The sequence below is a fragment of the Macaca nemestrina genome, chromosome 10 (assembly GCF_043159975.1).
Source record: "Macaca nemestrina isolate mMacNem1 chromosome 10, mMacNem.hap1, whole genome shotgun sequence".
NCBI lineage: Eukaryota > Metazoa > Chordata > Mammalia > Primates > Cercopithecidae > Macaca > Macaca nemestrina.
In genome coordinates this window covers 140,460,280-140,513,659 of record NC_092134.1, presented here as the reverse complement: position 1 = coordinate 140,513,659, position 53,380 = coordinate 140,460,280, and the positions used below count along the sequence as shown (strand labels likewise).

Sequence of the window (53,380 nt, the reverse complement as noted above, 5' to 3'; positions counted from 1 at the left end):
TTACAGACGCCTTCCTCTGCATGTACACAGAGAAGAGACACCGTGAGGACACAGCAAGAAGGCAGCCATCCACAAGCCAGGAAGAGAGCCCTCCCCAGACAGCAACCCTGACAGCATCTGAATCTCAGACTTCCAGCCTCCAGAACTGGGAGAAAATGCATTTCTGTTGTTTAAGCCACCCAGTCTGTGGTATTCAGTATGACAGCCCAAGCAAGCTAATGCACAGTCTCAAGAGGTAGGCATTGTCATCCCCATTCATAGATGAGGAAACAGGCTCAGAGAGATTGACTTGACTCAGATCCACAGGTGGTAAGCTGCGCATCCGCTGCCCTGCAGTGGAGGCTTCCTTACAGCAAGCCTTTTGTTTTTGCAGAGAACTTTCTGGGCATATCTTTGAAGAACCACCCATTTAACAACTCTGTTTCTAAAGATCCAGCGGTGGCTCTGCATTTCAGCCAGCTGTGCAGATCCACACAACGATGAACCACAGGGCCTGCTCTGCAAGGTCGCCCCAGAGAAGGCTTCCCAGTCTCGGAGATGCAGAGATTTGCTGTACTTCCCTGTCCTCCTGCAATAGTGACATGGGTTTTCAGTCAGCTGTACACTTTTCAGCTGGAAAAGCGTGACTTCGTGGCTATGTAGGATCCCACATGAGTCCCCTGCACCTGTCTTCTGTAACTGCCATGCTGCAAAGTGCACAGAGGGGCCTTGCCTCCAGTCACCTTCCTGTGAGTGCCCTGCGCTCCCAATTGTCTGGCTACAAGTCCAGCGGGACATGAGCCTTACTGAAGCAAGCTTTGAAGTTTTAGTTTGAACCAGATGAAATTATGATTTTTAGAGGTAAAAACGATCAAATATCAGAAATTTCACATGAATCAATGTAATCAATGCAGCTGGCCCTCAATCCTGCCCCTTCCCTCTCATTCAATCCTCTCAGGCTGCCCTCAGATCACCCCAGATCTCTGGCTTCCTCCTCCCACCCTCCCTGGCGGGGTCCCCATGATGGACAGAGATGGACACCTGGGAGAGAAGTCCGCAAAGGAAGAGAGAGGAAATGGTCAGAGAGGTAGGAGGACAGCGTCAGGGCCCAGAACACATTACCCCAACGTATGGCCCCTTGGCCTCCTGAGTATTTTCTATGGAAGGAAATGGGGAAAATGGCAGGAGCCAGGATATTCTCTGACCCGCTCCTCCTTTCTCCCCTGAGCGTGGTCAGAAAGGAATTCTCTGACTTGCCTTGCCTGAAAGTAGGTCAGGAGACTCTCATTCCAGAGAGCTCCTGACTCGGTCCCCACACCCCCTTCTCCCCTCTGGCCTCATGAAGCCTCTGCTTAAGGGGGGCTCCATGTCCGTCTTTAGCATCTCAGGGTGAATTAATTCCCCCCTCTAAGGGCATTTTCATACGAAGCTTTGTTCTCTGTGACATAAGGGGAGAGGGATGTTTAGAGGAGCTGGGGGAGGAGACCCCAGGGGATTTCCTTGTCCCACAGATACATCTCTCCACATAGCAAACTACATGCAGAGCACCCAGCACAGTGCCCAGCACACAGTCAGTGCTCATGAAGCGTCGCTTCCCTCTGCCCACTGCCGTGGGTACAAACAACACACAGGGTGCCAAGCTTCAGCTTGGTGAAGAGAAGCATAGCCCGCTTTCCAGCTCCCGGGCCTTGTCCTCTGTGTCTCAGCTCAAGGCTAAAGCAGCTGAGGCCCTGGCGTTGCTTGTGCTGAGGATGGACCAGCAAGTCCTTTCCCAGTGGCCCCCAGAAGTGCTGTTGTCTGCCTGCTGCTGCTCTGCGTCTCCAGCTCCTCCCCCGCCCCGTGCCTCGCCAAAGCCCACTCCACTTCCCTCCCCTCCCAATCCTCCTGGAGCTCCTGCCTCTCATCTTTCCTTCCACTGCAGGGCGGGTGGTGATCTGTAGGCCTCCCCGAGAGAGAACTGCCCCTATCCTGCCTGAGAGGCACAAAGCCAGGGGCACTGATCCAGCTCTCAGCTCTGAGACGATGGACCAGGATCTTTCCCTGATGCCCTCAGGGGTCTGAGGATAAAGTGGGTCAGAAGCAAGACAGAGGGAGGCACTGAGCTGAGCGCAGATGGGAAAAGGAAGATCTTGTGGCCCAGAGCTAAACAAGACACAACCGTGTGAGCAGAAGACCCTGTCCCAGCAGGGAAAGGCACGTCCTGGTGTGGGAGGGTTGCAAACCCCTCTAGGTAGGCTCCCTGCCTGTGCCTTTACTCTAGGGAACTGGTGTCAGAATCAAGGGCACCATCAAAATAGGATGCCAGGGACATCTCAGCTGTGCCAAACAAATGCCTGAAGACCCAGCTATTGCAGCTGGGGGTGGGAGGGCAGCCTCCTCACAGGCCCACCCTGCCCTTTATGGCACAGTCCAGGACCCACTGTCAAAGCTGGCTCTTCCCAGTCTCAAAGCACTGTCTCGTCTGTTGCCTCATTTGTGACTCACAATAGGCCTCTGAGTCAGGCAGGACAAATGTCACTTCAATTTCATATAAAGGAAAACTAAGGCAAGGGGTGAGCTAAGTGACTTGGACCAGGGGATAAGTGAATTGAAGTCAGGACTCAGATCTCCTTGGATCCACATCAGACGTTCTGCCACATGGTGCCCTCACCACAATCTTAACACTGCCATGGATCCATGGCTTCATCAGCCATCACAGCAGTACAAGGCCACAGCAATTGCATGTATGTTCATGTGATTGTGCAGATGTCCATGTATGTATGCGTGTGTGCAGGTGTGTATGTGTGCGTGCAGTTGTGTACCTGTGTATGTGTGTGTGCAGGGGTGTACATGTGTGCGTGTGTGATGTGTACCTGTGTATGTGTGTGTGCAGATGTGTACCTGTGTGCATGTGTGCAGATGTGTACGTGTGTGCAAGTGTGTGGATGTATGTGTGCAGATGTGCACGTGTGTGCGTGTGCGTGCAGGAATGCATGTGTGTTTGCAGATGTGTACTGTGTGTGCGTGTGTGCAGATGTGCATGTGTGTATGCAGATGTGCACGTGTGTGCATGTGTGCAGGTGTGCGTGTGTGTGCACATGTGCACGTGTGTGTGTGTGCACACGTGTGCCTTGTGCAGATAGGCACGTTTGTGTGTGCAGATGGGCACGCGTGTATGCGTGTGTGCAGATGTGCACGTGCACGTGTGTGCATATGTGCACGTGTGTGTGTGCAGATGTGTACCTGTCTGCGTGTGTGTAGATGTGCACGTGTGTGCGTGTGTGCAGATGTGCATGTGTGTATGCAGATGTGCACGTGTGTGCATGTGTGCAGGTGTGCGTGTGTGTGCACATGTGCACGTGTGTGTGTGTGCACACGTGTGCCTTGTGCAGATAGGCACGTTTGTGTGTGCAGATGGGCACGCGTGTATGCGTGTGTGCAGATGTGCACGTGCACGTGTGTGCATGTGTGCACGTGTGTGTGTGCAGATGTGTACCTGTCTGCGTGTGTGTCGATGTGCACGTGTGTGCATGTGTGCAGATATGTACATGTGTGTATGTGTGTGCAGATGTGTGCGTGTGTGTGTGCATGTTTAATGCATTACTTACTGAGGAAAGGGGAAAAGTGTTGGCAGTTCCTGATGTTTTTCTCCGTCTTGAATATTGTAGGTGTCACTTCCAGGAAAGCCAGACAGCCATGGAGTGTCAGGAGGGGGGGTCCCGGGACAAAACCTATGAAGCGAAGATGAACCCACAACATAGGAACCCTGCAGTGAGCCCAGCCTGCTCTCCACAGAGATGTGAGCTCTGCTGCCCTCTCCCAACCACGCCCTGGTGTGGGAACAGATGTGAGGCGGCAGGGGCAGGTCCCTGAGATCCCTCTTCTGGGCATAATTTGCGGGAGGAGAGGCGATCACAGAGAAAACATCTGCACAGCCTCTGTTATCTCCTTAGGAAAGTGGTAGCTCCCATCACACACACACACACACACACACGCACACACACACGCACACACACACGATGCCCTTTTTAGTTTGGCCTCCTGACCAGAAAAATTCCTAAACATTGTTTCTTAAACCTTTTAGGCTGTAACCAACAGCCATAAAAATATTTTCTGGTGAGACTCAGTGCACACATACATCTATTGAAAATCACACAAGTGTTTCAAGACACTGCTTATAATAAAGTTGCCAGAAGAGGGCACTGGTGGCAAAGCCAGGCCTGAGATTTTTGTCCTTGCTGGAATTTTTGGAGTATTTTAGCTGCAGATCTAGGTCCTTTCAGAAGGTTGTGACATCCCTTTAGTCGGTTATGACTAACCCTTAAAAGAATAGCGCAGGGCAGCACAGCACAATAGAAACTATCAGAATGCATCCAATGTCACAAAGGTAAGCACGTGCTGTGAAACGCGGGTTTCATGGCCCACAGATGTGTGTATCTGGGGGTCGCCTTGTGAAACGTCTTAGGACTGTGGGAAATTCACAGCAGTTTGAGACACAGTGTCTAGAAGCTTTCCTGAAAGGATGTCAGAGTGAGGAAGGACTAGCCTTGCAGGCTTTTGAAGACAGGAAAGGTGTGGCTGGAGGTGGTGGGAGGGGGCACCAAGCTCCCCACTGTGGGGCTGTGGGGAGAGTGGCAGCCAGGCCAGCACAGCATGCAGCTTCCTGGGGTCCAGTGCTTTCTGCTCAGGAACTGGATGGGAAGAGTAGCAGAAGCGCCTCCTTTTCCCCAGCATAGAAAGAAGAATCCAGTGAGTAAGGAAAAGCATGGAAAGAGTCCCAACCAGCGACTCTTCACAAATCAATCAACTGCCCTGTGCCTTCGTGTCCCCATCAGCAAAACGGGGCGGTGGGGGTGACAAGCCTTCTACTTTTCTGACTCAGTGAAATACAGTCACTATAAAAAGGGGAAATACCTGAAGTTTCCTTTTGATAACTGTCTCTAAATTGATTTTTAGGGAATATAAATTAATACCATTCCCCAAAAGAACTTCATGGGCCTAGGATTCTTTCTGCTTTCTCAACACGTTTGATCCCAGAGTGCCTTCAGTGCCCCAAGTCAGAACTGCAGGCTCACGAGACAGGCTGCGGGTGGGGAGCTGGCAACTCCCACTGAGCAGGCCTGGAAGACGCCAGGGGCAGGCCAGAACTTCTTGGGGTGGCAATTCCCCAAACCTGTCTGTAAGCACAAAGCGGGCGTCCCTTCACTAAGGATCAAAGTGCTTTCCGGGGTGCAGCTGTCCCCGTGGGTGGCCACTTCTCAGCCTCCAGGAACAAGCCCTAAGAGCTCTCTGTTCCAGGCTGTCCTACCAGGATGACGAAAATCGGCAACTGACGCTCCCAGAGGAGGACAAGAGGGACATGCGGCAATCCCCAAAGAGGGGTTTCCTCCGCTCCGCCTCACTAGGTAAATGCACCCCTCGCTCTCCAGATGTGGCCGGTGGTAACTCCCAAGAGAACGCCGGTCAGGTACTCAGGGATGACTGAGAAACCATTGTGGCCTGCCTCAAACCAGCCCCACAGAGTCGGGGGATTTCCAAAGCAAGGAGACAACAATCCAAAAGCAGGGTGTGCAGGGATGAGCCCTGGACAGATGCTTCAGAACACGTCTCAGACCAGGGGAGGGGAGAGGAGGGGTGTCTCGGGCCATAGTTACTGCTCCTGGCACCCCACCAGAGTGTAAACCGTCACAGGCCAGCGTCCTGTTTTCCTGCCCTGATCCTGGCTCTCTGGCTGGCTTTGCAGGTCGAAGGGCCTCCTTCCACCTGGAATGTCTGAAGCGACAGAAGGACCGAGGGGGAGACATCTCTCAGAAGACAGTCCTGCCCTTGCATCTGGTTCATCATCAGGTAGCTCACACTTTCGGACAGGCCACTGTCTCCTGCTAGCAGGCCAGATAGTCCCCGGGGGTGACGGACAAATCCTGAAGACCTCAGTGGGTCTTGCCTGCCCCAGATGGTTGGCACATCCAGGAGTCCAGGAGAAATAGGTCTTTCCATGCCTAAGTTAGTATCTTTTTGGGTGAGAACACTCTGAAAATGAGGCCTCTGGAAGTTATTTTGAGCCACACAAGATCAGAGATAGCCATGTCCAAGTATATTTGTGTCTGTCCACAATTGCAGCCTTTTATTCATTTATTTCGATAATAAAAGTCGTGAGCTACATGAAGGGGCCAAGGAGACAATTCTCCATAGAGCCTATTTCTACAAAGGAATTACTCTTACAGCAAGCATGCTACGTACAGAAGTCATCCAAAGGGTCATGTAAAGTAACCAACCTTTGGATGGTTACTTTACAATAGGCCTGACAACACACGCCCATCACTCCTAAAGGCACAGAAATAGAACAAATGCTTAGGAGAAGAATAGAGTGGAACCCCGGTCATCGGGGTTTTCAGCCTCATCAAACCATCGTGGGAAAGGTGGCAAAGGAGGATGATGGCCTCTCCGTCCCTAGAGGCCTAGAATAATTGAAATATCATTGTTGAGGATTTAGAAACAATTCAGCAAAGAGGCCACAACAGGGGCTGCTGACTCCCAGAAGACCTCTTTAAACCCCAGGGGCGGCAAATACTTGCTGACGCAGTCCGGGCCAATTCCACGTTTTAACGAAGACCTGCCTCTGGGGCAGATGTCAGCACAGGGAGGACTGGGAGGAGAATGGAGGCAAGAAAAGGGCATAGTTTGACTCCCTCTGGGTCTCTTCCCAGTTCATGGAAGGACGTATTCAGCTCACCCACCCACAGTGATCCGTGTGGTGGAGCCGCTGACATCTCAAGGATTTGGGAAGGTGAGAAGAGTACACGTTCCATCTGGGGGTGTTGTCCCAGCCACGTCAGCCTACCTGGCGGGGTGTGAGGGTGTCTGCCGCCCTGTCCCCCCTCTGCTGATGTCCCTCCCCTCACGTGGTCCAGGTGCCACCTGACACAGGCTCCTGTGCAAAGGCAGGCAGGGAAGCCCGCATCTCACTCACAGGGAGCTACTGTGATTTGCAGCGGCTACGATTTGAGGAGGTTGATGGGGAAGACAGGAGGCAGAGAAGAGTCCTACAGCTGTCAGGAATGGGGCACCTTTCCCTGTCCCTAAGCAGAGCTTCCTCTTCCCACTGCCCTCCCCGGCCCCAGCTCTCTGTCTTTCCCAACACCTAGTGAGAAAGACGGTGCGTGGAAGGGAGTCCCATGGGCAGATGCTTACACAGCCTCTTTGTGAAGCCACTTCTGGGCTTAACTTCATTCATCAATTTATTTTTATGTCAAAGCAATGAAACGCTTCTTTGTGGAGCCAGATACCAGTATAACAGGTGAATGGGTTTCTGTCACATCTCCACATTACTGGGGGGGATGCTTGAAGCACCCCCCTCACTACGCTGACACACACTGTTAAGGCCCAAAGGTTAGGGCTGAATTCTAGATAAGGGAATTTCCTACTCCTGGAAGGGTGGACACTAAGCAGACAAACACGGAGGGAGAACCGGAGTGACGTCCTTGTGTAGAAAATTGACTTTCTTGGGGAAGACGAAAACCCAGAAATAATACAAGGTTGAACACATGCAATACTAAATTCAATACTTACATGCTAGCAATAAATAACTGGAAATTTTAAATGTTGCAAAGGTTACATTTATAATACTTCTGAAAAATGAAATTCTTAGGTATATAAGATTCTCTATTCTGAAAACTTAAAAAATGCTATAAACAAAATCAAAGAAGGTCTAAATAAATGAAGAGATATATTCATGGATGGGAAGAGTTAACAGAGTAAAAATTTCAATTCTTCCCAAATTTATCTATAACTTAAATACAAATCCACTAAAATCCCAGCACAGGATATTTTGTCTATATAGACAAATTGATTTTTAAATGTATACGCAAAGGTAAAGGTAAAACGATGAATTTAGTTTCATTTAGCTGAAAATATAGTGCTACAGTATTTTAAGTCCTACGTTAATGCAAGAGTAATCACAATCGTGTGGTTTATTGAAGGAATGGACACAGAGACCAACGGAACAGAACACAGGGTACAGAAACGAATCTACACAAATGTGGTCAAGTGATTTCTGACAAAGCTGCAAAGGCAACTCAATAGAGAAAGGACATTTTTTAAACAAATGCTATGGGAATAATGGAATTTTCATGTGTAAAATTTGAACCTCAACCTGAAATTCCTACTTAATACCAAAATTATTTCCAAAGGGTCACAGATTTTTTTTTTTTTTTTTGAGACGGAGTCTCGCTCTGTCGCCCAGGCTGGAGTGCAGCGGCGCGATCTCAGCTCACCACAAGCTCCACCTCCCGGGTTTATGCCATTCTCCTGCCTCAGCCTCCTGAGCAGCTGGGACTACAGGCGCCTGCCACCTCACCTGGCTAGATGGTTTTTGTTTTTGTTTTTGTTTTGTATTTTTTAGTAGAGACGGGGTTTCACTGTGTTAGCCAGGATGGTCTCGATTTCCTGACCTTGTGATCCGCCCGTCTCGGCCTCCCAAAGTGCTGGGATTATAGGCTTGAGACACCGCGCCCGGCCAGGGTCACAGATTTAAATGTAACATGCAAGACTATAAAACTTTTAGAAGAAAACATAGGAGAAATATTCAACATCTAGTTCTTAGACACGACGCCAAAATAACAATTCATGGTGGAAAAACTTATAACATGGACTTCATCAAAATGTGGGACTCTTGATCCATGAAGGATCCTATTAAAAGGATGAAAAGACATGCTACAGACTGAGTGAAAACATCTGCAAGCCATATAGCAGACAAAAGACTTATATCCAGAATCCATGAAGAACTCTCAAAGCTCAACACATTTAAAAAAAAAAAAAAAAAAAAAAAATCCTAGCCAGGCGCAGTGGCTCACACCTGTAATCTCAGCACTTTGGGAGGCCAAGGCGGGAGGATCATGAGGTCATGAGATCGAGACCATCCTGGCTAACGCAGTGAAACCCCGACTCTACTAAAAATGCAAAAAATTAGCCAGACATGGTGGCACGCACCTGTAATCCCAGCTTCTCAGGAAGCTGAGGCAGGAGAATCACTCGAACCTGGGAGGCGGAGGTTGCAGTGAACTGAAATCTGCACTCCAGCCTGGTGACAGAACAAGGCTCCATCTCAAAAAAAAAAAAAAAAAAAAAAAAAATTCCCATGAGAAAATGGGCAAAAGACATGAACTGACATTTCACCAAAGAAAGGACGTGAACAGCAAATATGCACATGTAAATAGGATCAGCACCATTAGCCCTTAGGGGAATGCAAGTTCAAGCCACATAAGCTATTGCTATGCCTGTTAGAATGGATAACATAAAAAAAAAAACAAACACCAAATCCTAGCAAGAATGCTAAGACATTGGACAACTCATGCGTCATTGGTGTGACTAGATCTTCTCTTCCTTCCCTTCCCTTCCCTTCCCCTCCCCTTCCCTTCCCTTCCCACAGCCACTGTGGAAAATATTTTGGCAGTTTTTAATAAAACCAAATGTACACTTGCCATGTGACTCAGCAATTGTACTCTTTGGCATTTACCCCAAAGAAGGAAAATGTTTTCTCCCCACTTAAGGAAAAGTCCATTTAGTATCTTTGAAGAATGCTCCTTTTTTTTTTTTTTTTTTTTTTTTTCCAGAATCTCACTCTGACGCCCAGGCTGGAGTGCAGTGGTGCGATCTCACTCACTACAACCTCTGCCTCCAGGGTTTGAGTGATTCTCCCATCTCAACTTCCCAAGTAGCTGGGACTACAGGCATGCTCCACCATGACTGGCTAAATTTTTTATTTTTTATTTTAATTTTTTATTATACTTTAAATTTTTTAATTTTTTATTATACTTTAAGTTATGGGATATATGTGCAGAATGTGCAAATTTGTTACAAAGGTTTACATGTGCCATGATGGTTTGCTGCACCCATCAGCCCTTCATCTACATTTCTCCTAATGCTATCCCTCCTTTAGCTCCCCCACACCCAGACAGGCCCAGTGTGTGATGTTCCCCTCCCCATGCCCATGTGTTCTCATTGTTCAACTCCCGCTTATGAGTGAGAACATGTGGTGTTTGGTTTTCTGTTCCTGTGTTAGTTTGCTGAGAATGATGGCTTCCAGCTTCATCCATGTCCCTGCAAAGGACATGAACTCATCCTTTTTTATGGCTGCATAGTATTCTATGGTGTACATGAGCCATATTGTCTCTATCTAGTCTATCATTCATGGGCATTTGGGTTGGTTTCAAGTCTTTGCTATTGTGAATAGTGCTGCAATAAACATATGTGTGCATTTGTCTTTAAAGTAGTATGTGTCTTTATAATCCTTTGGGTATATACTCAGTAATGTGATTACTGGGTCAAATGGTATTTCTGGATCTAGATCCTTGAGGAATCACCACACTGTCTTACACAACGGTTGAATTAATTTACACTCCCACCGACAGTGTAAAAGTGTTCCTATTTCTCCACATGCTCTCCAGCATCTGTTGTTTCCTGACTTTTTAATGATTGCCATTTTAACTGGCGTGAGATGGTGTCTCATTGTGGTTTTGATTTGCATGTATCTAATCACCAGTGATGATGAGCTTTTTTTCATATGTTTGTTGGCCACATAAATGTCTTCTTTTGAGAAGTGTCTGTTCATATCCTTCACCCACTTTTTGATGAGGTTGTTTGTTTTTTCTTGTAAATTTGTTTAAGTTCCTTGTAGATTCTGGATATTAGCCCTTTATCAGATTGCAAAAATTTTTCTCCCATTCTGTAGGTTGTCTCTTCACTCTGGTGATAGTTTCTTTTGCTGTGCAGAAGCTCTTTGGTTTAAGTAGATCCCATTGGTCAATTTTGGCTTTCGTTACCATTGCTTTTGGTGTTTTAGTCATGAAGTCTTTGCCCATGCCTATGTCCTGAATGGTATTGCCTAGGTTTTCCTCTAGGGTTTTTATGGTTTTAAGTCTTAAGTTTAAGTCTTTAATCCATCTTGAGTTAACTTTTGTATAAGGTGTAAGGAAAGGGTCCAGTTTCTGTTTTCTGCATAGGGCTAGCCAGTTTTCCCAACACCATTTCTTAAATAGGGAATCCTTTCCCCATTGCTTGTTTTTGTCAGATTTGTCAAAAATCAGATGGTTGTAAATGTGTGGTGTTATTTCTGAGGCCTCTGTTCTGTTCCATTTGTCCATATGTATGTTTCCGTACCAGTACCATGCTGTTTTGGTTACTGTAGCCTTGTAGTATAGTTTGAATTCAGGTAGCGTGATGCCTCCAGCTTTGTTCTTTTTGCTTAGGATTGTCTTGGCTATATGGCCTCTTTTTTGGTTCCATATGATATTTAATTTGTTAATCATAGATTTTTCTAATTCTGTGAAGAAAGTCAATGATAGCTTGATGGGGATATCATTGAATCTATAAATTACTTTGGGTACTATGGTCATTTTCACGATATTGATTCTTCCTATTCATAAGCATGGAATGTTTTTCCATCTGTTTGTGTCCTCTCTTATTTCCTTGAGCAGCAGTTTGTAGTTCTCCTTGAAGAGGTCCTTCACATCCCTTGTAAGTTGTATTCCTAGGTATTTTATTCTCTTTGTAGCTATAGTGAATGGGAGTTCACTCATTATTTGGCTCTCTGTTTGTCTGTTATTGGTGTATAGGAATGTTTGTGATTTTTGTACCCTGATTTTGTATGCAGAGACTTTGCTGAAGTTGCTTATCAGCTTAAGAAGTTTCTGGGCTGAGATGATGGAGTTTTCTAAATATACAATCATATCATCTGCAAACAGAGACAATTTGACTTCCTCTCCTCCTAATTGAATACCCTTTATTTCTTTCTCTTGCCTGATTGCTCTGGCCAGAACTTCCAATACTATGTTGAATAGGAGTGTTGAAAGAGGGTATCCTTGTCTTGTGCCAGTTTTCAGAGGGAATGTTTCCAGTTTTTGCCCATTCAGTATGATATTGGCTGTGGGTTTGTCATAAATAGCTCTTATTATTTTGAGATATGTCCCAACAATACCTAGATTACTGAGAGTTTTTAGCATGAAGGGATATTGAATTTTATCTAAGGCCTTTTCTGCATCGATTGAGATAATCATGTGGTTTTTGTCATTGGTTCTCTTTATGTGATGGCTTACATTTATTGATTTGTGTATGTTGAACTAGCCTTGCATCCCAGGAATGAAGCCGACCTGATCCTGGTGGATAAGCTTTTTGATGTGCTGCTGGATTTGGTTTGCCAGTATTTTATTGAGGATTTTTGCATCGATGTTCATCAGGGATATTGGCCTGAAATTTTCCTTTTTTGTCGTGTCTCTGCCAGGTTTTGTTATCAGGATGTTGCTGGCCTCATGAAATGAGTTAGGGAGGAGTCCCTCTTTTTCTATTGTTTGGAATAATTTCAGAAGGAATGGTACCAGCTCCTCTTTGTACCTCTAGTAGAATTTGGCTGTGAATCCATCTGGTCCTGGGCTTTTTTTGGTTAGTAGACTATTAATTACTGCCTCAATTTCAGAACTTGTTATTCAGAATTTCAGAAGGAATTCGACTTCTTCCTGGTTTAGTCTTGGGAGGGTGTATGTGTCCAGGAATTTATCTATTTCTTCTAGATTTTGTCTCCTTATGAAACATCTTTATGACTGTGGGTAAAGATGTGAGTATCTAGGGGGTCTCCCTGTGAAACGTCTTGAAACCCAGGGCCCTGGTGCTGTAAGCACCCCTCCCCCACCAAGCTCGAGCATCCCAGCTTGATTTCAGACTGCTGTGCTGGCAGTGAGAATTTCAAGCCAGTGGATCTTAGCTTGCTGGGCTCCATGGGGGTGGGATCTGCTGAGCTAGACCACTTGGCTCCCTGGCTTCGGCCCCCTTTCCAGCGAAGTAAACAGTTCTGTCTCACTTGCATTCCAGATGCCACTGGGGTATGAAAAACAGCTCCTGCAGCTGACTCGGTCTCTGCCCAAATGGTCTCCCAGTTTTGTGCTTGAAACCCAGGGCCCTGGTGGTGTAAGCACCTGAGGGAATCTTCTGGTCTGCGCGTTGTGAAGACTGTGGGAACGGCGTAGTATCTGGGCTGGAGTACACCGTTTCTCAAGACGCAATCCCTCACAGCGTCCCTTGGCTAGAGGAGGGAGTTCTCTGACCCCTTGAGATTCCCAGGTGAGGTGATACCCCACCATGCTTCAGCTCACCCTCTGTTGGCAGCACCCACTGTCTAACCAGTCCCAATGAGATGAGCCGGTGCCTCAGCTGGAAATGCAGAAATCACACACCTTCTGCGTTGGTCTCTTTGGAAGCTGCAGACCAGAGCTCTTCCTACTTGGCCATCTTGCCTGCAAATAAAATTTTATTTTTTATTGTTAGTAGAGACAGGTTTTCACCATATTGGCCAGGCTGGTCTTGAACTCCTGACCTCAGGTGATCTACCCGTCTCAACCTCCCAAAGTGCTGGGATTACAGGTGTGGGCCACTGTACCCCTCCAAATGTTCCTTTTTGATGAGACTTCAGCATTGAGGGAAAATTGTTTTTCTGTTTTGCCAGACAAATAAACAAAACTACCACCACCAAAACCGAAACCAAACAAAAATGTGAGACTGAGGGAAGCGCAAATGGGCCATTGAGGAAGTTGGGGTAGAAAACAGAATATTTTGGGGGGCCCGAATAGAATGTTGTAGGTCTGCCAAGCCAGATCATGTTAGATCATCACCTCTCAGATTCCATGCTTCTGGTCAACCTACTCTGTGAGCTAACATGCCCTAACCCAACTTCTGTAACTCTACAGCAGATGCAAGAAGAAAATTAGCTTTTATGGAATACAGGAAACATTGACGAGTATCCCCAGACTTAAAGCACACATGAAACTAAATGAAGATGAGATTCCCAGCTCTGCTCTCCCCCTCCCCATCCCCTTTAGCATCACCATTGTCAAGGCTGGGTGCTGACCAGGTATGATTTCCTCCAGCTGTTCTTCCCTTTTGTTCCCCATGACCTGTCTAACCAGAGAAATAAAGCTGACATAGCCACAGCCTTCCAGTACAGAGGGAGAGCATTCCAGCCCCTTTCATGTCTTCTTCCCATATACCTAGTTCATGGACCTCATGAATGAAGAAAGCGCTTGAGGCCCTACGTCCTGAGAAGTTAACATTTTTCTCAGGACCCAAGATGAGATTTCAGTGATCAGCAAATAACCAAGAGGAAATCAGGTTTGCAGTTGCTGGCCTTAACAGGAAGATTTAAACAGGACATCCAAATGCCAATTCCATCTGCCAACTGTTCCCCGTATCATCATTCCCTTTCCATGATGGCCAACGACCTTGCATGGAAATCCTTCTTGAGTTGGAGGAAAAAGCTATAACCACACCAAGTCCTCAAGCTATACCTGAGTCCTCCAATAGTCTGACTGGATGTTTCTTTGCCGGTCTTCAGCTCTGCGGGAATTCAGAAGAACGGTGCCCCCTCCAGTCAGAGCAGAGAAATCTTCCCCTAATGAGCCACTCCTGGCTGTGACTCCCACTGCAGCAGGTAAAGAGCTACACTTTCTCTTCCTCTGCCTCCAGTTCGCCTGCTTTCCCACATCACTCCTGCTTTTCAGCTATGTCCTCTGTCTCCTGAATTCCCTTCTACCTAAGTCCTACTCTTCCTGGGCCCCAGCCCTGTTAAAGCTCTACACATGCCTTTTTCCCAGTCTCCATATTTTCACATCTCACTCTCCATTCAAATACTTTTGCTACTCAAACTCCCTTCCAAATTTTTCCTAACTTAAAAAAAATATTTCGATGGTTCTCTTTTCTTCAGTTTAATCTTCACTCAAACTTCCTGCCAGTCTAGTCCCCTTTAAATCTGCCAGTTCTCAACTTCCCCAGTTGCTTAGACCCATTTATTTCCTCCTTTGCCCCTACCGATGGTCTGCTGACTCCTTTTTTGCTCCAACGTTCTCCAAAACTTTCTGAAGCACGGATATCATTCCTTCCTCATCCCCAAATCTCCTGTCACGGTTTTGTTCCCAAGCATCTTCTCACCCCTTCACGCCACATCACCCCGGTCCTTTAGAATCCTGCGCACTCTATTTCCCCGTCTCCCTCTCACACGCACTTTCTTCCCTTGCTCCCACCACAGCAGTGCCCATCTACTCCTCCCCGCTCACTCAGGTCTCCTGCTCAGGACGCCCTTGCCGAGCGCGCGGGGGATTTGTACTGAAGAAGGACTCCGGGAGCTGCGCAGCAACTCGGTAGACCCTCCTTCTCCTTGTATGTAGCGGCCCCAAGTGTCCCGGGAGCTGGTGGGGCGATTGGGCTGTGTGAGCCCGGCAGCCAGGAGGCTGGGCTGCGCCAGGAGCTGTCCGTGGTGCTGAAGCGGCATCTGCTCGGGCGCGGGGTGTGGCGCGGCGGCTGAGCGCTGTCCCTGGTCCTGGAGGTTCCCGGCCGCCAGTGGTAATGGCGAGAGCAGCGGCCCAGAAGGCCAGTACCGGGAACGACGATGGCGGACACAAGGGTGGGCTTGCAGCAGCTGCTGGTGCTCCCAGAGGCTGCGGTTCTCAGCGCTCAGCTCGTCCAGCCGCCGCTCCTGCTCGTCGAGGCGCTGGCGCTGGACGTGGACGAGGCTCTGCTGGTTCTGCACGATGGATGGCCCAGAACCCTTGAGGTAGAGCACGGCGCGCACCGGGTTCTCCAGCAGGCTCTCGATGCCACTCACCGCCGCCTGCGCCCTACCTGCCCCTGGGCTGGCAGCTGGGAGCGCGAGGGCGCGGGAACCCATCAGCCCAGCGGTCCTCTCCCACGGGCCCAGCCTCCCTCCCGCCACCAGCGCGGCGACACCGCCACCCCGATCGTCACACACTCACCACGGGTGAGGCCGCGGCCCAGAGCACCCCTTTCCTGTCTCTTGGCGTCCGGAGGAGACTCTGGTTCCCAGTGGGCTGAGAGGAGAGGGAGGAGGCCAGCAAGAGGGAGCCTGTGTCGGGGCGTGGGAGGGAAGCAAGATTACGCAGGCGACCAGAGAAGGGCGGTGAACCTGACTGACAAGACGGGAAAGTAGGCGAAGGGGAAGTGGTGATACTGGGAAGGTGCGGTGGGACCGGTAGGAGAAGAGAAGCAGAAAAGAAAGGAAGAGAAGGGGAGAAGCTGGCAGAGAAGAAGAAGAAAAGGGGAAGGTAGGGGCAAAGAAAGAGAGAAATGAGCTGGAGGAGAGGAAGGCGTGGGGTCCTGAAGGGGCGCAAATTCTTTTCCTAGGTCCTAGCCTTCCAGAAGCTGGAATCCATCTAGAGACCTGATGAGGAGAGCCCACACTCGCCTCTTGCTCGCAGCCATCTATTCTGCCGGGGAATTCCCCGGAACACAATGATCCTGGGGCTCTAAGGGACCTTAAAGAGCATCTGGTCCTACTCCTTCCTTCAGCCATGTTTCATGATGAAACTTGGAATGGGAATGCTGTTCATGCTGCGTTTTCTCTGGGAGTGAGACCTCAGGACAGTCTTGGCTGTTTCTACTAGGAACACAAACTAAATAAACCAGGCCCTCTGTAGCAAGGGCTAATTCTTCCAGAAACTTTGGAATAGATCATTCTATTTGGCAAACATTAATGAACTACAGGAGGAAGTGACTCTTAAAGTGAGAAGAGTTTTCCAGAAAGGAAGGGCAGCATGAGCAAAAGCTCAGAGATACTAATCAGTATCAACCAAATCATTCATTCCCATAATAATTTTATGTAAAGTACCTGCCAGATGCATATATGCAAAGTAATGTACTAGGATCTCCACCAGGCATAGATAAGAAATTATTGTTTAGGTATGTAGCCAAAGGATTATAAATCATGTTGCTATAAAGACACATGCACACGTATGTTTATTGTGGCACTATTCACAATAGCAAACACTTGGAACCAACCCAAATGCCCATCAATGGTAGACTGGATTAAGAAAATGTGGCACATATACACGATGGAATACTATGCAGCCATAAAAAAGGATAAGTTCGTGTCCTTTGTAGGGATATGGACGAAGCTGGGAACCATCATTCTCAGCAAACTATCGCAAGGGCAAAAAAAAAAAAAAAAAAAAAACCAGCGCATGTTCTCACTCACATATGGGAATTGAACAAATTCAATTTGGACACAGGAAGGGAAACATCATAAAATTTTTGTATTTTGAGTAGAGATGGGGTTTTGCCATGTTGGCCAGCTGGTCTCGATCTCCTGACCTCAAGTGATCCACCTGCCTTGGACTCCCAAAGTGCTGGGATTACAGGTATGAGCCACCATGCCCAGCCTTGGCTGTGATTATTAATGGACAAGTCCTTGTGTGAACATGTTTCATATGTTTTATCAAGACTAAAATTATAGAAATGAAATTGCCAGATTACATAAAAATATGTATTTAACTGGATAAGAAACTGCCAAACTGTTTTGCAAAGTGATGTTTTTTTGTTTTGTTTTGTTTTCCAGACAGGGTCTTGCTCTGTCACCCAAGCTGGAATGCAGTGGCATGATCTCGGCTCACTGCAACCTCCATCTCCTGGGTTCAAGTGATTCTCCTGCCCCAGCCTTCCAAGTAGCAGGGATTACAGGTGCCTGCCGCCAAGCCCAGATAATTTTTGTATTTTTAGTAGAGATGGGGTTTCACCATGTTGGCCAGGCCCGTCTTGAACTCCTGACCTCAGGTTATCCGCCTGGCTCCCAAAGTGCTGGGATTTCAGGAGTGAGCCACCACGCCCGGCCGATGGTACTATTTTTAATTCTTGCCGGCAACATATGACAGGTTGAGGTATTTCACATTCTTGCTAACATTTGGTATTTTCATCCCTTTTTAATTTAATCCATTTGAGTGGGTGAGTAGTTGCATATCAATATGGTTTTAATAAGTCTTTTCCTGGTGACTAACGCTATTGAGTATCTTCACATGTGTTTTATTGTTTATTTGTGTATCTCTTTCACCCACTGTTTCTATTGAATTGTCTGCCTTCTTATTTTTGAGTTGTAAGATGTGTTAGGACATTCTCGCATTGCTGTAGAGAAATACCTGAGATTGGGCAATTTATAAACAAAAGGGGTTTAATTGGCTCAAGGTTCTGCAGCCTGTACAGGAAGCATGGTGCCAGCATCTGCTTACCTTCTGAAAAGGCCTCACAGAACTTTTATTCATGGTGGAAGGCAAAATGGTAGCAGGCACATCAAATGGCAAAAGCAGGAGCAAGAGAGAGTGAGGGGGGAGGTGCCACACACATTTCAACAACCAGATCTCACAGGACCTCATCACCATCCTGAGGACACCACCAAGCCATGAGGGAGCCACCCCCAAGACCAAAACACCTTCTATCAGGCCCCACCTCCAACCCTGGGGATTACAATTCAAATGAAAGTTGGGCGGGGCCAAATATTTAAACTATATCATAAGACTTCCTTCTGGAAAGCAGTCTTTGTCAAATGTATGTATGGCGAATATTTCCGCCCAGCCTGTAGTTTTCCTTTTCATTGTCTTAATATCTGTGGAAGAGCAAAGATTTTTATTTTGATGGAAAATATACTGACTTTTCTTCTATGGTTCATGCTTTTTGTGTCGTACCAAAAATTCTTTGCCTATTCAGAGTTATAAGCATGCTCTCTTTTGGTTTTTTGCTGGAGGTTTTATAGTTTTTGCTTTCAAGTTTAGGTCTATGATCCATTCCAGGTTAATTTTTGTGTTCAGTGTGAAGAGTTAAGGTTCATTTCTTTCTTAAGTGCTTGACAGAATGAAGCCATATCTGCCTAGAGGTCTCTTTGTGGGAAGATTTTTAAACTACACATTCAGGTTTTTTAATAGATACAGGACTATTCAGGTATTCTATTTCTTTGTCCATCCATTTTGGTATTTGCATCTCTGGTAGGCAGAATGGCCTCCCAAGGAGGCCCCTATCTTCGTCCCCTGAACCTGTAAATGTGTTACTGTACATGACAAAAGGGACTTTTAAAAATGTTATTAAAGTAAGGGTCTGTAGATCAGAAGTTCATCCTGGATTATATGGGTGGATCCAATGTAATCACAAGTCTTTGTAAGAGGGAGACAGGGCCCTATTCAACAAATGGTGCTGGGATCATTGGCAAGCCACACGTAGAATAAAACTGGATCCTCATCTCTCAACTTACACAAAAATCCACTCAAGATGGATCAAGGACTTAAATCTAAGACCTGAAAAAATAAAAATTCTAGAAGATAACACTGGAAAAACCCCCTAGACATCGGCTTAGGCAAAGACTTCGTGACCAAGAACCCAAAAGCAAATGCAACAAAAATAAAGATAAATGGGTGGGACTTACTCAAATTATAGAACTTTTGCATGGTGAAAGAACAATCAGCAGAGTAAAAAGACCACCCAGAGTGAGAGAAAATCTTCACCATCTATATCTCCAACGAAGGACTGACATGCAGAATCTACAAGGAATTCAAACAAATTAGCAAGAAAAAAGCAAACAATCCCATCAAAAACTGAGCTAAGGACATGAATAGACAATTCTCAAAAGAAGATACACAAATGGCTAACAAACATGAGAACAAGCACAACGTCACTAACGATCAGGGAAATGCAAATCAAAACCACAATGTGATATCACCTTACTCCTACAAGAATGGCCATTATCAAAAAATCAAAAAGTAATAGATGTTGGCATGGATGCAGTGAAAAGGGAACATTTCTAGCTGCTGGTGGGAATGTAAAGTAGTACAACCATGATGGAAAGCCGTGTGGAGATTCCTCAAAGAACTAACAGTAGAACTGCCATTTGATCCAGCAATCCCACTAATGGATATATACCCAGGGGAAAATAAGTCATGACATGAAAAATATACTTGCACACGCATGTTTATAGCAGCACAATTCACAATTGCAAAAATGTGGAGGCAGCCCAAATGCCCATCAATCAATGAGTGGATAAAAAAACTGTGGTATATGTATGATGGAATACTAGTCAGCCATAAAAAGGAATGAATGGCATCCACAGCAAATGGATGGGATTGGATACTATTATTCTATGTGAAGTAACTCAGGAATGGAAAAACAAGCATCGTATGTTCTCACTCATAAGTGGGAGCTAAGTTAGGAGGATGCAAAGGCATAAGAAGGATAAAATGGACTGTAGGGGTTCATGGGGAAAGGATGGGAAGGGGGTGAGGGGTAAGAGACTACAAATTGGGTTCAGTGTATACTGCTTGGGTGATGGGTGCATCAAAATCTCACAAATCACCACTACAGAACTTACTCATGTAACCAAATACCACCTGTTCCCCCAAAACCTATGGAAGTAAAAAATTTTTTAAAAAACCAAGCCAGAGAGGGGACGTGACCAGAGAAGCAGAGGTCAGAGTGATGTGATTGCTGCTGCGAGCCAGAAGCCACGGAATATGCTGGCAGCTGGAGGATGCTGGGGAAGGATGGAGACAGATCCCCCCCCCTGGAGCCTGTAGAAGGAGCACAGTGCTGTCAATACCTCGATTTCAGCCAGAGGAAGCCCAGTTTAGACTCCTGGCTTCTGAAACTGTAAGATACTGAATCTGTGTAGTTTTTGGGTCACTGTGTTTTTGGTAATTTATTATAGCTGCAAATGGAAACTAACACAGTGTCTTTCAAGAAATGTATCCATTTCATCTGCATTGTCAAACTTGTTGGCATGAAGCATTTCCTAACATCTTCCAATTAACCTTTTAATGTCTATAGGCTGTGTCGTGAGTCCTCTCTTTCATTCTTGATATTGGTAATCTGTAAGATAGATAGATAGATAGATAGATAGATAGATAGATAGATAGATAGATACACATTTTTTTTTTTGAGACAGAGTTTTTGCTCTTGTTGCCCAGGCTGGAGAGCAATGGCACCATCTCGGCTCACCGCAACCTCCGCCTCTTGGGTTCAAGCGATTCTCCTGCCTGAGCCTCCCGAGTAGCTGGGATTACAGGCATGTGCCACCACACCCAGCTAATTTTGTATTTTTAGTAGAGACAGGGTGTCTCTATGTAGGTCAGGCTGGTCTCAAACTCCCAACCTCAGGTGATCTACCCACCTCGGCCTCCCAGAGTGCTGGGATTACAGGTGTGAGCCACTGCACCCAGCCAGTAATTTGTATATTTTTTAAAAATCCGTGTGGCTAGAGATTTATCCCTCTTTATGATATTTTCAAAGAACCACTTTTTGGTGTCATTTTTCTCCTTGTTTGTGCATTTTCTATATCATTGATTTCTACTCTTAACTGCTTCCTTTCTTCTACCCAGTTTTGTTCCCATTTGCTTCTCTTTTACTAGCTTCCTAAGGTGGAAGCTTAGAGTATTAATTTAGTATTAATTTTCTTCTTTACTAATTTAAACACTAAGAGCTGTAAAGTTCCCACCAGGCACTGCTTTAGCTGTAGCTCACAAGTTTTGTTTTCATTTTCATTCACTGCAAAATATTGTGTAATTTCCTTTGTTATTTAAAAGTGGGCACAAAAGGTGGACTTTGGTGCTTGTGCCTCAGTTGACCTTGTTAAGAAGAGTGACTGAGACATGTCTCAATCAATTCCAGGTTTAATTAGCCAAATTTGAGGACGTGCTGAGCCCCCACACACCTTTCTCCCCTCTGGCCTCATGAAGCCTCTGCTTAAGGAGGGCCCCATGTCCATCTTTAGCATCTCAGGGTCAATTAAATCCCCGCCCTCTAAGGGCATTTTCATGTGAAGCTTTGTTCTCTGTGACATAAGGGGAGAGGGATGTTTAGAGGAGCTGAGGGAGAAGACCCCAGGGAATTTCCTTGTCCCACAGATACATCTCTCCACATAGCAAACTACATGCAGAGCACCCAGCACAGTGCCCAGCACACAATCAGTGCTCATGAAGCGTCGCTTCCCTCTGCCCACTGCAGATGGTACAGGCAACACAATGAGCCAAGCTTCAGCTTGGTGAAGGAAAGCATAGCCCACATTCCAGCTCCTGGGCTTTGTCCTCTGTGTTGCAGCTAAAGGCTAAGGGCAGTTCTAGTGCCAGTATTGTTTGCGCTGAGGATGGACCAGCATGTCCTGTGCCCTGTGGCCCCCAGAAGTGCTGTTGCCTGCCTGCTGCTGCTCTGCGTCTCCAGCCCCTCCCCACGTGCCTCGCCAAAGCCCACTCCACCTCCCTCCCCTCCCAATCCTCCTGGAGCTCCCGCCTCTCATCTTTCCTTCCCTCTGCGGGGCGGGTGGCGATCTGTAGGCCTCCCTGAGAGAGAACTGCCCCTACCCTGCCTGAGATGCTCAGAGCCAGGGCACTGACTAGTGCTCAGCTCTGAAAGGATGAACTGGGATCTTTTCCCAATGCTGACGCCCTCTGGGGTCTGAGGATAAAGATGGAGGGAGGCACTGAGCTGAGCTCAGACAGGAAAAGGAAGAGCTCGTGATCCAGAGCTAAAGAAGACATGACCCAGTGAGCAGAAGACCCTGCCCCAGCAGGGAAAGCCACACCCTGGTATGGGAGGGTCTGGAGCTCAGGAGGGATTCAGGCTCAGCAGGGACTCAGGCTCATTGCCCTCTGCTCAGGAGAGCAAACCCCTCTAGGTGAGGCTTCCTCTCTGAGTCTTTACTCCAGGGATCCAGTGTCAGAATCAAGGGCACCATCGAAGTAGGATGCCAGGGACACCTCAGCTATGGCCAAACAAATGCCAAAGGCCCAGCTATCATAGCTGTGGGTTGGTGGGGAGCAGCCTCTTCACAGGCCCACCCTTTATGGACTCGGGACCCTCCGTCAAAGCTGGCTCTTTCCACCCTCAGAGCACCGTCTCATCTGTTGCTTTATTTGTGACTCACAACAAGCCTCTGAGTCAGGCAGGGCACATGTCACTCCAATTTCACAGAAAGGGAAACTGAGGCATGTGTTGGACTAAGTGACTTGGACCAGATGGTAAGTGAATTAGGGTCAGGACTCAGATCTCCTTGGATCTACACCAGATGCCCTCTCACATGGAACCCTCACTCTAATCTTAACACTTCAATGGCTATCACAAGAGTATGAGCCCACAGCAATTGCATGCATGTTCACGTGCGTGTGCACTGTGTGTGTGCGTATGTGCTTGTGTGTGCATGTGTTTGTGTGTGTACGGATATGTGCATGCGTGATGCTTTACTTGCTGAGGGAAGGGGAGAAGGACTGGCTGGTCTTGATGTTTTTCTCTATCTTGAACATTGTAGGTGCCACTCCCAGGAGAGCCAGGCAGCCATGGTGGGTCAGGAGGAGACGTCACAGGACGAGACCTGTGAAGTGAAGATGAATGATGGCACGGAGGCCTGCAGTGAGCTCAGCCTGCTCTACACACAGAGATGTGAGTTCTGCCCTCTGCTCAGGCTGACCCAAATGTGGGAACATGTCTGGGGAGGTGGAGGCAGGTCACTGAGATCTCTCCTCTGGGAGTAATTTGCAGGAGGAGAGGAGATCACATAGAAAACACCTGCACAGCCTCTGTCATCGTCTTAGAGGAATGGGAGCCCCCCCACCCCGCCACACACACACACACACACACACACACACACAAAATGCCCTTTTCAGTATGGCCTTTCCTGACTAGGAAAACTTCTAAACATAGTTTCTTAAACTTTTGTTATAACCAACAGACATAAGTATATTTTCTGGTGAGACTCAGTGCACACATACATCTATTGGCAATCACACAAGTGTTTCAAGACACGGCTTATAATAAAGCTGCCCAGAAGAGGGCACTGGCGGCAAAGCCAGGCCTGAGACTTTTTTGTCCTTCTGGAATTTTTGGAGGATTTTAGCTGCAGATGCAGATCCATTAAAAGGTGGTGATATCCATTTGGTCAGCTATGACTGGCTCTTAAAAGAATAGTACAGCGTAGCATAGCACAGTGAAAACTATCAGGGTGCATCACATGTCACAAAGGTAAGTGCTGTGCGTGAAACACTTGCTAAATTGCCAAAAATGTGAGTATCTAGAGGGTCTCCTTACGAAACGTCTTTATGACTGTGGGTAAAGATGTGAGTATCAGCCGGGCGTGGTGGCTCAAGCCTGTAATCCCAGCACTTTGGGAGGCCGAGATGGGCGGACCACGAGGTCAGGAGATCGAGACCATCCTGGCTAACACGGTGAAACCCCGTCTCTACTAAAAAATACAAAAAAACTAGCCGGGCGAGGTGGCTGGCGCCTGTAGTCCCAGCTACTCAGGAGGCTGAGGTAGGAGAATGGCGTAAACCCGGGAGGCGGAGCTTGCAGCGAGCAGAGATCCGGCCACTGCACTCCAGCCTGGGCGACAGAGCCAGACTCCGTCTCAAAAAAAAACAAAAGAAAGAAAGAAAAAAAGATGTGAGTATCTAGAAAGTCTCCCTGTGAAACGTCTTATGACTGTGGGTAAAGATGTGAGTATCTAGAGGGTCTCCTTATGAAACGTCTTTTTGACTGTGGGTGGAATTCACAGAGGTTTGAGACATACTGTTTCCGAAGCCTTCCTGAAAGAACTTCAGAGTGAAGAAGGACTAGCCTTTTAGGTTTTTTTAAGAAAGGAAAGTGTAGCTGGAGGTGGTGGGAGGGAGCACCAGGCCCCCCACCTTGGGGATTATGGGGAGAGCAGCATCCAGGCCAGCACAGCATGCGGCTTCTGGGGGTCCAGTGCTTTCTGCTCAGGAACAGGGTAGGAAGAGTAGCAGAAGCACCAGCTTTTCCCCTAATGTAAAAAGAAGACTCTAGTGAGTAAGTAAAAACATGGAAATAGCTAACACCTAGTTCTTAGAGATGACACCAAAATAACAATTCACAGAAATAAAAAGTGATAAAGTGGACTTCATGAAAATGGAGGCCTTTTATTCTGTAAGGATCTTATTAAGAGGATGAAAAGACACTACAGACCGAGTGAAAATAACCACAACCACATATCTGACAAAGGACTTGTATCTGGAATCTATGAAGAACTCTCAAAACTCAGCACATTTTTTTAAAACCCCATGAGAAATCAGACAAAAGACATGGACAGACATTTCACCAAACAAAGTAGCTGAACAGCAAATGTGCACATGTAAATACGGTCAGCACCACTGGCCATTAAAGAAATGCACATTAAAACCACAATGAGCTCTCACTATGCCAGTTAGAATGGGTAAGATAAAAAATAACACCAAGTGCTAGCAGGAATGCAAGAAAACTGAACATCTCATACATCGCCGGTGTGACTGAAAAATGGTACAGCCACTTTAGAGAAGAATTTGGCAGTTTCTTAAAAAACCAAACATGTACTTCCCATGTGACTCAGTAATTGCATTATTTGGCATTTAAGCCAAAGAATGAAAATTCAGGTTCACAAAAACCTGTACATGCATGTTCCTAAGAGCTTTATTCAGAATAGCCTCACAGTGGAAACCACCCAAATATCTTTTAATGGTGAAGGAGTCAACAAACTCTAGGATATCCATACAAGAGAATACCACCCAGGAGTAAAAAGAAATCAACCACTGATACAGGCAACAACCTGGAGGATCATGAGAGAAGGAAGTTTGGTGGAAAAGGCCAGTCTTTTAAAAGGTTACACACTACGCAGTTCTATGTACATAACATCCTCCATATGACAAAACTAGAGACGGAGAATAGAGAACGGATTTGCGGCTGCCAGGGACACAGGGGCATGTGTGGGGATGTGATTCAAAAGAAGAATGACAAGGGAGGTGAGTTCCACTCAGTGAGGAAAGAGTTCTATGGCAATGGCAGGGGTGGAGATGGTTATAAGATACTACACATGAGATCACCTTGCATAGAATACACACACACACACACACACACACACACACAGTGCATATAAACACTGAAAGCTGCATAAGGTCCGTAGTCTAACAAGGTCCATTGTCTAATAATAGTCAACCGATGCCAATGCCCTGGTTGTCCCTCTACTACTTTTGCAACTACCTATGAATCCACAATTATATCCAAAAAAAGTTAAGAAGAGAACTAGCAGATAGCTGCAACATGATGATTGATCAGAGTCAGCCCAATGCCCATCCATAGGGGACTGATCAGGTAAACTATAGTCCATCCACACAATGTATGCAACAATAAAAAATCAGGAATATATTTGCCACCTATTGTGCATAAGTGATAAAAGCAAGATTCAGAGCACTGGAGAGACTGCACTACCTACTGTGTGAGAAAAAAAGGGAAATCAGAATGTACCAGAAACACATATTTGCCTCTTTCCACAATAAAAATGGCAAGAACAAATCAGAAGCCAATGAATATGGTTCTCCATAGGGCTGACTGAGGAGCAGGTTAAGAGGATCCAGATGGGAGCAAGATGACTCCAAGTACAACTGTAGTTGTAACTTTTTACTTATGTAAGTCTTTACATCACCAATATCTTCTATTAAGAAAGGAGAACAGAGGCAGGGCACGGTGGCTCACGCCTGTAATCCCTGCACTTTGGGAGGCCGAGGTAGGCGGATCACGAGGTCAGGAGATCGAGACCATCCTGGCTAACACGGTGAAACCCCGTCTCTACTAAAAAAAAAAAAAATACAAAAAATTAGCGCCTGTAGTCCCAGCTACTCGGGAGGCTGAGGCAGGAGAATGGCGTGAACCCGGGAGGCGGAGCTTGCAGTGAGCTGAGATCCGGCCACTGCACTCCAGCCTGGGCGACAGAGCGAGACTCCGTCTCAAAAAAAAAAAAAAAAATTAGCCGGCGAGGTGGCGGGCACCTGTAGTCCCAGCTACTCCAGAGGCTGAGGCAGGAGAATGGCATGAACCCGGGAGGCGGAGCTTGCAGTGAGCTGAGATGGCGCCACTGCACTCCAGCCTGGGTGACAGAGTGAGACTCCACCTAAAAAAAAAAAAAAGAGAACAGAAATTCTAAAATTTAACACAAATTTTAAAATCTAAATTATATCAATTTGATGCTGTAACCACACAGAAAATGATTACCTCAGTAACTTCTGAACAAAATACTCTGTCTCTGTACCCCCGAGTGATCTCAATTCTGACAACAAAAAGAACTGCAAAGAAAACTGAAGCCTCATGTGGTAAGTGGGGAACAGGATAATCAAGAGAAGGCCAGAATATCACACTGACCTTAGCATAAAGTGAGCCAAATCTCTAAAAACACAGCCAAGCCAATTTTAACATAGGCAAACTGCCTGAACCTGAACTTCACTCCTTTTAGCCAAGCACTTTACAAACATTGTCTCACTCAGTTGCAGAACAACTGCATAAACCAGGTACTACTGTTGTCCTATTTCCCCAGAGAAATTGGAGTAGGGAGAAGTGGCATACGTCCCCAAGGCCACACAGCTAACAGGAGAACCAGGCTCTGGACCTGCAGGGTCCGGAAGTGCAGAGCCCATGCTTCCAACCTTTAATTCCTTGGAGGCAGCAGAAAGGAGCTGAGAGAGGAGATGGCCGCAGCCCTGGCTGAAGAGCAGAAGGAAGAAGGGAAAATTCTCCTCCAAGGGAGAAGACCAACATTGCTCAGACCCTAACCCTGATCACACTTCTCTCAAAGCTCTGTGCCCAAGCTTGATCCTCAGGTTGATCTCTTCTCCCACCCTTGACCGCTCTGTTCTCAGCTCTACAGGGTTGACAAAATTCACGTCGACCTAAAACCCAGAATGGGACCTTGCTTGGAAAGAGGGTCTTTGCAGATGAGATCAACGTAAGGGGAGCTCACAGTGGATTAGAGTGGGCCCTATCTAGTCCAATAACTGCTGTCCTATTAAGAAGAGAACATGGCCGGGCGCGGTGGCTCAAGCCTGTAATCCCAGCACTTTGGGAGGCCGAGGCGGGCAGATTATGAGGTCAGGAGATCAAGACCATCCTGGCTAACACCGTGAAACCCTGTCTCTACTAAAAACACAAAAAATTAGCCGGGCGTGGTGTTGGGCGCCTGTAGTCCCAGCTACTGGAGAGGCTGAGGCAGGAGAACGGCGTGAACCCAGGAGGTGGAGCTTGCAGTGAGCTGCGATAGCCCCACTGCACTCCAGCCTGGGCAACAGAGCTAGACTCTGTTTCAAGAAAGAAAAAAGAGAATACACACACACATCACACACACACACATCACACACACACATATCACACACACACATCACACACACGCACATCACACATGCACATCTCACATGCACACATCACATACACACATCACACACACAATCACACACACACCACACACACACATATCACACACAGACACCACACACACACCACTCACACATCACACACACCACATCACACACACACACACATCACATACACATCACACACACACATCACACATCACACACACATCACACATCACACACACACATCACACACACATCACACACACATCACACACACACATATCACACACACACACCACACATCACGCACACACACACATCACACATATCACACACATCACACACACACATCACACACACACACATGCACACACATCACACATACACACACATCACACATACACACACATCACACACACATGTCACACACACATCACACACACATCACACACACATCACACACACATCACACACACACATCACACACACAATCACACACATCACACATCACACACACACACATCACACACAGACACCACACACAGACACCACACACACACCACACACACATCACACACACATCACACACACATCACACATCACACACACACACATCACACACACACATCACACACACACACACGCACACACACATCACACACATCACACACACACATCACACACACACATCACATATACAATCACACACACGCATCACACATCACACACACACACATCACACACAGACACCACACACAGACACCACACACACACCACACACACATCACACACACACATCACACACATACACATCACACACACATCACACATCACACATCACACACACATCACACATCACACACACACCCCACACACACACATGTTACACACACATCACACACACACACATGCACACCCATCACACACACATCACACACACACACACACACACACACGCGAATGCGCCCTGTGAAAATGGAGGAAGAGCTTTGAGTGACGTGTCTCCAAGGCCCAGAACAGAGGGTGCCAGGAACCGGCAGAAGCCAGGAGACAGCCAAGCAGCTGATCCGCCTCAGAGCCTCCAGTAGGACTCACCCTGACAACACCTTGGCTTTGAACTTCTAGCCTTCACAACTGAGACAATGAACACCCGATGTTTAAAGCCAGCCAGCTATGGCGCATTATTAAGAGAACCCTAGGAACCCAATACACGACTTTCAAGGACCTTATCCCACTGACCTCCAAGCAGGCCTGATCCGCGTGTCTCGGTTCTGGGAGCTCCCACCAGCCTGCAGAGAGACCACTGTTCGGGGACGTCCCGCACAGCGACTGAAGAGGAAAGAGGGACTCAAAGAGTATTGCCCCAATATTCCCCCTCCCTCCTCCTAAACTCTACTGGGCTCTCTCTCTCCCCCAGGAAGGCTTCCCTGCTAAATTCTGCCCTGCAACTTGCCGGCTACATTTCCAAGTGCTGCCTTCCCTCTGTGAACTTGAATGGAGTCCTCTGTTTTTTGCACAAGAGCACAAAAGTCTGCCTGGGCTTCCCCCAGCCCTGTATTCCCACACCCTAGGCTGTGCTCATTCTGGGGCTCTGCTCCTGGTGCGTGCTGCTTGGGTCAGTAGAAATGACTAGGAGGTCGCTGGCACCAGGGAAGAAAGAGGGCTGGCCTGGCCATCTGCAGGGCAATCACAATCTCCAGGACAAGGCATTTCTCCCACTTGCCCTTTCATGAATAATGTGGACCTGCCCAGAAAAAGTGAGTATTTGCCTTTAAACCAAAACCTTATCAAGAAAGTAGGTGATATGCCTGGAAGGTCTCCTTCAAGATACTGTGGGCCTCAAAAGTGGCAGGAAGCGTGAAAGAAAAGGAAAGGCCGCACTCTGTAGAATGAAGTCCTCAAAAGAAACCCAGCTCCAGACTAAAGCCAATCTTGCTGGGCAGCTGGGATTCCCAGCCTGCCTCACATATGAGGAAGCCCTGTCAAACGCCCACCCACCACCACCAGAACCACACGAAGCCAACAGTCCCCGAAGAAACCAAACTCTTTCATAGATAGCAGAATATTCTGTCTCGAAAAAATTATTCTTAATATCCTCAAAGAAATCCAAGCAACTATGGCATCAATAAAATGAGAACAACCAGTCAAGATAAAGGAATACTCAGAGATCGGGAAAGAGTTCCTAAGAGAAAAACCAAAGAATGCAGATGAAGACACGAAGCCCCCGCCCTCCCTCCAGGAAACCCTGGTGGCCCTGCAGGAAAGGGACTCAGTCTCCTACCCCTGGGCTCCCTGCAGTGGCTCACCCATGGGCCTTGAGGAAAGTCATGTCTGCACCTTCCAGCCTGGATTCAGCAGTACCACAGCTATAAAGGGAGAGAGTCAGCCGGGCGCAGAGGCTCACACCTGTAATCCCAGCACTTTGGGAGGCCAAGGTGGGCAGACCATGAGGTCAGGAGATCGAGACCATCCTGGCCAACACGGTGAAACCCCATCTCTACTAAAAATACAAAAAATTAGCTGGGCATGGTGGCGCATGCCTGTAATCCCAGCTACTCAGGAGGCTGAGGCAGGAGAATCGCTTGAACCCGGGAGGCGGAGATTGCAGTGAGCCAAGACCGCACCACTGCGTTCCAGCCTGGGTGACAGAGTGAGACTCCATCTCAATAACAATAATAATAGCAATGAAATAAACAAAGGGAGGGCGTCAGTGTCCACCTTTGAGCCAGAAGATTCCAGGGGGACAGTGATCATCAGTGAGTGCCCTGCGGAAGAATGATAATCTCCTGGGTGGAGGTGAGGCTGCCTCACCTAGCAGCCCCTTCCTCCGATAAGACCTTCCTTTTTGTTTTTCTTAGAGATGACAAGAAAGCCTTACATAAAACTGTCAAGCCTACAACCTCTACCCTCTCAAAAACAACAACAGTTGACAGCCCTCAAAGAGCTCATTACCACACTGGCCTGCCCCTCTGTGGGTCTGCACACCTCCTTTTGCATCACTTCTGACGGGGGCAGGCAGAGCACACTCCAGTAGCAGGTGAGCAGCAGCTCTGTTCTGCCATCCAGCTCCAAGAGCGACAGGAACTTCCTAAGATCCGGGATGAGACAGAGGTGAGACCAGAGAGCCGAGCAGGAATGCCACTGCGGAGAGGGGACTTTATATTACAGAGAGGGATGCTGGAGGCCAAGGGATAGGCAGGGGCCAGACACGGCTGTGTCTGGTTCAAAGCCCACAATCTTCCCGGGTCCTCCATCTGCAAGAAGAGACAGGAGCCACAGGACTCTGGACTGCATGTCTGCCCAGCATACAGCATGGCCCACATGAGCAGATCCACCCAGATGACACTCCAGAGGGACAGGGAGGCTGCTCCCGTCCTCACCCAGAGGAAAGTCCGTCCCTCAGCTTGGAACTCCATCCCTTCCACAGTCGGCCCCACAGCCCAGCCCCACTCCTCCTCCCTTTCAAGCAAGTCCTCACCATCCAGGATCTGCAACATCTGGGGCACCTCCCACATCCACAGCGGGCCCACATTCGACTGACGACAGGGTGCGGGGAGGCGATGGGATGTGGGGCTTATAACAGCCTTAGGGCATTTTTTCCAAATGCCTTTTCTCTGTAGGCCTTCAGGGAGAACAACTGAACAGCCAGAGAAGCAAACGGGAAGCAGAGAAGAATGAAGGCAAAGAAGAAAATTAGAACAAACCCAAAGAATGGTAGAGCCGAAACTGAGCCCTCCCATTCTTTTCCACCTGCTGAACAAGTTGCCCAAAATGCCCTCAGATGCCACCTCCTCTGTGATGCCCTCTGTGACTCCTGCAGGCCAAGTTATCCACTGCTCTGCTAAGATCCCATTGCACCTGTTAGTACCTCTGTCACCTTTAACTATGGGTGGTGAGGTCACTTCCAGGTTTGTCTCCCTCCCTAGCACTGTGAACCCCTCAAAGTCAGGTATACATCCTGTCTCTCCACGTGTCCTTTATGTCTATCACAGCACTGGGAAAATTAAGAAACTCAAAACATACTTGCTGAGAAAAGGAGGTCCAGAAAGGCTGGGGGATTTGTCCCAGGTCAACAGAAAGAAGCTCACAACGAGGCCACACAGAGGAGACAGCCAGGCCCTCCCCATTTCCTCTCCCTCCCCGTGTTCCAGTCCCAACACTATGTGCCCAGGGCCCCCCCTCCAAGCCCGTCGGCCTGGGGCGCCTCTTCCTAGGACCCCCGTGACCCTCAACCCTCCCTCCTCCCTCCATATCTGGCATCAGGCCTGGAATGGAGTGGCCCTGGCCCACTGATGAGGGCTGTGGATGCCAAAGCACCTCCCTGTCAGGCCAGCCAGGCCCCTATTCTGTGTCTCTGCTCCCACCCCTGCCCTTCTCTGTCCCTTGCCCCTGGCTCGCTCCACCCTCGGTCCCCTCACTTGCACCAGGTCCTGCTCACTGAGGGCTCCGGCTGGCTGAGCCTAATAAGGTGGGGGCTAATGGTGTTCCCCTGGGGCAGGGTCAAGTAGCTGTGCTGCCCCAGAATCTCGACAAAGCTCAGCAGGGGCGTGCGCACCCTTTGGGTCACAGACCATCACACGCGTGACAGGAAACGGTTGCAGGATGGCTTCCTGTTCCAGGTGAGCACACAGGGGACCAGAGCAGGTCAGGGAGGTCTTCAAGGACCTCGGGCCTCCTGACTCCAAGTCCACTGTGACCCTTCAGTGGGCGCTGTGGCTGTGACAGACCACCCGTGACTGGACCGGCCCACTTCCGTCCTCTGCTCTGAAGTTCCGACCCACTCCAGCCCCGTCGTCCTCCTGGAGAACTCCAAGCACCGACTTCCCACACTCTGTGTGCCGCAGACACTGAAATTGGCAGGAGTGTTGGTGGAGGGGAATCCAAGTAAAGGAAAGGTCTCATGTTTTGGCCTTTGTGGGGAAAGCCAGGAACCAATCTGGCAAGTCCTGAGGGCCCAGCCTCCTGTGACCCTGCTGGGAACTGGGCCCTTGTTTTTCAGGCTGATGCATTGTTTTCTATTTAACACTCAAAACTAGTAGGCCCTGCTGCAGCCGTCCCAACGCACTGTCCTACACCATCCAGACCTGGGAGTTTCTGCTGCCTGCACCCCGACTGCAGGGCTTGTTAAAAATACAGCTTCCCAGGCCCCGCTCCAGCCATGAAGCTCAAGGCTTTCTCCTCCCAAGCAACCTGTGGGTTCTTGGGGCCTGAGTCAGTGTCATTTGGAGCTCCATGTCTCCCCTGAGGACACAACAGTGTTGCCCACAGAACAGGCTCAGAAGAGGGCAGGTAGGCACCACCTCTCCACTTCTCTAACTCTTCTCTGGTTTTAAAGAACCCAAACAGAACAGAAGGGCAGGGGTCTCAGCCTGAATTAGCTTGGTGAGGATGCCTTCCTACTCATTCCCTATCTGCCTCCCCTGTCCATTTACATGACATCAGGGTCTCAAGAAAGCAATTGCCCTCCCAGCACAAACACACGGCCTCTGCACTCACAGGTCTCGGATTTTTCTGTATCAGCAGAACCACTGAACTCATCACCTCCTTCTTCAAGGTCTCCATCTGGGGCACTAGAGAAAACACAGGCATGCAGCCAGAGGTCAGCCTCCTCCTCCTCGCCTCTGCTGCTTGGGGAGACATCAGAGGACTGCCGGGTGGGAGGAACGCCAGGTACAGTCCTGGCCATCAAAGGCCAGGTGGAGTCTCCACAGGCATCTCAGCCATCCCTGCGCCTCCAACCACACTGAAACCCACAAGCCTGGCTGGTACTTTCCACAGGAGGGCATTCTAGCCCCATCCCTCGCCGGTCTCCATGACTGCCCACACAAATCTGCCTCTCCAGACAAGCTGTCCTCTCCAATGTCTGTCCATCTCAACCTTTCCAACCTCGGCTGCTGCTCCTCTCCCCTGTGGCCTCCTTGTCCCGACCCATGGTCACAGGCTCCTCCTTGCTTTTGGCCCGTCCCCTCTGTAAAGTCCACCCCAGCTTCCCTGACCTCCCCCTGCTTGCCTTCCTGTCAGCATCACCACTCCCATCTAAGCAGCCCAGAGCATGTTGTCCTGCACTGTCTCACCGTGTGGACAGCCTCACCCTCCCCACCCTACAGGGAGCTCACTGAGGGCAGGGGCTGTCTTCTCTGTGTGTGTTCTCCATGCCTGGCACAGTGCTTAGCACACAGCGAAAGGTTGACATCCACGCCTGATTGGAGGCAAAGCCTGCTCTTCCAGGCAGTAATCACAGATAAACCACTCTGAAACCATTCCAGAGCAGGCCCTGTTCTCGGCACCTCACATTTACTCACTCCACCCTCACTAAAAATCCCTAAAGGGAACAATTATTTTTACCTCTGTTTTTCAAATGAAGAAATAGAGGCACAACCTAAAAGTCATTTGCCCTAGGCCACATTGCTAGTGAGAAGCACAGCCAAGATCCGAACCCACTGAGATGACTCTGCATTTAAAATCGTGCTTCTAACTACTATACTGGACTGTCTCCAGAGAAAGCAGATTTCCCTAGGAACGATCGAGTCCTAGAACCCAGGACTGTGCCCCATTGCCACTCACCTCTGCAGGACACATCCCTGAAGGCTTGCAGGGCTGCCACTGCCTTGGCAGGCTCCTCGGGTTTGATGACGCTTTGCAGGAAAATCACCAGTTGATCGCCGCCGTATAACCTGACTGTAAGAAGGGTGTGAATACAGGGCAGTCAGGGGTATGTTTAAACGGCAGGTAATACCCAGGCTTAAATCATGCTCACAGCAAACCACTGACCATGAATTGGACGAAAGAAAAAGAAAGAGAACCAGGTCCACCCAGCACTTGCCATGTGCCGAGCATGTGCCAAGTGCACCTCCTGCCCCACATACCTGCCCACAGGCAGCGCAAGGTGTCCATCGGTGCCGTCCTGCCGTGGGTGCCTTTCTGAAATGGCGATCATGCCAGGAGAAAGGGGGGTCAGCCCCAGGTGAGGCAGTGGGAACAATAGGGGTGGGGTGGGGCCGTGGCTATGCCCTTTCTGATTCCCTCAATTTCAGGCAAAGTTCTCATTAATTACTTCGAATCTTGTCTCGGAGGATGGAATTCCCACCTTCCCATAGGAACCTAGGCCCCAACTCCAGCCCAGAGAGAGACCAAAGTGGTCCTGAGTCACACGTGGGCGCACACACACACACACACACACACGGCTAGGGAACCATATGAACTTAGTATGTTGAAAGCTCTCAGAGCTGAGCTGTGGTTCAGCATGGAGTAACAATCTGAGTAGTATTTGCCACTTATCTGTAGGGAGACCAAGGCCATCAGGCCTGGGAGGATGGAAACCAGGGACCCTACATGTGAAGAAGGAAACTGAGGCATGAAGCCGTGCAGTGCATGGCAACCAGGCTGTAAGGAGAATAGAAAACTGGAACCCAGGAATCCACATTCCCAGCCGCAGAGGGAACAAGACAGAGGACATCAAATTAAATATAAAGAAGGCGTCATCCTTTTGTAAAATGTTCAATTGTCCTCTGCCTACTCCACAACACAGAAGACCTGGCACCTCCCACGGGCTGAAGGAGGGCCTCAACCTTCTGCCTTTTCCCTAGAGTTCAGGGGAAGCCACAAAGGCTTGTCACCCCAGAAAGCACACAGGATGTATCCAAGTTACCTCCTGGAAAACGTCCCTCTCTGTGCCCAGAATCCAGGCTGTTTCACATGTGTCTATTTCAGAGACGCCTGCAGTGTGTGCAGCTAAGGTCGCCATGTCAAAGACCCCTGTACCGTCTGGAGGTGGTGACCTGATCTGGGGAAGAAGAGAGAGAGAGCCAGGACAGGCTGCCTCCAGCCCGCAGCGCTCACCAGCTGGAACAGCACGCCTGTGATATTCCCCAGCTGGGGCTCCAAGTTGACACCTCCACGGCCACTGAGAGCCAGAGCCTCGGCCAGCTGGCAAATGCACTGTGTGCACAAGGACAGAGTGAGGACAGGTCGTCCCAGCCCTTTCCACAGCCTCGAGGGAAGTACTCCTTCCTCATGTCTTCGAGGTTGGTCCAAGCCCTTACGATTTCACACGGCCCTCTTGAGCCTTCGAGGCAGGACCAAGGTGTAGCTCTCCCGTCGCTCGACACGACCAGGACTGGACCGTTCCCCTCACCCAAGACGCTGCCCTGATTTTCAAAGAACCCCATGACTCCAAGAAAACCTTAAGGGAATCCAACACTGCAAGTGTTGGCTGACCTGAAAGAAACAGGAGTCAACCTAAGCGTCCATCAACAGACAAATGGGTAAAGAAATTGCGGCATGTATTAAAAAATGGAATGTGATGTAGCCGTTGAAAAGAATAAAAATTCTTTTATTTTTAATAAAATTTTAAAATGCAAATAAAAATCCTATAACATCGGCCTCACGGAGGCAGAATTCTGAGATGGCCCCCAAAATTCCAGGGTCCTGGTACACACACATCTTCTGTCAGTTACTCAGTGACTCAGTAATGGGTGTTGATGGGAAGGGATTTTGCAGTTGGCATTTATATAGGGGGATGATCCCTGTGGGCTTGACCTAACCACATGAGCCCTTCTACATCTGGGTCTAGAGGTCAGAGGAAGGGAAGGCAGCGAGACTCAAGGGCGAGAGGGATCCAATGAGGAAGCATTGCTGGCTCTGAAGCTGGAGGTGCCTCGGGGCAAGGAACATGGTTGGCCTCCCTGAGGTGAGCGTTGTCCCGGCTGACATCCAGCTGGAAAACAGGGGATTCAGTCCTACAATCACGAAGAGTACGTATTTTGGTAATTTGTGACACGTCAAGAGAAAACGGATGCAGCTCCACACTGTGCTTTCACGGACATCGTCCTGACCGAACCACCCTTGAGAGGCCGGCGCGCTGTTACCGTTTTACAGACGAGAAGGAGGAGGCTCGGGAAAGGCAAGGGATCGGCTCAAGGTCTCACCCCTGGTAAATGCCACTTGAACGCCAGTGGTCTGCGCAGGCAGCCTGGCCACACTGCCTCCCATGCATTCTCCTTTCAGGGCTGCTGTGAGGACAGAGGTGTAAGAGCACCTAGCGAAGACCTGCACACAGGAAAAACAGCTCATCACTGAGTTAAGGCGGTGAGTGTCCTTAGCGAGTGCCCTGGGTCTCAGGGTCACCCTGTAGGAAATGGCCAAGTCGTTCCAGGATTCGTGACAGCTCCATGATTTGTCTCCCCATCGTCTTTTGCAGTTACTGCTGAGAAACGTAGCTTGCTTGTCCGTCCAACACACGGGGCATGTCCTATGGAGATGCCCAGAAACTTCTCCCCACGCACAGTGGTCTTTGACAAAGGGGGCAGGGTCACTCAGGACACGTGCGTTCTGACCAGCCTAGGCCTTGAGCCAGTGTGTCAAGGTCACACAGAGGTCTCCTGGGTCACACTGCTCCCTTTCTCTGCGCCTCTTCTTCCCTCAGAGCCCTTTCTCACATCCCTATTCCCCGCAGAAATCTGCACTCCCCATCACCCCAGCTAAACCTTCTTCTTAGTCATTCTTTCTTACTAAGGCATAAACTGCAGCGGCATAAAGCAGGAGCTCTGCATCTGGGGATTAGGGATGAGTTTCACAGGGCCTGAGACTCTCTGGGATTGTGTGCAAAATCTTGTGCAAATGTGCCTTCACCAGCTTCTCAAAGCTGGCCCCGAGTCTCCAAACGGGTTGAGAATCACCAGATAAACAATTTTCCCAAAGTTCACGCAACCTGGCTCTTCAGTGCTCCTGTGTGTTTTATAAAACATGACTGCACCCCAGTCCCCGGGCAGCAATCATTGCAGGCTCTGCAGGAACACATAACAGCAAGCATCCATGAAATGGGAGGATGCTCCAGCCACGGGGGCATTTCCAGGGCACAGGGAGGGCTTTTCTCTGCCCCTTGATTTCACTCCACAGGAGTCAGCACCTTCTCATCTACCCAAAAGGTGGCCCTACCAGCTGGCCCTGCAGTGAAAAGGTTCTCCAGGCTCATGCTGTTCCCTCTACTTTGTTTTTGTTTGTGAGCTGAGACTGCACCACTGCCCTCCAGACTGGGAGACAGAGTGAGACTCTGTCTCAAAAGAAAAAAAAGAACGAAAGAAAAATTGGATATATTTATGGTGCACAAGGTAGTATTTTTCAAATATGAACACACTGAGTTATGTAACGTGCGTGGCCTCACACAGTTACCATTTTTTGTGGTGAGAACACTTCAAACCTACTCTCTTCACCATTTTCCTGTCTGCACTGTGGTGTTGTTAACTCTATCACCATGGTATACAGCGGATCTCTGGAACTTCTTCCTCCCGCCTAACTCCGACAAGCATCTCCCCAGTCAGCACCCCCAGCCCTTGATAACCACCATTCTACTCTCTGTTCCTTTGAGTTCAACTTTTTCAGATTCCACATGTAAGTGACACTGTGTGGTTTTGCTTCTCTGTGTGGTTTCTGGCTTATTTGCTTAATGTTATGAATGCCCTTCATATTCATTCATGTCACGAAGGTTCTTTTTTTTTTTTTTTTTTTTTGAGACAGAGTTTCGCACTTGTTGCCCAGGCTGGAGTGCAGTGGCGCAATCTCAGCTCACCGCAACCTCCGCCTCCCCAGGTTCAAGCGATTCTCCTGCCTCAGCCTCCTGAGTAGCTGGGATTACAGGCATGCACCACCACACCTGGCTAATTTTTGTATTTTTCTCCTACCTCAACCCAGCCCGAGTTAGAATGTTCCCAGTATAATTTGCCAAAAATGTAATGCAAAAAAAAAAAAAAAAAAAAAAAAAAACACCCTTTAAAGACCTTTACATTTTTTCTTGTTAACTTTGGTGTTACATATTTCTTAAAACATTTATTTATGGCTGGGCGAGGTGGCTCACACCTGTAATCCCAGCACTTTGGGAGGCCAAGGCAGGCGGATCACGAAGTCAAGAGATCGAGGCCATCCTGGCCAACATGGTGAAACCCCATCTCTACTAAAAATACAAAAATTTGCTGGGCTTGGTGGTGCTAACCTGTAGTCCCAGTTACTCAGGAGGCTGAGGCAGGAGAATCGCTTGAATCCGGGAGGCGGAGGTTGCAGTGAGCCGAGATCGCGCCACTGCGCTCCAGCCTGGTGACAAAGCGAGACTCTGTTTCAAAAAAAAAAAAAATTGATTGTATTTCTGTACAACTGTAGTTCTAGCAATGAACAATCCAAAAACGAAAATTAGAAAATTATTTCACTCAAAATAACATCTCAAAGAATAGAATATTACGAATAAATTTCACAAAAGCAAGACTTGTACACTAACAACTTTAAAACATTGTTGAAAGAAATTAAAGAAATTAAAGATGACTTTAAATAAATCAAAGCTATTCCATGTTTATGGATGAGAAGACTAGAGATTATTGTCAATATTCCTAATTGGTCTACAGGTTTAACCCAATTCCTATCAAAATCTCAGCTGCCTTTTCTGCAGAAATTGATGAGCTGATCCTAAAATTCATATGGACACGCAAAGGACCCAGAATAAGCAAAACAATCCTGAAAAAGAAGAACAAGGCTGGAGGACCTATCTTCCTAATTTCAAAACTTACTACGAAGTAATCAAGTGAGTATGGTATCAGCATAAGGACAGATGTATAGGTCACCGGAGAATAACTGAAAGCTTGGGCTGAGTGCTCATGCCAATAATTGCAGAACTTTGGGAGGCTGAGTTTGGGGGATCCCTTGAGGCCAGGAGTTTGAGACCAGCCTGGGCAACATAGAGAGTGAGAACTGTCTCTATTAAAAAAAAAAAAAAAATTGAATGGAAGTGTGTGCTGGAGAGAGAGCACTGTGATCCAGGGTTTGGTCTTTGGAGGCAGACTGCCTGAGTGACCATTTCAGGCAGTCTGAATTAAATTAATTTAAAAATTAAATTAATTTAATTTTTAAAAAATTAGCCAAGCATGGTTGTGCGTGCCTGCAATCCACCTACTCAGGAAGCTGAGGTGGGAGGATCTCTTGAGCCTAGGAGTTTGAGGCTACAGTGAGCTATGATTGGCTGCTACACTCCAACCTGGGCAATGGAAAGAGAACATGTCTAAAAAAAAGTAAAAAGAAATAAAGGCCAGGTGTGGCGTCTTTCACCTGTAATCCCAACATTTCAAAGGGCCATGAAGAGAGGAGCCTTTGAAGCCAGGAGTTCAAGACCAGCCTGGGCAATGCAGCAAGACTCTGTCTCTACTAAAATAAAGTAAAATAAAATAAAATAAAATAAAATAAAATAAAATAAAATAAAATAAAATATTAGCCAGGAATGGTGACGCACACTTATAGTCTCAGCTACTTAGGCAACTGAGGCAGGAGGATGACTTGAGCTCAGGAGCTTGAGGCTGCAGTGAGATATAATCATACCACTGGCACTCCAGACTGCACAACAGAATGAGACTCTGTCCCCCCAAAAAATGGTTAATTAATTAATTGAAAAGTAACTGAAATCCCAGAAAGAAATCATTACATTTAAAGTCAATTATTTGACAAATGGGTCAAGAAACTTCATTTGGAAAGAAATAGTCTTTTCTTGTTTTTGTTTTTGTAGAGACAGGTGTCTCACCATGTTGCCCAGGCTGGACTTAAACTCCTGGACTCAAGCAGTACTCCTGCCTTGGCCTCCCAAAGTGCTGGGATTACAGGCGTGAGCCACTGTGTCCAGCCAGGAATAATCTTTTCAACAAATGGTGGTGGGGAAATAGGATATCGATGTGCAAATTATGTCTAACACCACACACAGAATTAACTGAAAATGGATCACAGATCTAAATGTAAAAACTAAAACTATAAAACTCTTAGACAAAAACATAGGAGTAAATCCATGTGTTCTTGTGTAAGGCATTGATGTTTTTAGATACAATACCAAAATCATAGTTCAAGACAAGACTGGGCAACCTAATGAGACCTGGGAAAGGAGGAAAATATATATAAATATATATTTATTTATAAATATATATTTATTTATATACATAAATATATATAATTTTTATATATATATATATTTTTTTTTGAGATGGAGTCTCGCTCTGTCACCCAGGCTGGAGTGCAGTGGCACGATCTTGGCTCATTGCAACCTCCACCTCCTGGGTTCAAGTGATTCTCCTGCCTCAGCCTCCTGAGTAGCTGGGATTACAGGCATGCACCACCACACCTGGCTAATTTTTGTATTTGTAGTAGAGACAGGGTTTCACTGCTGAGACCAGCTGGGTCGTAGAGACCCTAACCCAGCGGCACTAGAGGAATTAAAGACACACACACAGAAATATAGAGTGTGGAGTGGGAAATCAGAGGTCTCACAGCCTTCAGAGCTGATACCCTCGAACAGAGATTTACCCAGATATTTATTGACAGCAAGCCAGTAACAAGCATTGTTTCTGTAGATTGTAGATTAACTAAAAGTATTCCTTACGGGAAATAAGGGGATGGGCTGAAATAAAGGGATAGGTCTGGCTAGTTATCTGCAGCAGGAGCCCGTCCTTAAGGCACAGATCACTCATGCTATTGTTTGTGGTTTAAGAATGCCTTTAAGGCCGGGCGCGGTGGCTCAAGCCTGTAATCCCAGCACTTTGGGAGGCCGAGACGGGCGGATCACGAGGTCAGGAGATCGAGACCATCCTGGCGAACACGGTGAAACCCCGTCTCTACTAAAAAAAAATACAAAAAACTAGCCGGGCGAGGTGGCGTGCGCCTGTAGTCCCAGCTACTTGGGAGGCTGAGGCAGGAGAATGGCGTGAACCCGGGAGGCAGAGCTTGCAGTGAGCTGAGATCCGGCCACTGCACTCCAGCCTGGGCGACAGAGCGAGACTCCGTCTCAAAAAAAAAAAAAAAAAAAAAAAAGAATGCCTTTAAGCGGTTTTCCGCCCTGGGTGGGCCAGGTGTTCCTTGCCCTCATTCCAGTAAACCCACAACCTTCCAGCGTGGGTGTCATGGTCATCATGAACATGTCACAGTGCTGCAGAGATTTTATTTATGGCCAGTTTATGGCCAGATTTGGGGGCCTGTTCCCAACATGCCCCCCTTTCTTTGTTTTGCAAAGCAATAAAAGTAAAGGCAGCTTTGTCACAGTGAGCTACTGCTTGCAGGAGTCAGGATCCTCATCCGCAGACAAAGACAAACAACACAGATGAAGAGCACAATCATCATTGAAATCACAGAGCTTCTAAGGATTTTTATCCATTTTAATGGGTTACTAGCTGCTATTCTGTCTGCAGCTCCTTCAAGCACTCCAGTTCCTGGCATTAAGGTTGGGTGTGCCTGGGATGCTTTAAATATTTGTCCTTTTAATTTTGCAATATCCAAAGACAAATTTGTAGAGTATCCTTCTAGATGCTTTTTTATTCTTTCCCGAATTTTGATCTTATTAAGAGCTCTTAATAGTTTCCACAAATCCTTATGTGTAGTTCCTAGAGTGGGCCGTATCATTTGAGGTTGAGGTGCCACTATACCACCATGTTTCCAGATAATAGGAACTCTTGCCATATTTCTTATCATTTCTACCATCTGACCATTTTATTCTGACCAGCTGAGCATAGTGTGGCAGGCTGAAAGGTGCAATTCAAGCTAAATGTCCCCTTAGAGGACCAATCGACAATGATTCCATAGGCATCGTTGCACAGCACCTCTGTCTGTTCTGCAACGCAATCGTCCTAAACAAGTATGTTCATTTTTTCTGGCCAGGTCCAATTCTGTTTACAAATAGGTTTTTGAGGGCTGTTTACTTCAATTACAGGAGCAGATTTATTATGGTAAATACTGAGACCAGAAAGCATGTGTAACTTCGTCATAGAGTGATTACATCCAGGCACTATTGCCAGCCAAGTTTGATAAATATGCCCCATAAGTATAATTGTTCTCTGTGTCAGCCCTTGTTGAAGGAACACTCAGGGCCATGGTGATCACCGCTTTCATAGCTACCATTCAATTATTCATTGTGACTGGTTGTCCCGCTTTCCTCAGGTTTTCTCCCGCTATCTGTGACGGCTTCTGGATCCGTCCCCAGGTGGGTGGCTGTGTTTGACGGGTGTTGCTTGTGACAGCTGGGGTCTTCCTCAGCATCAGTCTTGACATGGCTACAACTGGGGGGTCCTCAGGATCCTCCTGGAGTCTCTTCCTTGGCATCTGACTCATGATAAGGTTTCATGTGTCTTGATGATATCCAAATTGGCTGTTGATTTTGGCCTGGAGAAACACAAGCATAACCTCTCCCCCAAGTTATTGTTTTACCTATTTCCCAACTTTTTGTTATCAGATCTCTCCACCAAACCGGTTGTTCTGCTTCTGTCTGCACCTGGTTTCTGTCGATGCTGTTCAGCTGCTGATAACATCTGGCCTTTGGGCAGGCTCAAAAAATTTAGTTAATAATGCTAGATTCAACTGTATATGTGGTGTCCCGTCATCCCTGTTTCTCCCCCTTTTTTGTTTTTGTCATCAGTTGTTCAACTGTATGAAATCGTAACTGAGCATTTTTAATTAACTATGTGAAATGAACCATGTATGAAGAATCAGAAATCACATTAATAGGCATATTAAAAGCAGGTATAAGTTCTGTAGGCTTAACAATGGCCACCATCAAAAATCATATCCTAAACCTTGGCGGGAACTTTGTCTTTCCACTCGAAGAGATTCCTCCAAACCTTGCAAATTTTCTCCTAGTCCAATACCAGGGACATACCCCATTTTGTGCATCATATGTTGACTTTGAGGGCTGTATAATTGCTCAGGAATTAGAACTTGTGCTCCCCACTGTTGTAATAAATCTCTTCCCCATAAATTCATAGGTACAGAAGTTGCAATAGGCTGAATAGTCTCAGGTTGTCCATCGGGCCCTTCACAATACAAAACATAACTACTTTGATATACTTCAGGGGCTTCACCAACTCCAACTGTGTTAAATGGAGCAGGTTGAATTGGCCACATACGGCCAGTGCTATAGAGAAATGATTGAAATATCCACTCCTGTATCTACCAAACCTTTGAATTTCTTTCCTTGAACAGTTATTTCACAGGTAGGACATTTATCAGTAATTTGATTCACCCAATAAGCTGCTTTGCCTTGTTTATTTGTGCTTCCAAATCCTCCTGTTCATTTAATTTCGCTTTTCCCCATTTCCACATACGGCAAAATCAGGAGCTGTGCTACGTGCTCTCCTGGCTCTGCTTTCCAGGGAACAGAAGTAGATATAACAATATGAATTTCCCCATTGTAATCTGAATCAATGACTCCTGTATGTATTTGTACTCCTTTTAAACTTAAACTAGCCCTTCCCAGAAGTAATCCTATCGTCCCCAGTGGCAAGGGTCCATAGACTGCTGTTGGGACCTTTTGTGGGGGTTCCCCAGGCAGAAAGCTAACAGCTTTTGTGCAGCATAAATCTACTGCGGCACTACCGGCTGTGGCAGTGGACAGACATTGCACAGGGTTGAGGGAATGGCCTGAGCTGGAAATGCCCCAGTTTGGAATGGGGCCCAGGACGGGCCCCTCATGGCGTTTCCCAAAATCAGGTTCCCATCTTTATCAAACTTAGAGTGACACTGATTAGCCCAGTGTTTTCCTTTTTTACATTTTGGACATATTTCAGGCTTAGCAGTTTTCTTTTTTCCTCTGTCTAGCGGCCTGACTCACTGATTTTTTTCTACATTCTTTTTTAGTATGACCATGCTTCCCACAGTTAAAACAAGCTCCAGGAAATGCAGTATTTCCTTTATCCACTTTCGGTCCTGACATAGCTTGTACCAACAAAGTAGCTTTATGCAGATTGCCTCCAATACTGTCACAGGCCTTGATATAATCAACTAAATGTACTTTCCCTCGAATAGGTCACAGAGCAGCCTGGCAATTGGGATTAGCATTGTCAAAAGCTAATAACTGCAACACTATATCCTGAGTAGCCGAATCTTCAATCACCTTTTTAAGAGACTCCTGTAACCAAGCTATAAAATCTGCACATGGTTCTTTTGGTCCTTGTTTGACAGCACTAAAGGAAGGGTATTGTTCTCCTCCTGAACTGATTTTTTTTCCCAAGCTCTAACGCACACAGGAGAAATGAGTTTGACCACTATATTCTATGGCATCGACCTGCATGACCACTTACTTGTGCATCTAAACCAGCCCAGCCACCGACCCCTAAAAGTTGGTCTGCAGTTATATTAATTTGAGGTTGGGCCTGGGCGTTGTGAGCAGCCTGAATGGAAGCTTCATCTGCCCACCAAGTTTTAAATTGTAAGAACTGAGTAGGAGTTAGACAAGCTCGAGTAAGAGCGTCCCACTCAGAAGGAATCATCCGACTGGAAACAGTAACAATCTTTAACAGTCCCATTACAAAAGGAGAACCTGGTCCATACTGATTAATAGCTTGTTTAAATTCCTTGAGTAATTTAAAAGGAAAAGGCTCAAATGTAGCTATAATATTTCCCTATTGATCTGGGGGTTGTATTCTAACAGGGAACTGCCGAGCCTCTAAATCACCCTCTCTTCTAGCTTGCTGAATTCCTGCCTGAATAGAACTGAGAGCGGTAGCTTGAGGTGCTGCTCGAACAGTCACTGGGGCAACTACTTTTTTCCCAGGGTCCTCTGGAAAAGAAAGATCTGGAGGGTCAAGCCAATCTTTTTCTTCAAAATAAGGAGGGGGTGCAGAAGGGTAGGGATGAACCTCTTCCTCCTTTGCCGCTTTAGCTATAGCTGGCAAAAAAAAACCTGCTCTGTAACCTCTTCTGTTACTTCATTATAGTCTCCTTCCTCCTTATCACTAGTGTGAAAAGGTTCCAAGGTGGAATGAACCAAAGCCCACACTTGTCCCATTGTTACCCTGATGCTTCCGAGCTCCCCTTCTCACCCACCACAGGGATTGCTTAAGATTACTCGGGTGTCCTCCAGCTTAGTGCCACATTCTCCAACCATTGCTCCAGCAACCCTCCGACCCGGGTTTGAGCCCCACGTATGGGCACCACTTGCCGAGACCAGCTCAGTCATGGAGACCCTAACCCGGTGGCACTAGAGGAATTAAAGAAACACACACAGAAATACAGGGTGTGGAGTGGGAAATCAGGGGTCTCACAGCCTTCAGAGCTGAGAGCCATGAACACATATTTACCCACATAATTACTGATGGCAAGCCAGTGATAAGCATTGTTTCTATAGATTATAGATTAACCAAAAGTCTTCCTTATGGGAAATAAAGGGATGGGCCAAAATAAAGGGATGGGTCTGGCTAGTTATCTGTAGCAGGAGCACGTCCTTAAGGCACAGATCACTCATGCTATTGTTTGTGGCTTAAGAATGCAGATGGGCCAGGTGTTCCTTGCCCTCATTCCGGTAAACCCACAATCTTCCAGCGTGGGCGTCATGGCCATCACGAACATGTCACAGTGCTGCAGAGATTTTGTTTATGGCCAGTTTTGGAGCCAGTTTATGGTCAGATTTTGGGGCCTGCTCCCAACATTTCACCATGTTGGTCAGGCTGGTCTCCAACTCCTAGCTCCATGATCCGCCCACCTCGGCCTCCCAAAGTGCTGGTGTGAGCCATCACGCCTGGCCTAAGAATATATATTAATGTCCAATAAGCACATTAAAAAGTGCTCAACATCAGGCCGGGCGCGGTGGCTCAAGCCTGTAATCCCAGCACTTTGGGAGGCCGAGACGGGCGGATCACGAGGTCAGGAGATCGAGACCATCCTGGCTAATATGGTGAAACCCCGTCTCTACTAAAAATACAAAAAACTAGTCGGGCGAGGTGGTGGCGCCTGTAGTCCCAGCTACTCGGGAGGCTGAGGCAGGAGAATGGCGTAAACCCGGGAGGCGGAGCTTGCAGTGAGCTGAGATCCGGCCACTGCACTCCAGCCTGGGCGACAAAGCGAGACTCCGTCTCAAAAAAAAAAAAAAAAAAAAGTGCTCAACATCATTAGTCACTAGGAAAAAGTAAATTGATCCACAATGAGATGTCACTTCACACCCACTAGAATGACTATAACCAATCAGCAGATAACAGCAAGTGCTGGAGAGGATGTGGAGAAATCAAAATCCTCATATACTGCTAGTGAAAATATAAAATGGTGCAGGCCAGGTGCAATGGCTCACGCCTGTAATCCCAGCACTTTGGGAGGCTGAGGTGCGTGCATCAGGAGTTCGAGACCAGCCTGGGTCAGGAGTTCAAGACCAGCCTGACCGACATGGTGAAACCCCATCTCTACTAAAAATACAAAATTACTTTTTCACAAGATGGCACAGAAAGCGAAGAAGGAAGCTCCTGCCCCTCCTAAAACCAAAGTCAAAGCCAAGGCTTTGAAGGACAAGAAGGCAGTGTTGAAAGGTGTCCACAGCCACAAAAAACAGAAGATCTACATGTCACCAACATCCCAGTGGCCCAAGACACTGCAACTCTGGAGGCAGCCCAAATATCCTCGGAAGAGTGCCCCCAGGAGAAATGAGCTTGACCACTATGCTGTCATTAAGTTTCTGCTGACCGGCCGGGCGCGGTGGCTCAAGCCTGTAATCCCAGCACTTTGGGAGGCTGAGACAGGCGGATCACAAGGTCAGGAGATCGAGACCATCCTGGCGAACACGGTGAAACCCCGTCTCTACTAAAAAATACAAAAAACTAGCCGGGCGAGGTGGCGGACGCCTGTAGTCCCAGCTACTTGGGAGGCTGAGGCAGGAGAATGGCGGGAACCCGGGAGGCGGAGCTTGCCGTGAGCTGGGATCCGGCCACTGTACTCCAGCCTGGGTGACAGAGCGAGACTCCGTCTCAAAAAAAAAAAAAAAAAGTTTCTGCTGACCACTGAGTCGGCCATGAAGAAGACAGAAGACAACAACTGCTTGTGTCCGTTAAGGACGTTAAAGCCAACAAGAACCAGATCCAACAGGCGGAGAAGAAGCTCTGTGACATGGATGTGGCCAAATTCAACACCCCGATTTGGCCTGATGGAGAGAGGAAGGTGTATGTTCGGTCGGCTCCTGATTACGATGCTTTGAATGTTGCCAACAAAATTGGGATCATCTAAACTGAGTCCAGCTGGCTAATTCTAAATATATGTATATCTTTTCACCATTAAAAACAATACAAAATTAGCTGACTGTAATCCCAGCCACTTGGGAGCCTGAGGCAGGAGAATCACTTGAATCTGGGTGGCAGAGGTTGCAATGAGCTGAGATTGCACCATTGCACTCCAGCCTGGTTAACAAGAGTGAAACTCCATCTCTAAATAAATAAATAAATAACATGGTGCAGCCACTTTTTTGGAAGATAGTATGACAGTTTCTCAAAATGTTAAAAATAGAATTGCCTTAAACCCAGCAACTTCACTTCTAGGTATGTACCCAGGGAAAATGAAAATGTACATCCACACAGAGGCTTGTATGTGAATGGTCATGGCAGCACCATTCACAAGAACCAAAAGGTCAAGACAACCCAAATGGCCATCAACTGGCAAAGGGATTAAAACATGGAATATACAATGGAATACTGTTCAGCAATCAAAAGGAAGTTCTGATACATGCTACTACATTGATCAGCCTCAACAATGCAATGGCTCGTGAAAGAAGCTAGATGCAAAAGAACTCACATTGCCTGATTCAGTTTATATGAAATATCCAGAAGAGCCTAATATAGAGACAGAAAGTAGATAACTTGTTGCCTAGGGCTGGGGATGAGAATGAAAAGTAACTCTGACAGGCACGAGTTTCTGGGATGACAGAATGTTCCAAAAGTAGATGTTGGTGATGGTTGCACAATTCTGTAAATATACCAAATACACTAAAAATAATTGAAGGCCGGGCGCAGTGGCTCAAGCCTGTAATCCCAGCACTTTGGGAGGCCGAGGCGGGCGGATCACAAGGTCAGGAGATCGAGACCACAGTGAAACCCCGTCTCTACTAAAAAAAAATACAAAAAATTAGCCGGGCGCGGTGGCGGGCGCCTGTAGTCCCAGCTACTCAGGAGGCTGAGGCAGGAGAATGGCGGGAACCCGGGAGGCGGAGCTTGCAGTGAGCCGAGATCGCGCCACTGCACTCCAGCCTGGGCAACAGCGTGAGACTCCGTCTCAAAAAAAAATAATAATAATAATAATAATTGAAATGGACCAGGCATGGTGGTTCACATCTGCAATCTCAGCACTTTGGGAGGCTGAGGCAGGAGGGTCACTTGAGCCCAGTATTTTGAGACCAGCCTTGGCAACATAGGCAGACTCCATCTTTCCAAATAATTAAGAAATGTGTTGGGCATGGTGACACACACCTGTAGTCCCAGCTTTTCCGAAGGCTGAGGCAGGAGGATCATCTGAGCCCAGGAGGTCTCAGGTCTTAGTGTGGCCATGGAGGACAGCCTTCCGTGATCCTCCCCCTTTCTGAGATCCTTCTCCTGCCCCCAGTGCCCTGTGTTCAAGCCTGAGTGCACCCTGTAGTGTCACGCTGAGCCCCGACTCCCCTGCCTGGTGTGTGCGGCCTGGTCTAGGAACCAGGAAAACCTACCTGCTTCCCAGACTCAGCCCAAGCACCTCTACCTGCTGGCTGTGTGGGGTTTTGTTTGTTTATTTTGAGACAGAGTCTAGCTCTGTCACCCAGGCTGGAATGCAGAGGTGTGATCTCAGCTCACCGGCAACCTCCGCCTCCAGGGTCCAAGTGATTCTCGTGCCTCAGCCTCCAGAGTAGCCTGTAGGCACCAGCCACCACATCCTGCTCATCTTTGTATTTTTGGTAGCGACAGGGTTTCACCATGTTGGCCAAACTGATCTCGATCTCCTTACCTCAAGCAATCCACCGGCCTCGGCCTCCCAAAGTGCTGGGATTACAGGCCTGAGCCACCGCACCTGGCCCCAGCTGGGGGTTTTCTGATACTCCTCCTCTCCCTACCTCCTGGGGACCCCACAGCCCCTGAAGAGCCTTCTGCCCCAGTGCCTCACCCCACTGTTTGGACCTGTATGTTTCCATGGCTGCCTCACCCTCTTAGACCACAGCCTCCTGCAGAGCAGGGCCCCGTATCTCAGTTGGCTTTGCACTCCCAGTGCCTGGCACACAGCCTGGCTCCTGTGACCACTCAACAACCCTTGAAAATTCACTGGAATCCTGGACAGCGCCAAGGCAGAGCGGGGAATGGGGGCGTGATCTGCTGCCCTCTCCTGGCAATGTGAAGCATTGTCCTAAGCACAGTCACCTCTCTCCGCTTTGCAAAAACAACTGCAGGATCGGGAAGCCGGAAAAGGAGCTGATGGAGGATGGGGGATGTGGATGCTGTCTAAGGAGACAAACTGGAATGAGGGGTTGCTGAGACTCTGCCGTCTCCCACACTTTTCCCACGTTCGTGGACGCAGGGGCTAGGTCAGTGCTTTCAAAGGAGGATGCATCCTCAGAGAGGCTCTGGCTCCCCCCACCACACCCTAAACTCTTGGATGAGATCTCGCTTGTCAATATGTGCTGTTGCCGTGTTGTAACTATCACTGCATCTTTAATTCCCTTCAGTGAGCGATCATGGAGTTTTTTCCACCGTTGTTGTAAAGTGTGTTTTGCTCTTGTGTGTAAAAAGACTGTGAATTTAACCACTGGCTTCTCCTGATACTAACTCGGCTTTCTACTGCTGAGAGGATGTCTCTGACATTCCGGGTTTCTCAGCTTTCTATCAAAATCCAAATACAGTCATTCCGCAGTATCCGTGGGGGATTGGCTCCAGGACCCTCTCCTGAAGATACCAACATCACAGGTGCTCAAGTCCCTAATACAGAATGGCATAGCGTTTGCAGACAACCTATGCACACCCTGCAAGCTCGCTCTTTCTCTTTTCTTTTTTTCTTTTTCTTTCTTTCTTTCTTTCTTTCTTTCTCTTTCTTTTTTTGAAGGAATATAAAACTATTTATTGACCACTGTTCACCAGTATTTACAATAAATTAAACAATATATAGTACAATAACATTCTGCTTGCTACAGAGTTGTTTTCCTGGCTTTTGCTGAACCAATAAAGAAATACTGAGTCTACACGTAAGGAACGAGTTGGGGTGTGGTAGCGCTCCTCACACGGGGACACCAGCTGCAGGAGGTCTGTCCTTTGCAGACCCCTGACCCAGGGACAGATGAATGAGGTACACTGACACACAGATATTCTGCTCTGCCAGTCCAGCTGAGTGTCCCCGAGTTGCTTACTGACTCCAGCAGAGTCCCGTAAACAGTTGCCCTGACCAGCTAGGGAGACGCGCATTTACTGGTAAAGATTAATTGACAAAAGACTTGAGTCAACACCACTAGAGGGTAATTGACATTGTGGACTTCCTGAGTAGAAAGCACTTAAGCTCCCACCTTACATCAAAGGTTAGTCTTAAGACCACAAGAGTAAACAAGCTAGCTAGCTAACTTCCCCACATTCTTTTGTTACTACTTTAATTTATTTAACTAAAGGTACAGGGAACAGGCTGCCTTTAGCCAGATCTATTACCAAAGTTATGCAAATTTCTCGGCCTTCCAGGAAGATTTGCATCTATCTCTATAACGATCTCTAATATTTTTCCCACCAGCCTGATTGAATCCCTACATTGGGGTAAAGAAGAAACATGCAGGTCAATAGTTTTCATTCCAAAAGGTTGTTCACACATTTATGGCAGCGGGTCCTAGATTGCCAACATCTCTAACCATCTGATTAGGTTTTTATGAGCCAAGTCTTATATATTCCATGAATCATGACCTTTTAGTCAATATAGCAACAGAGATTTCAACTTTTTTTTAAGGAATGGCCCTCTGGAGAAATTGTCAAATGTTTGTTTAACTCAGTTTTGTTTAGCTAATTAAAACACACTGGATTTGTATCGTTTCCTCATCTGGATGGGGAAACCTCCAGTGATGGCAGTGAAAAAAAAAATCCTTTTAGGAATTTTGCAAACAAACCATTTCATTTGTAGATATAGATGCTTTAAAATTAGCCAATTTAAATTGTCCTATTAAGTAGAATTACTTATTTCACTTGAAAAGTATGGCTTCAGGAAAATTTTCACTTTAACTTGAAGTGATTATCTCGTAGCTTGCTTAGAATAATAGCATCTCAGAAACATGAGTTAACCTGTGGCTTTTGTTTCGGTGAATTGTTTTTTCAAAAACCATTTACATGTGCATTTTATGTGTACACACACACACCAAAAAATAAAAATAAAAATAAAAATCTAGAATTTTCCTTAGGCTTATAAGAAAACAAGGTCGGCCAGGTGCAGTGGCTCATGCCTATAATCCCAGCACTTTGGGAGGCCAAGGAGGGCGGATCACCTGAAGTCAGGAGTTCAAGACCAGCCTGACCAACATGGAGAAACCTCCCCTCTACTAAAAATACAAAATTAGCCAGGCATGGTGGCGCATGCCTGTAATCCCAGCTACTTGGGAGGTTGAGGCAGGAGAATTGCTTGAACCCAGGAGGCAGAGGTTGCAGTGAGCCGAGATCGCGCCATTGTACTTCAGCCTGGGCAACAAAAGCAAAACTTCGTCTCAAAAAATATAAATTAAAAAACCATAAGTTCTGATTGAGTAATGACTGAAAATTTTCCCCAACATATAGAAAAGCTGTTCTCTAATGCAGAAGAAATAATATACCATGGTATCAAATGTTCTTTTCTAAAAAAGGAAGCAACTACGGAAATCTTTTATTTATTCAAAGTAACCAGTATTATTGATGGAAAAAAAAAAAAAAAACCAACAACTCTTCCAACACTACTTTCAAAACAACATATCAAACTTGATTTTCATTAGAATGTAGTTATTTTGTCACATCAGTAAATCAAAAAGCAAGACCCACATGTTTCGTATTACATATGTGAACAATGATTGAGCTTCATCTTCTGGACGAAAAATGCCAAGTTAGTCTCTCTTCATAAAAAGCAATTACTGGCCGGGCACAGTGGCTCGTGCTCAAAAAAAAAATAAATAAATAAATAAAAAATAAAATAAAATAAAATAAATAAAAATAAATAAAAATAAAATAAATAAAAATAAAATAAAATAAAATAAATAAAAATAAATAAATAAAATAAAAAATAAAAAATAAAATAAAAAATAAATAAATAAAATAAATAAAAAATAAATAAATAAAAAATAAAAAATTAAAAAAAAAACCTTTTTCAAGTGAAAAGACATGCCACAGACTAGAAGATAATTATTTTTTATATATATGTGTGTGTGTGTGTGTTAAAGCAAATCTTATCTATATCAAGAAATCTCACAGATTAATAACCAGACAACAAAATTCTTTTTTTTTTTTTTTTTTTTTTGAGATGGAGTCTCACTTTGTCACCCAGGCTGGAGTGCAGTGGTGTGATCTCGGCTCACTGCAACCTCCACCTCCCAGGTCCAAGCAATTCTCCAGCCTCAGCCTCCCAAGTAGCTAGGATTACAGGAGCCCACCACCACGCCCAGCTAATTTTGTGTATTTTTAGTAGAGACAGGGTTTCACCGTGTTAGCCAGGATGGTCTCGAACTCCTGACCTCAGGTGATCCACCCGCCTCGGCCTCCCAA

The 53,380-nt window shown here is 47.1% G+C and overlaps 1 long non-coding RNA gene and 2 pseudogenes across 1 annotated transcript; 2 read left to right on the top strand and 1 right to left on the bottom strand.

Moving 5' to 3' along the window:
* The first annotated feature begins 2,565 nt into the window (after nucleotides 1-2,565).
* LOC105484121 (uncharacterized) lies at nucleotides 2,566-6,120 on the top strand. Its single transcript, XR_011609458.1, has 4 exons — nucleotides 2,566-2,702; nucleotides 3,627-3,757; nucleotides 5,257-5,363; nucleotides 5,702-6,120. It is a non-coding gene; the product is annotated as an uncharacterized lncRNA (long non-coding RNA).
* A 7,155-nt stretch (nucleotides 6,121-13,275) lies between these two features.
* On the bottom strand, nucleotides 13,276-15,734 carry LOC105484244 (IQ motif and SEC7 domain-containing protein 3 pseudogene; annotated as a pseudogene).
* A 31,390-nt stretch (nucleotides 15,735-47,124) lies between these two features.
* LOC139356922 (large ribosomal subunit protein uL23-like) lies at nucleotides 47,125-47,906 on the top strand (annotated as a pseudogene).
* Nucleotides 47,907-53,380: the final 5,474 nt, after the last annotated feature.